The sequence below is a fragment of the Antechinus flavipes genome, chromosome 4 (genome assembly GCF_016432865.1).
Source record: "Antechinus flavipes isolate AdamAnt ecotype Samford, QLD, Australia chromosome 4, AdamAnt_v2, whole genome shotgun sequence".
Classification (NCBI taxonomy): domain Eukaryota; kingdom Metazoa; phylum Chordata; class Mammalia; order Dasyuromorphia; family Dasyuridae; genus Antechinus; species Antechinus flavipes.
In genome coordinates, this window is record NC_067401.1 from 444,559,703 (window position 1) to 444,615,158 (window position 55,456).

Here is a 55,456-nt window from a genome sequence, read left to right on the forward strand (position 1 = left end):
TAGTGCAAAGGTGCTATTTAAATGCTAGTTATTATTATTATTTATCTGTCATTCATACCAGAACATTTCAGTTTGAATCCAATTCTAAAAGCATATTTAATGATCACTTCCACAATTCCTGGACAGAATCTCAGTCTAAAAGAGGCCATCACCTCTCTTGGCAATGGGCATTGCTATTGAAATTTATTAGTCTCTCCTGATCATGAACTTCTATCATCTTAAGGAAGCTTAGCATGTGGAGAAAGGGGTGAATAGAATAGAGAAAAAATAAACCCAGCAAGGTAACATGCTCCCCCACCAGCAGCTCAAGCCCAGAAGGGTAATGCAAACTCCAAGTTTATAATCCAATTAAATTATATTCAACCAACATTTATTAAATGCCATCTATGTGCCAGATGAGAGTTGATCTGGATAAAGAATAACTTCAAGCCAAGTTCAAGTTGGTTCAAATCTGACCTCTGATAATTAATTGATCCTGGGCAAGTCACATAACTCTCAATATTATAGAACAGTTCTCTAAGACTTTCGATTTTAAAGAAGGTACTAATCTACATTAGGGAGGAGGAGTTTCTTCTTCTTGGAGTTGTCTACAATAATAAAATCACAGGACCATTCACTGTTCCTGTTCCCTATGTGCCAAGGAACTTTTCTAGGCCTTGGGGATCCAAAACCAAAAAACTAGTCCTAGCCTTCTAAAGTCAGTGTTTTCTATTTGAATCTATTCCATCTAAATACTATCGACATTTCTGTAGGTATTGCTCCTTCTCCAGAAGATCCAGGGGGATAAAAAGAGAGTAGAGATGAACTAATCAAATGATTTTTATCTTCCCATTGATATGGTTTCCCAATATGGAAATTTCCTCCAAAAGCACAGGTTGTAATTTGTGATCTTGCTATACATATTTTTATACAATTTATACAATGTTTTCACTTTTTCTTGCCTTCTCAATGGATGGGGGAGTTAAAGGGAGAGGAAAAGATTTGAAACTGAAAATAAAAACTGAATTCTAAAAAAAATTGTAGTCTTGGTTAAGGAGTTTCCTGGGACACTGAGAAATTAAGTGAAATGCCTATGATCATACAATGACAATATTTCAGAGGTAGGCCTTCTTGGACATCATCCCCTACGTTAGCAATCTGAACCACACAATTTCAACATATCTGCTCCATCTCTGTGCAATTTAATAATGATTATAATACAAACACCTTAATTTATAGGCCTAGAAAGATGTAACCTGAAGAAGGTAACATTTATTTTCTACTTTTCTGGGTTTGTTTAAACACATACACATATGTAAAATATTCTATATTCATTTTTCCTTAAAACCTTCCATTTCAAACACATTCAGTCATTATTGCTGTTCAATACTTGATAATAGCAGGGAGATTTCACAGCTTCAAGGATTTCATCATTAAGACCTTCAAAGATAAAACATACAGAGAATTTGTCAATTTCCTCTTGAAAAATAACAGTCACTTTGATACAAATATCAGAACTTTTAGACGTAGGAAGATGTAACCTGAAGAAGATAACATATTTATTTTCTACTTTTCTGGGTTTGTTTAAAAAAAATGCATACACATATGTAAAATATCCTATGTTCACTTTTCTTTAAAACCTTTCATTTCAAACACACTCAGTCATTATTGCTGTTCAATACTTGATAATAACAGGGAGATTTCACAGCTTCAAGGATTTCATCATTAAGCCCTTCAAAGATAAATTATACATGGAGCTTGTCAATTTTCTCTTGAAAAAATAATAATCACTTTGCTGCTTAATAAACTCCTTATTTCACTATTTGAAAGCCATTCAAATTAGTTTCTATTTTAATAAATGGCATCCTGTCACTTAAGAAATGTTCCATCTCAAGTCAACAGGAGATTATAAATAAGGAAGAACCAAAAATCAAATTATTTTCATGTCTTTATATTTTTCCTGAGACATGTATTTTCAGGAATCTCAGAAATGGGAAGACATTTTTTTTTAGTTTCAAAAGGTAAAGTCCCTGTAAGGTAACGCTGACAATTTATCTTTTAAAACATATCTGGTATACTCAGATACCAATAACCATACAATCTCTACCCTATTCCCAGTATATCCTAACCACAAGAACAATTCTTACTTGTAAAAATTTTATCTTAGTAAATTTGCAGTTTAATGTGCAATCATCTTTAAAAAAAAATTATACTGTGGGGGCAGCTATATGGTGCAGTGCATAGATCATTGACCCTAAAGTCAGGAAGACCTGAGAGTTCAAATCTGACCTTAGCACTTACTAATGTGTTATTCTAGGCAAATTTCTTATCCCCAACTACCTCACCAAGGAATTTATATACTGGTTAGAAGTTTATACTAGAAATGGTAGTTTTATAACATAAATTAAAAAGAAAAAAATTAAAAAAATTTTTTTTAAATCTTATGTTACTATTTTCCATGAAACTGAAGTTCTAAGAAATCCTTTTATATGATAAGTCATTAATTATGCAATTTTCACAAACCATGTGGCCCAGATAGAAAAGATTTTAAGTCACTTTCCATTTCTTGGCCTCTGTTTCTCCATCTTTCAAAAGGAGATTTCATTTATTGTTTCTAATATTTATGATGCTATGAATTTCTCTATTTTCTGGCTTTCACAGAACTGAGAGTAGAGATGAATAATAGCTAGCTTTCAGGTTCAGAACAAATACTAATAGTGGTTTCTGTCTTTTTCCCCCCCAGATCACATTTCTGATCTCAAAGCCTATTTATAGGAGAAATTTAACATAAACTTTCATTGGGGACTTGTGCTTTTCCTGTTAGTCACCTTTTCATTTACATTTTGTATTTGCATTGGATTTGGGGGGGGGGAGATGCTTCATCAAGAAGAAGTGACATTTATAGGAAGCAAGACAGAAGTAACAAGTAGACAAAAATGAGCCTAAATATGGCAGAAAGAGCAAACTTTAAAATAAGACTCTTTAATTGTTAAAAAGAAACCGTTCCTGTCTTTCAAAGAGCACCCCACCAAAACACTCATACAAACCCAAAGCATTTTAAGTACTGTTTTTAGCCAACATACATGTTCTTCTAAATGAACATGTGCTGATTGTACATGGTTAATTGATATTAAATTGCTTACTATCTGGGAGAGAGGGAAAGGGATAGGGAAAGGGAAGAAGGAGAAAAGGAAGAGGGAGAGGGAAAGAAAAGAGGAAGAAAAATTTGGAATTCAGAACCTTACAAAAATGAATGTTGAAAACTGTCCATGTAATTGGAAAAATAAAATAAAACATTATCAAATGGGGGGAAAAGGAGCATGTATAATCTCACAAGTGAGTATCTTCTCAGAGAATAGGGATCTCACTTCCACCACAAGTCTGTGATTTCTAAATTACCTGTCCCTTTGTCCTTGTGGTAATTAGGAGTTTGAGACTTATGATTTACAGCAACAAAAGAGAGACTTCCTGGTTTCTTCTTCCAACCTGTATCTACCAGAGTTGGGCAGATCTTTACATTCAGACATAAATGTGTGCAGTTCAGTCTCTGGAAAGCCATCTTGTTGGTAATGCTAGAGAGAAAAGGGAAAGGAATCATACTTTTAACACCCCCTCATCTACTCTAAATCTACTCTAAGAAACATTGCTGGAGAGATTTCCTCCAAGTAAGGTATCCATGATTCAGTGGAAAGAGTAAGATTATATCAAGGGACCTGGTTCTGCTACTATCTACTTGTGGGACCATAGGTAACAAGTCCCTTTACCTTAATTTCCTCTTCTGTTAAATGAAAGGATTGAATTACATGCTAATACTACTGCTACTAGAAGTAGCAACAGCCAGCATTTATGTAGCACCTACTATGTGCCTGCCACTTTATAAATATTATTTTATCCTTACAACTCTGAATGACAGATGCTATTATGATACACCCCTCCACACACATTTTTTAAAATAGATGAAAAAATGGAGGCAGAGAGCTTAAATGACCTTAGCCTTAAGACCTGAGTCTCAATTACCTTGATCTGAAAAATGAAGGGAAAGGGCTAGATAAATGATTTTTAATAAATTTCTTGCAGACATTTTAGCACTGTGGGCTACTCTTCCTGGATATTAATTATGAAGAGTTTTAGTCAGATTAGAGTGAAACTGGGAGAAAAGTTCATTTTGCAATAGGGCATTTCTTCTGGATCCAGGGAATCCTTCAATGAGTGGTGCTATTTTAACTTTCCATGTAGGGGAGAGAGGATGAATGGGTTGGAATGATAACAACAATAGTAACAATAAGTGATTCATACTAACTTTCAAGTTTTCAAAGCACTTCACATACATTATTTCACTTAAATGAGAAAGATAGTAGATAGTATCCCTTTACAAATCCAAAGGGGTGGGGAAGCTGGAATGAGTAAGGGGAGAGGAGGAGAACTACATCTTTTAACAAAAGCTGTTAAGTTTCTAGTGTGAACATCTACACTTCAGAAATTAGCAAATGCCATAAATCGGAGTTTGATTTGTCTTAAGAAAGTGACAGGCAACATGTAAATAATGTAGATTAAACAGAAAACTGTATTGTGTACATATTCCCCCAGAAAGCCAGCTGTGGAAAATATTGACCAGCACACTACTATCCTAGCAATCTATCCTTGGAAGTTCTTCCTGATTTCCACATCAGCTTGAAGGAAACTGCCCATAGGCCATTTGGTTATCAGGATTCTAGCTAGTCTAGTGCAGAGGTATCAAACTCAAAACCTGTAAAACTCCCTAAGTGCTACTGGAAACAGATTAAAATATAATGGGAAATGTTTAACAAAATAAGCAAAAAATAAAAAATAAAATGCATCATGGGTAATGTAAATTTGTGGTTTTCTAAATCAACAGGCAGTGGGGATTTCTAGGTATGTTTCTATTTGAATTTGCTATCATTGATGACCTTCTGCCAAACAGCATAGTTCACTGACTATAAGATTGTAAGATTGAGAATCAAGAAAACCTGAGTTCAGATTCAAATACCCCCATCCCCACTTGATAGGGGGTTGATGATGAACAAGATGCTCCGTTTCTTCATCTGCAGAATGACTAGTGATCTTCAGCCATTAGATTCCAATGTAGAGGGATTGAGAATCAAGAAGAGGCCATTTTCATCCTACAAGAACCCCAAAATTTGTAGTTAAGGATTTCTAGAGCCCACTAGGGGGCCAGTAAAGCCAATTATTCATTTAGTTATTCCTCAGTCTTGAAGTTAGCTTCAATTGTCAAGTGTGTAAATGCAAGGGCAGAATCTAAGGCTCACAGGCAGATTGTAGGACACATTGGAATAAACATGATGTCAAGAACAAGAGAAATGACGATTCCACCATATCCTGCTTTGGTCAGGACCCCATCTGAAGACCTTGTTCCAATCCTATCCATTGTTACCAGGATCTCAGTTTTCTTGTTTGTAACCTGAAAAGGGTTGAATTATGGAGCCTCCTCCCAAGAGGAATATCATATGACCAAGAATTACTTCCAGTAAATCAAAGGATACGGACGATATTCAAAAATTGCAAACTATGAGCAACTGTATGAAAATGTATTCTAAATCAACCTTAACAAAACAAAATGCAAATTAGAATTATAGATATAGACAACACTAAATAAGCAAACTGAGAAGCTAGAGAGAGTTCAGGATGGTCAACGGTCTTGCTCATAAGATCATGCTATTTATGGATGGGGAAACTATAGATGTTTACACTGGGGAAGGAAAGGTATTTTTTTTGGCGTGGGGAGGAAAGTGGAATTAGGAATTCAGAGGCAATGGTTTGGGATGTCAAATTCTAAAGTATTACTAAGTAGAAAAGGGATTAGGTATAGTCTACCTGGCTTCACAGGGGCAGAAGTAGGGGCAAGAGATAGAACTTTTAACATGACAAATTTAGACCTACGGAGAAAATTTCCTAAAAATCAGAGCTGTCCCACACTGGAAAGGACTTTATTGAAAGGGCATTGAGTTCTTCCCATAATGGAGGTCTTTAATCAAAGCTAAGAGGGAAATATCAGAATGTCCATGTAGAGACTGGACTAAATAGCCTCTAGGGTCCCTTCCTATGAATAATGAAAGGTTTTTAAAGTCTCTTTTCTATAGGATAGCCTCACAAATACTTCTAAATAGCTCAATATTATAATTATGAAGAATATTTATTGAATCAAATCATATCTAGTTGTATTTTATTTTAACACATGCATCAAGACAAGTCTTCAATATTACTGTCAAGTAATAGATTTAGGCTTGGAAAGGACCCATAAGGTGACTTCACTTCACAAAATCGAAAATTAGATAGTTTAATGAGTTATTCAAGATCACTTGGATAGTAAGAGAGCTGGGATTCAGACTCAAATTCTCTGCCTCCTAAATTGGAACTTTCTAATTTGGCACTTTTCTAATTGAGCAGCTAGGAGACACTATTGTACATAGAGTTCTACACCTGGAGCCATGAAACTTCATCTCCTGAGTTCAAATCTGGCTTCCTAGCTGTGTGATTCTGGGCACGTCCTGTTACCCAATTGCCTCAATTATCTCACATATAACATGAGCTGAAGAAGAAAATGGCAAATCATTCTAGTATCTCTGCCAAACAGGGTCACAAAAATCAGAAACAATTGGAAAACAACTAAAACAATTTGCCACCATTATACCTTCCCACAGTCAATTAGTTACTTACCAACTCTTATATTTATTAGCTCTGAGCCCAAACACATTTTATACAACATGATTTAAGAAATCTAAAGTCTGAGTCGCCATGTCATCTTCAAATCTCTTCTATGCATCTTTAGGCATGGAAGGTGATTTATGGACACATAACCATACAGCTGGTCTGGTTTTCAAGTGATTGAATGTAACTGAAAGATTTATAGCATATCCCATTACAAAGGATGAGAGCACAGTTGATCACATGAAAGACTGGATTAGACTTTCCTGATCTCCCAGATTTTGTATCTGACGGTAGCCATTCTCTACAATATCTTTTAGAAAGTTAGAAAGTATGTCAGAGAGGAAATGGTTGGCAAAGCTCTTTGCTCAAAATAGCCTTGTGAGATAGGTGTTATAATTATCCCCATTTTACAGATGAAGAAACTGAGTATTTTGCTCAGCGTCACCCACCTACCAAGTATCAAGTGACTAAAAGGGGGTTTTGAATCCAGGTCTTCTTGATCCCCAATTTTTCATTCTGTGAGCTGTACCATGTGGCAGAGGCTTTGAGGTAAAACCCGGAACATGTCAGAAGTTCAGGGTTTTCTCCTCCTTCACTACTCTATTTCATTATTTTTGAGATGGCAGATTTTGTTCTTTCCAGTGAGGACTGATCGTTTCATGCTTTCCCCCTGCTCTCCAGTCCCACCTCTAAAATTCTAAGTCCCATAGCCAAGTGGCAATCTTCTTCTGAGACTTCCCCTTCATTGAATACCCTTCTCAATCTGGAATTGTGGACTAGTCAGACTTACCTTAATTGTTTCATAGGTGTCAGTGATCAAGGCAATGAAGAGACTTAAAACCATGTAGATAAAGAGGCTGATGAAAGAGTAGAGGTAGATCCGACTAAACAACCAAACCAAGTAACTTTTTTGCTGCATTTTTGCAAATGTGGCAAACATGTCATCTCCATTTATGAGAGAAAAAAGGCACTCGGAAACCATATTCAGCGACCGGAACTGAAAAGACCAAACAGACAACATACTCTTTAAAATTCACAGTCTTGGGGGGAAGGATGAAGGGAAGGGAGGGAGAGAAATTTGAAACACAAAATGAGTACCCTTTGATCCAGTAATAGGTCCCAAAGAAATCGTAAAAAAGGGGGAAAATGTTTGTAGCGGCCCTTTTTGTACTGGCAAGGAACTGGAAATCGAGTGGATGCCCATCAGTTGGAGAATGGCTGAATAAGTTACGGTTTATTATTATGCAATATTATTGTTCTAGAAAAAATGATGAGTAGGCTTATTTCAGAAAAACCTAGAAAGACTTACATGAGCCAATGCTGAATGAAGTGAGTGGATCCAAGAGAACATTGAACACAATAACACAAGATTACGTGATGATCTGCTGTGATAGACAGCTCTTTTCAACAATGGGGTGATTCTAGGCAATTCCAATAGATTTGTGATGGAAAGTGTAATCCAGATCCAGAGAGAGAATTATGGTGACTGAATGTGGATCAAAGCATAGGATTTTCACTGTTTTGTTGTTTGTTTGCTTGTTTTTTCTTTCTCATTTTTTCCCTTTTGATCTGGCTTTTCTTGCACAGTACAATGAATATGAAAATATATTTAGAAGAATTGTACATATTTAACCTATATTGAATTACTTCCTTCTTGGGATGGGGGAAGGAGGGAGAGAGAGGCAAAAATTTGGAATACAAGGTTTTGCAAAGGTGAATGTTGATTTGGAAAAATAAAATATTATTAAAATAAAATTAAAAAAAAAAAGAAGGAAATGACAACTCATTCCAGTATCTTTGCCAAGAAAACACCAAATGAGGACAGGAAGAGTTGTTAATATTATTGAAATGATTGCACAACAACACAGTTTATCTAGACCAATGGTGCCAAGTTCTGAGGTCAGCAAAACTCCTAAATGCTTCCTGAACAGTGTAAAATATTTAACAAAACAAAATTACAATAAATATAGATATTACATTTTAAAACTAAGTTAACATGGGACCTGTGGGGATCTTTAGGTATGAATTAGTGTCCTCCATTTATATTTGGATTTGATACCACCAATCTAGGCCAACACCTTCAATTTACAGAAATCAACAACCAGGAATTGAAATACCTTTCCCAAGATCACACATGTTTTTTATCAAAGCAAGAGTGCAAATTCACTGACTCCAAATCCAGTGCAACATGTTTGTCCTAATACTAATAGCTCACCTATTAGATTAGATTATATAATGCTTTTAAAAGTTTTCAAAATACCTTAAAAATATTATCTCATTTTATCCTCACAACTATTCTGGTATGGAAAATACTATTATATTCCCATGTTACAGATGAGAAACTGAAGTAGAGAGAGGTTAAGTAATTTTGGTCTCCTATTAAAGTGTTTGAGATGGGATTTGAATCTAAGTTTTCCTGACTTAGGCAGCGAGGTGGTGCCATACTGCATAGAGTATAGGGCCTGAAGTCAGAAAAACTCATATTTCTGAGTTCAAATCTGGCTTCAGACATTTATTAGCTGTGTGACCCTGGACAATTCACTTAACCTTGTTTGCCTCAGTTTCCTCATCTGTAAAATGAACTTGAGAAGGAAATGACGAACCCATTTCTGTCAAGAAAACCCCAAATGGGGACATGAAGATCAGATATGACTGAACAACAACTTCCTGACTTAGGGCCAAATGCTCTATCTACGATATTAGATATCATTCTATCTAATAGTCATGGAAGTGAATTGGTTTAAAGAAATTTAAATTAAATTTTAAAATTAGTCTGGAATCTGTTGATTTATATACATATGTGTGTATTTTAAAATAATTAGTTTCTTTTATAAGCCTATGTATTTTATGCATTCAAAAACCATTATTTTCAGAAGGAATTCATCGGTTTCATCAGACTGTGAAAGGGGTCCAATACCAAAAAATAGCAAAGAATCCCTACTTTAAATCATGATAAGAGGGACAGGGCCAATGCTTACTGCATCAATCACATCATATGTACAAGTTTATTTTATCATTTCCCCAAGACAAGCTGTTTCTTTTTCATGCCCCATTTAACAGAAGCCTGAACTAGGCCAGGCCGTAACCAATCTCATCATGCTGCCAGTCCGAGCCTTGTTCCTACTTTTTCAAAGAGTGAGATTTGGATCTATTTCAGAAATGATTCATGAACTGGAAGAGTTATAAATCCAACTAAATCAATCAATCAAGAAGCATTTACATAGCAGCTACATGTGCCAGGTATTGTGCTAGGCATTAGGGACACAAAAATGGGTTTTAATAGTCACTACCCTCACAGAGTTCACATGGAAAAGACAAGTTGTTAAAAAAAAAAAAAAAAAAAAAAAAAAAAAAAAAAAACTAGGTCTATACAACTCACATAGAGAGGAGATAGAAGGTAATATGAGAGGAAAAAGGCACCGCAAATTGGAGAAATGTGGTAAGATTTACTAAAAAAAAAAAAAAAAAAAAAAAAAAAAAAGTAAGATTTGAACTGAAATTTAAAGGAAACCAGATGAAGAGAATAGACTCAAAACAGTGATTTAAATGAATGAATTTTCAAAATCTGCAACTTGAATTTTGAGCTAATATCTACATGATTGTTTTTGTACATTTTAAAATGAGAATGTAATAATGATTTAAATAGCATCTACTATGTACCATGTCTATGTTCAGTTTTTTTTTTAAACAAATATTATCTCATTTGGTTTTCAAAACAACCTAGGTAGATTGATGATCCTTTTATAGTAGGGGAAACTGAGGCAAATTGAGGTGAAGTGGCCTGCCTGGTAGCTAAGAAATATCTGAGGCTGGAATTGAATTCAAGAAGATGGGTCTTCCACATTGAAAGCCCACTGCTTGCTGTACCATGGCACCATCTAGCTGCCCTGGCACATAGTAAGAGCATAATGAATATGTACTCTTGGCAAGTGACCTAGGAACACATTGAAAGCAGAAAAATAACATTAGTGGTTCCACTAGTCCAACTCCCTCTCTTTCCAGAGAAGTAAACTGAGATCCAGAGGTCAAGTGCTTTGCTAGGATGACATGGGTAGGAAATGTTATAGAGCCAAGATTCAGACCTAACTTCTTTTTTTTAAACTTTCCTCCATTCTATCAGGCTGTGATCTCAAGACCTGTGAAATGGTGATGATAAGTGAAGTATAAAATGAAATAATGAATTGTAAAGTGCTGGCCAAACTTTGAGGCTGAGAGCTCTTATCCTCAGTTTTTTCAGCTATGAAATGGAATAAGTACATCATCAAATAAGATAATGGGTTGTAAAGAACTTTGTAAACCTTACATAGAGGTCAGCAGGAACTAGTTGTATATGAACTTTTATATTCTTTCTTGATTCTGAGAACAACCATTCAATGTTTCTCAACCTGGTCATAAATTAAATTTTGAATTGCAAATGTTACTTCTTAAAAAGTTCTTATTGCTATCTATCTCTTGCTTATACATTATTTAATTTCTCCATCTGACCACCAGCAGATATTTAATGACTTAATTTGGGGGGGGGAATTGTACATATGGTATAATTTTAAGCTTAATTTAATAAAATTAAGTTTAATTTAAAGAAAATTAAAGTTTAATTTGGATTGAGCTCTGGGTTTGGAGTTAGGAAGACCTGAGCTGGTTTTAAGTTATAGCTGTGTAACCCCAAGTCTTTTAATCCTTATTTCTCTCCATTTCTTCACCTGGAAACTCAACACAGCATCTATCTGGTAGAGATGTTGTGAAAATCAAATAAGATAGTATTTTATAAAGCGTAGTTTCTGACACATAGTAAGAGCTGGCTGGGGTAAATATTTCTTTCTTTCTCCTACCCTTCTCTAAATTGCATTATTAACAGTTTTCCATTACTTTCTTAAGTAAAAACAAAGCAATAAATCAAGCCTTGACTTGTATTGCTCACAAATTTTCAAGATTCACACTGACAAATGAACAACTGACTGGGAAAGCAGATTGGAGCTGGCTCCAGCATGCCTCCATCTGTTCTTCCTCCCAAGAGTCATCCCTTTTAACAAGGATTTTCTTTTTTAAAGAAGAAAAGACAAAAATTTAAAAAGTTAGCAAATGAGATCACTAAAAATAAAAATTCATGCAATATTGTCCACCCTTGGAGCCCCCAAATCCACAGAGGAGGGACTAACAAGATTTTCTAAACTGTTTTGTTTGCTTGCTTTTTTTTTTTTGCCTCAGGAGTCTTAAGCGACTGGCATTCAGGTACGATTTAAGAAATGTGACTATTTATCCACACCTTCACATGATAAGGTCCCAAGACGATCCAGCCGCAGAAGCAGTAGCCAAGATAGATCATGGCAGCACAGCAGCAGAATCTAATGACATTGGGTAATGCTGCCTGAAGAGTCAGAATGAGGAGCTATGGAGAGAAACAATCATTGGTGAGTTCTTTACCACCTGTTCTTAGGCTCCTATAGTTCAATGAATAAGACCAAAAAAAAAAAAAAGCCAACCTCTTCAGAGATCCTGAGAAAAAAATCTTACATTGTACTTCTGGAAGAAACCAAGGTAGCGAATGACTCCGAGCCACGCAAGCATCGTTGAGGTCCCCAGAAGGATGCTACAAACATCGTAACTGCTGAGGCTCTAGACAGAGAGACCCAGAGAGACACTGTAAGCATGGAGTCCTACCTTTTACATGCTGTACCTTAGGTTCATTCATAAAACGATGATAGCCATATAAAAATTACTATGGAAAATGTTACATTTTCTTTACCTACTTACAGGGCTGGCTTCACTCAATCATAATAATAATTAGAAACAATGAGGATGGTAATAATAATATCTAGCACTTACATAGTACCTTATGTTCTAGGCACGGTGCTAATTAGTTTAGAAATATTATATCATTTGATTCTCTTAATATTAGGAGGTAGGTATTATTATTATCCCCATTTTATAATTAAGGAAAGTGAGGTAGGCATATAGAAGTTAAGTGATATGCCCAGGGTCACACAGATAATAAATAAGCTTTAATACTGTGTCTGTTACATACTAGGTGCTAATAAGTGCATATTAGATAAGTTGGAGAGAGTTCTGAGGAGAAAACTCAAGATTGTTGAGGACCATGAGACCAGGCCATATTAGGATATATATCATATGTAATAATCATTTCTATATTATATATGTCATATATGTGTACATATATGGTATATATATACCATATATACATGTGCATATATACATGTGCTATATGTATAGATTATGTATAATAATGATATAATAAATGCATTATATATTGTTATATATAATAATTATGTATAATAAAATACCATGCAATATAAAATATACCATATAATTCTACACACTATATAAAATATTACACATGCCACATGTTTTATTATATAGATGTGACACAATACTATATTAAAATATGCTTTTATACCATATATTTCTATAAATTATAAAACACATATAATATTTTGCAGAATTTATATAATATACATATGCATGATTTGTAGTATTCAAAGTCTTTTCACAATTTATGCTCACCATAACCTTGGGAATTTAATAGGACCAAATGGCATTATTCTCATCCAACCAATAAGGAAACTGAGTCAGTTGCCCAAGGTCACATGGCTAACATATGGAAGAAGTGAAACATAAACCCAGGTCTTTCAACCTACAATTCTGAATGTATACATTTTCCTGGATTAGAAAATCAAGCAAATTGTTACTGTTTTTGTCATTTGGTAACTTTCAGTTACATCTGACTTTTTATGACTCCATTGGGGTTTTCTTGTCAAAGCTACTGGAATGGTTTGCCATTTCCTTCTCCAGCTCATTTTACAGATGAGGAAACTGAGGCAACTAGGATTAAGTGACTTGCCCAGGATCACACAGCTAATCCAAGTCTGAAGTCATATTTGAACTAAAGTCTCCTTGACTCCAATCTGGGGATGCTCTATTCACCAAGTCCCCTATCTGCCTCTTGTACAAAGAGAATGATCATTTTACAAAGGGGAAAGAAGAAGCACAGGGCAGTCAAATAAAAATTCAGAGATCAAACACTTCTCATGCTTACTACTGCTTGATATTTGTATTGTATAGGAGATGAGCTTCTAGACATAGAAAGTGCATTCAAAGTTAAGAACCCCTCTCCTGAGTTCTGCCATTATTTTTTTCAGGCTCAGCCTCAACAGTGGGACACTTAGATGACACAATAACTAGGGCATCAGACATGGAGAAAGGAAAACCTGGCTTCAAATCCCGTCTTAGACAATTACTAGCTGTTTGATCCTGAAAAAGGCAGAATTTGCCTCTGTTTACCTCAGTTTCCTTATTTGTAAAATGAGGGAAATAACAGCAGTAATCTTATAGCATGATTATGCAGATTAAACGAGATAATATTTGTAAGGTACTTTGTAGCTCTAGAAATACTTGCTATCATTACTGACACAACAGGTAACTCTAAAGGATATTAATAGAAACAATAAGCCACTAGGAACTGATCTTAAGAGGGAAAGGTGCAAATTACACGTTAAAGAATTGCATCATTTAGCATCTTAATGTTGAATTGAGCTTTTTTGGAAGACAAATGAAGCAGAGAGAAAAAAAAAAAAGTTTGATATACATTCTCCTTTGAGATCCCTGAGCAGGGAGAGGAACAGATATTTATTGGGTACCTACGATGTTTTGAATTTTGGGCTGAGTTCTTTCACAAACATCTCTGAGCTATAGCTCTGCTACTACCATTCTTGACTCAATTTGGGGTTTCCTTGGCAATTTACTGGAGTGGTTTGTAATTTCCTTCTCCAGCTCATTTTATAGATAAAGAAACTGAGGCAAACAGTGTTAAGTGATTTGCCCAGCTGGTAAGTGTCTGAGACCAGATATGTATTCACAAAGATAAATCTTCTTGACTCCAGGTCTGGGGCCCTATTCACTATGCCATTTAGCCACTCCACAATGGAACTATCACTTCATTCTCGCAAGCTATGCCTTTCAATGGAAGCCCAGATCACATTTCAATGGTTACGCATATTGCTGGACAACGGTGAATACAAGTCCTATACTGAAGCTCTTTGTGAGCAGCAAAAGTGTCTTACCTTAGCTTGAATTTCCATTTTCAGGACCGAGCCAACAATAGTCAACATGTCACTGACAATAATCAAAATGTACCATCCGTTAACAAATGCCATTTGATCTGTAATGGAAACTTCCTTCTTAAAATGGAGGAGGAAGAAGTTGACATATTCCTTTAGAGGAGAATTGAAGATGTCAAAAAGGGAGAAAGGAGGAAATAACAGTCAATACATATATATTTTAAAATATTTGTACCTAGAGTGTCATTTTTAGAAAGGAACAAACATCTAATACCCAGTACACACCCGCTGGAGTTGAATTCCTTTAACCACCGACCGGGTGCAGAGAATTAACGAAGTTAAGCAAGTCAGGATGACAAAGGCGTCGAAAATCATCATGTAATGAGTATTCTTCTGTACTGCAAGAGATTAGCATCGCACACTTACAGAATTGGTCCATGAAGTTACAGAGGCAACATTCAGTTTGATGGGGATGTCAACATGGGCTCCCTTTGTTGGATGCCAAATAGAAGATACAAATTTGATTGGGCACTTTTCCCAGGCATGGGGAGTTATATGCTCACAGTAGAGAGGTGGTAAAGAGGTCCCCATGGCTAGAACTTCCTCAATATCATTACGCAAACTATTAATCTAAAACACAGTAGCTGAAGGGGGAATGGGTACAAGGGTCTTTTGTTTTTAATATAATTATCCCTCCTGAGTCATCTAACAAGATTCTTATTTATTCAATTGTATGTAGCAGACTCTGGGAAGCTTTCATAAGTGTTTAAAAGCACTTGTGATTTCTAGAATCAAATACTTGAAATGAATTTCAAAATGCTAAACAAAATTACATTTTTCCATTCACCCCCCAACGCCCCCAGTGTTTCATACAGTGCCTGGCACATAATAGACCCTTTGTAAATGCCTATTCAATTGAATTACCCACCCAAATGTCAAGTAGATTCTAATAAAGATGATAAAGATGGCTTAGTGGATGCAGAGAGGGAATAAGAAGACCCAGATTCAAATCTTGCCTCTAACATGTAAAAGTTGCATTACTCTAGGCAAGGGCCTCAAGTAATTCCCATGTCCCAGGCAATTCTCAAAGACTAAATTGCCAATCTGTATGCTCCATATTGGGAAAAAAGAATAAAAAAGGCATTTATTAAGTGCTATGTGTGAAAGGGATGGAGAACAGGCCTCAAAATTAGGAAGATTTGGGTTCAAATCACCTCTGCTGCATAAAATCATTTAACGTTTTAGATTATAAATTACTGGAAAGATTCTGATCTACCTTGGTGAGAGGTATTTCCTCACTTGGGAGTTCCCTATATCTATGAAATCACAGGTCCAGGACTGATCTCCAGCCAATCCCTTATTATGTGCCTGGCATATTTTAGGCTTTCAATGTCCTCATGTCCTTAGGCCCTGAAAGTTCCCTAGCGATTAAATCACATCCACTTACACCATCTTTCAGCCAAACTATAATATCCCTGACCACATTTCTTCTCAAATCCAAATTACTGCCATCCTACCTTGGGGAGGTGGGGATAGGAATGGTGAAAAGATAGGCCATCCAAATGATCAGCGATGGCCTGCCTCCCTAACCTTCCAGACTTCTATCTGCATTTGGTATCCAGAGACATTTCTTACATGGCACCCTAGGGATCTTGAGAGTGGTAATAGAAGGAAGATTTTCTACTCAGAAATTTATCCTAAAAGCTTATCACTCACTTGATCCAGATACGTGCCAATCTTTACATTCCCTGATGGCAATATCATTGTCAAGACTGATTTTAATTCTTCCACTATGAGCCTCATTGTCAAAAATTATCTGTGAAAAACAGGGGGGAAAAAGGGGTCAGAGAGATACCAGCAGGTTTTGAAGAAAACAAAAAGTCACATGAAAAGTTAAATCACATTTTCATTTAAAAAAAAAAAACAGTCTATCATTGCTTTAAAAATTCTCTTGAAACAAAAGAACATAAAACTTATCTAATCCTCATGCAGAGAAGTGGGGTATTACAGAGGCAGAATCTCATGAACAAGGTGGAATACCGTACACATTACCTGGTAAAATTTAACAATAATAACCAGCATCTACAGAGAGCTTTAAAGTTTGCTAAACACTTTTTATGGATTATGTAATCTTCCCAACAACCCTGGGAAGTTACTACTCTTGATCCTTCTTTACAGCTGAGGAAACTGAGTTTGGGAGAGATTAAGTGGTTTGTTCAGGGTCATATAGCTAACAAGTGCTCAAAGCAACTTTAGAAGTCAGCATAACTCATTTCCTTTGTTATACTACACATTTTCTTTTATACAGTTAAAAACATTATTTTGAAAAAAAGGATCTTTGACACAAAAAGGATTAAGAATCCCAGCAGCATTAGTTCAATGTTTTAACTTTAAGGAAGGGGAAAACTGTGGTCCAGATAATTTAAATGATCAAGTCTAGAAATTGTGAACACATCCAGCCATTCTGGAGAGCAATTTGGAACTATGCTCAAAAAGTTATCAAACTATGCATACCCTTTGATCCAGCAGTGTTTCTACTGGGCTTATACTCCAAAGAGATACTAAAGAAGGGAAAGGGACCTGTATGTGCCAAAATGTTTGTGGCAGCCCTGTTTGTAGTGGCTAGAAGCTGGAAAATGAATGGATGCCCATCAATTGGAGAATGGTTGAGTAAATTGTTGTATATGAATGTTATGGAATATTATTGTTTTGTAAGAAATGACCAGCAGGATGAATACAGAGAGGACTGGTGAGACTTACATGAACTGATGCTAAGTGAAATGAGCAGAACCAGGAGATCATTATACACTTCGACAATGATACTTTATGAGGATGTATTCTGATGGAAGTGGATTTCTTTGACAAAGAGACCTAACTAAGTTTCAATGGATAAATGATGGACAGAAACAGCTACACCCAAAGAACGAACATTGGGAAACTAATGTGAACTATTTGCATTTTTGTTTTTCTTTCCGGGTTATTTTTACCTTCTGAATCCAATTCTCCCGGTGCAATAGGAGAACTGTTCGATTCTGCAAACATATATTATATCTAGGATATACTGCAACATATCTAACATATATAGGACTGCTTGCCATCTAAGGGAGGGGGTGGAGGGAGGAAGGGGAAAAATCGGAACAGAAGCGAATGCAAGGATAATGTTGTAAAAAAATTACCCTGGCATGGATTCTGTCAATATAAAGTTATTATTAAATAAAATAAAATAAAATATTAAAAAAAAAGAAAGAAATGACCAGCAGGATGAATACAGAGAGGATTGGCAAGACTTACATGAACTGATGCTAAGTGAAATGAGCAGAACCAGGAGATCATTATATACCTCAACAATACTGTTTGAGGATGTATTCTGATGGATGTGAATCTCTTCGATAAAGAGAGCTAATTCAGTTTCAATTGATCAAGGATGGACAAAAGCAGCTTCACCCAAAGAAAGAACAATGGGAAATGAATATAAACTGCTTGCATTTTTGTTTTTCTTCCTGAGTTATTTCTACCTTCTGAATCCAATTTTCCCTGTGCAACAAGAAAACTGTTCGGTTCTGCACATATATATTGTATCTAGGATATACTGTAACCTATTCAACATGTAAAGGACTGCTTGCCATCTGGGGGAGGGGTGGAGGGAGGGAGGGGAAAAATCGGAACAGAAGTGAGTGCAAGGGATAATGCTGTAAAAAATTACCCTGGCATGGGTTCTGTCAATAAAAAGTTATTTTAAAAAATGATCAAGTCTAGTCCTGTACCTACCATGCCACCTAGTCCCCTCAAAAGAGGATTCAAGCAGGAATGAAGGTAGTAAATGACTATTATGATAATGACAAAAGGCATCAATAAAAACATAAATTTTGAAAGCTTTTAACAATGTCTACTCAAACCCTGATGTAATGCTATTTCCTCACCTGGGAGTTCCCTATATCTATGAAATCACAGGTCCTGGTTTTTGCTCCTGGTTCCTAGGGGTGCTATTGAATTCTCAAGAGAGTATGAAATCCAGATGGAAAAGTTTTGAGCACAGGCCCCTACAATGAACTGTGTGTCTTACTATAGAGAAATATAGTACAGTTAAATTTAGAGAGATTGACATTCCGTCATTCATGGGTTGATCAACCTTTTGGTCACAACAAGTCTCAGAGAGCACCTTCCAAGTCCAAGAGTAGATTCAATATATAACAGTGGAATGGGTCATAGTAGTAGAGAGGGACATATCAGCCATAGTAGTGAACCCTATGACAAAAGCAAATTTATAGGAATATCAAATCTGGACTGAACCAACAATGAGCTGTTTTGTTCTTCAGAAGTAAAAAGTCTTCCTTAATTACTTGATTGAAGACTATGAAAGACGAACAACTCTCATACTCCTTTCTTTTCCTTTGAAAGGTTGGGGACCACCATAGAAAATGTCACGTGCTTTATTGCCTGATTTTGTTTGACTTTTCCTTTGTTACGAGGGAGGGTTCTATTGGACAGAAGAATTTATTGGGAAATCATTGGTATAAAAATGGCTCAGTGAGAACTTAATTTAGGCTATTGTAATATTGTAGTATTTAGATCACATGAGATATTTGTAAAAAGTTTCGTACAGTGGCTGGCACATAGAAAGTACCATATGGATGCTTATTCCCTTCTTCTCATTAGAAATAAGGCTTAAATCCAAATATTGCTGTAAAAAAGTAATTCCAGACTTCAGTTCTTCTCAATACATACAAAACTGATGTCAGATTCTTTCCTAAAAGTAGGTTTTGCCATCCGGTGGGAAAAACTACCACCATAACAAGAAATGATGTTTGGAAAAAAATCCCAGAGATCATTTAGACCCAGGATTCTTAACTTGGGGTCAGTAATTTTTGGATTTTAAAAAATTCTCAATATTGTATTTTAGCATAACTCATTTCCTTTGTAATACTATACATTTTCTTTTATGCAGTTAAAAACATTATTCTGAAAAAAAGGATCTTTGACACAAAAAAGGATTAAGAATCCCAGCATCATTAGTTCAATGTTTTAATTTTAAGGAAGGGGAAAACTGTGGTCCAGATAATTTAAATGATTTGTTCAAAGTCACCTAATTCAACAAAACTAACACATGATAGAGCTGAGATTAAAAAGCACATTCCTTCAATGTTCAACTCTCAAGGCCAAGGTTATTAAATGGAAATAGGTTGAAAAGATCTTGATTCCAGACTATAAAAGACAAATAACTCATACACTCCCTTCTTAGAAAGGTTGAGAACCATCACAAGGAATGTCAAATGCTTTATTGCTTGATTTTGCTTGACTGTTTTCCTTTATTACAAAGGAAGATTCAACTGAGCAGAGAAATTGATTAGGGGATCACTAGAGTAAAAACATAAGGCATTGATGATTCAATGTAGAGAGAACTGACCTCAGAATCAGGAAGCCCTACATTCAAGTCTTTCTAAGGTATGATGGATGGATAACTTCAGGGACATCATTTAATGCCTACAGGAATTTTTTAAAATGCTAATGTTAGACTGAACCAATAATGGTCTTCAGAAGTAGAAGGTCTTCCCTAATTATTAAGACTCTCAAAGACTAAAAATGATAGAGAAGGCTCCTGCATAGGACCTGCAGGGACAGAGGATATTCCCCAAATTAAAGAAATCACAATCTGGTTCAAACTAAAAAAATTAATAAGAAATTACTTTGAATGTTCTACTATACACAGATGAAAAACTGTATTCCCTGTATATCCTACTGAGATCTCTCTATTTATCTCATAATTATAAGTTATTCAATAAACAATTTGGTTCTGTGATTTCTTAACTGTTATTCATTTTATTTTCTATAAATAAGAATTGTGAAATACCCTGCTTATTATTAAAGCTATTAAAGCTTTAAACTGCATTAAGACTTTGGAGACCCTCTGTGGTTTTGTCTTTCTTCTGCTGTCACTCAATATTTCCTGTATGAATTCAGCTATTGAATTGTGTGGTGTGTATAAATTGAGAATTATATATTTGTTATTCAGTTGCTTTCTTTCTGAATTTTATTTTGAATTTTATCTTATTAAATGTCACCATTCTTCCTTTTTTAAAACTCCCAGCTGGCATAATATGTTTTAGATCAGTCTCTTCCTTGTAATCCAACTATATCTTTTTGCATTGTATGTGCTTCTTACAAATGAAAAAAAAAAAAGATAAGGAAAAGAAGGAAAGAAGCAAGCAAGGGAGGAAGGAAGGGAGGAATGGAGGGAAGAGAGAGAGGGAGGAAGAGAAGAAGGAAGGGAGAGAAGAATGGAGGGAAGAAGAAAGGGAGGAAGGAAGGAAGGAAGGAAGGAAGAAGGAAGGAAGGAAGGGAGAGAGGGAAGGAAGAAGAGAAAGAGGGAAGAAGGGAGAGAGATGGAGATAGAGACAGAGATACACAAAGAGAGACAGAGATAGGAAGAAAGGGAGGATGAAAAGGATAGAGATAGAAGTTTAAGAACTCATGTTCCAAAGAGAGGAAACAGTAGAAGTCTCTTAGAGAAGAGAAGAATGTACATAAGGCTCTGGAGATGGAGAAACAGGGACTAAGTTATGATATGAAGTTACAAAAGCCTAGACTTGGTACTTTGTTACTATTTTGAGTTATTCAGATGATTCATAAATGATTGGAAGGGAGTTTCTCTCTACTGACCTCACATTTATTTCCTTCCTGAGGGAGGGAGGGGAGAGTCCAAGTCCTAAAAACTAGAGGTCTAGACAGGCTCTTGACTGGGACTCAATGAGCTATTGAAGAAGATTTAATTTCATTTACCTTCTGAGGTGAATCCAAGAGACCATGTAAGATTCTGATGGGAAGGCAGGACTTAGCAGAGAGGGAGGACATTTGTATCAATTGTTACCAGGCTATTAATATGTCTGTTTTTTCTGCATTCTGTACTGTATATAAAGGCATCCTGAACCCAATATACATTATTGCCTTGAATGCTTTCATGGAACTTAAGCCCTTTTACCCAAATTCATAGAGACCTAGACAGAAGCTATATTCTGATAGAAAATGCATCAAAGATATATATCATTTTTTGAAAACTCCAATATCAAATTCAATTAGTATAAATCTAGAGCTTGGGATGCTGATGGAATGTATCTGTTACAGATTATAAAGACTCTATTGTTCCAAACATATACCATATTTTTTTCCTCAACCTAGTGTGCATAAAACTTGACTCCAATCTCCATTTAGTGTCATGCTTTGTTTTATATTTATATATTTTTCTATAAAACTAGATTCCATTTTAAATCATACCTTTTATTTAGACCATTAAAGTTATATTAAGGAGCTGAAGCAAGAGAACTCGGGATGGCATAGAAGTTGTGAGACTTTGAACAAGTAGCTTTTATCTTCAAGGATGTCATTTTCATCTGAAAGGCGGAGTTCGACCAAATGGCCAGTGAGGTTCCTTTCATCTCTAAGTTTAAAACCTATGCTAAATAGATGGATGCTAGATGGAAAATGGAAGGAAAATGCCATCCGCATCCAGAGAGAGAACTATGGAGACTGAATATAGATTAAATAAAAATATTTTCACCTTTTTTGTTTGTTTTTTCTTTCTTGTGTTTTTTTTTTTTATCTGACTTGTTTACACATGACAAATAGAGAAATATGCATAAAAGAATTGCACATATTTAACCTCTATCAGATAACTTGCTGTTTTGGGGATGGGGGAGGTAAGGAAGTAAGAGAGAAAAATTTGGAACACAAAATCTTACAAAACTGAATGTTGAAAACTATTTTATGTGTGTTTAGAAAAACAAAATATTATGAAAAATAAAATAAAATCTGTCCTAAGAAGTAATAATAAAAAGGCACTCTGAAAGAAAATAGAGCCATATAATGATAAGGATAGGGAAGGTGCAGTTTGAAAATTAATTAAAAACCAAACTTGGTTCTGGCTATTTTACAAGATAGAAAACAACAAGCCTTTAAGAACAAGCTAACAATACCAGACGTCCTAAAATGGCAGCCTATCAGTCTTTGAGAGCCAATGATCATTTACTCTGCCCTTTTGAAGGACAATGTCCCCCATAAGCTACATAATTACCCCATCTGGTTCTGATCCACAAAAAACAAGTTGAGCCCAGCTCATACTCACAGTCAGGGTGAAATCATAACAGTCAGGGAGCTCATGGTGACGGACAGTCTGAAGATTGATGGCCTTCAGCTTAAACCGCAGCTCTATAGACAGGAGCCTGGAAGGCATGATGAATTACTTTAAATGAGTGCAAACTTAGTCTACCAAAGGGAGAGGGAATTGGATTGGTCCCCCTCACCTGTGGAAGTCCAGAGTGAAGTTGAGTTTCATTTCTTCTAATGTTCTTATATTAAAGGGCTGCATAGGATCTACATAAAAACAATCTGATGTGAAAGAACAAAGAGAGAAAGTATTACTAGAAGCCAATGAACTGCTCATCAAATGACCTAACATGTATATAGTGCTTGGTAAAACTGCTTTATAAATATTGTTATTTTCAAACATTGTTGAGTTATTTCAGTCATGTATGACTTTTTGTGACATCATTTTGAGTTTCCTTGGAAGAAATTTGCCAATTTTTGGTTTTCTAGACACAGATTTGCCAGTTTCCTTCTCCAACCAACCCATTTTACAAGATGAGGAAGTAAGGCAAAGAAGGTTAAGTAAATGCCCAGGGTCACACAGCTACTAAGTATCTGAGGCTAGATTTGAACTCATGAAGAAAAGTCTTCCTTTTTCCAAGCCCACTGAACCACCTAATTATTTATTAAATATTTTAAAATATATTGTTATTCATAATGACCAAAATCATCTTGGATTTATTTTATATGTTTAATAGGTATATATTTCTTCCACCTCCATTCCATTAAATGTAAGCTTTTTTTTTTTTTTTTTTTTTTTTTTTTTGCCTTGTATCTCCAACACCTAACACAGAGCCTGGCACATAGTGCTTACTAAATGCTGGAAAACTGAATGTTTAAGAAACACAAACCTAAAAATCTCAACCTCTTGAGCATTTATAAAGATACAGTTAAATCTAGACAAATACAAAGTGACTCAATCTTTAAAATCTTAAATTCTTAGTTTTTGTCCTGAAAAAGAAAAAAAGAAATTCAGCGAAAAGCTGCTTCAGTTTTCTACCTGATCACAGGCAAAATTTGGAGCACTACAGAAAGAATGGCTTGCCCATTTTATTACTCTCTCAAATAGAGAGTATGATTTTTTATCTGACAAAATGAACACACCTGTCTAGGAAACAAATTCAAATGCAAAATAATTTGAAAAGGACTCCAAGAGATTTGTTAAGTAGTTCATTAAGAGATCTTCCCTCTTTTGATGTTTTTTGTTGAGGATTTGTTCATGACCAACCATTCAACAGAGTTCGATGTGGAGCAAAATTAAGGATGATGCTAAAGATGGGACTTTTCTCTAATTTCTTGCCACAAATGAAGGAGCTAAGAACTAATGCTGAAGACAAAGCTTAGTTAACTGATGACAGAATCCTCATTCTTGAACTCTGAATCTTCCTTTGCCATTAAACTTTTAATGAGGCTTCGAATGAACCAAAATTGAATATTCATCTGAATATATTAGGAGAAACACTCCAGGGTAGATGCCTTTGGAATCACCCATAGAGATTCCAGATATTGTGTATCTATTTAAACATATAGACTTGTTTTGCATGACTCTACATGTATAATCTCTATCGAGTTGCTTGTCTCCCCAAGGAGAGGGAGGGAAAGAATATGGAACTCAAAATTTTTTTTTAAATGAGTGTTTAAAATTTTTGTTTACATGTAATTGGGAAAAATGAAAATAAAATTAAATATAAAAAATACAGACTTGTCTTACCAAAATAAAGTGATAATCTTATTAGTTTTTTAAAAAATATTATTTTTTGCTCTGTAGTTCCATTGGTACAGACAATTCCTGGTGAGGAAATAACTACCACTATGGAGAAGCAAATATTTACAACTGAAGGTTATAAAGAGGTACCTAGGACAATAAGAAACTAATGATTTGCTCAAAGTTACATAACCAGTATGTGGTAGGACTAGAATACAGATTGCCTTATTCCTGTGGCTAACTCTCTACTATATTATGCTTCCTTTCCCGCTCTTATTTTTCAGGCCAACTTCTCTCTAGCTGCACCTTCTCCAGATTATAATTTGTGAAAGTTCCCTTCTTAATCTTAAGTGTAGAATTCAACATTTATCCCTAGTGAATGATATCTTAGATTTGCCCATTATTCTGACCTATTGGTAGAATTTTGGATCCATCATATTACATGTTAGCTATTTTTCATGACTTGAGTTTCCTACAAACCTTATTACCACGGAAGCTAAGTCTGCAACCAAGCCACTGGCAAAACAAACAAACAAATAGATAAGTAAATAAATAAAGATGGATAGATAAATAAACCATCTCTACATAGAAAATCTAACAGAACTATCATATTGTCTCCGTCCTTCAGGCAATAAACATTATAAAGCACCTGCTAAATAATGAGGATACAAATTTGCATACTAGGGATTCAAGGATGGGGACATATGTGTAAATTACTCTATTTTCTGTCTAAAATACATTTAGTAAGTGTAAGATTATACTGGTTTATGAACTACTTTCAGTAATGCTTCAAAAATTACAAATAACAACAACAACAAAAAAATTAGGACTGGAGAAGGACAAAAGTTGTCCCAATATGCAAAAAAAGGGAAATTAAGTAAGTTTGATTTCTACTCTGGAAAATTCCAAGATGTAGCATTAAAGCTGGTTAGTGAGCGCCTCAAAAGTAAGCTGTGATTGTTAAGAAACGAGGACTTCAGCAAGTACAGATCATGTCAGACTTTGTTTCCTCTCATTGACAAGATTAGCAGTTTGGCCAGGGCCACCAGGTGGCACCCTAGTGTGTAGAGCACCAAGTCTGGAGTCCAGAAGATTTCTGAGTTGAAAAGTGGCTTCAGATATTTATTGCTAACTCTGTGAACCTTGGAAAACTGACCTCATCTTCTTCATTTTTAAAATCATCCGGAGAAAGAAATGGCAGAGTACTTTGGTACATTTACTAAAACCCTAACTGGAGTCACAGAATCAAAAGTGACTAAAAATAATTGATATTCAGTAAGATTTGAATTGAGGTTTTAATAATCTCTTGTGCTATTCTTGGGGAAAAGATGGGTTGATATTGACAAGGCAACAATATACATTTAGTCATCTAATGTCCAGACTCTACAATTCAATATCAACTTGGTAGATATCAAATAATAGTTGGAATACTTCAATATCAACTTAGGAGATTTCCAGTGAAGTTCCCCCAAAATCTCTGCTTGATTCTCTATTTGGTTAACATTTTTATCAGTAACTTGAATAAAAGCATGAAAGAATTTTATCAAATTTTTAGGTGATTTAAAACTAGGAAGGACCACTAAAAGAATAGATATACTTCAATATCAAGTTAGAAAGAGATTTCCAGGGAAGTTTCGCAAAGATCTATGCTTTATTCTCTATTTGGTTAATTTTTATTAATAACTTGAATAAAGGCATGAAAGCAATTCTTATCAATTTTTCAGATGATCTAAAGCTAGGAAGAAGCATTTACAGAATAGATAATAGAATGAGAAGCCAAAAGAAATCTTTGCAGGTTATGAGACAAGTAAGAAACAATGTCAAATTTAATGAGGATAAATATAAATCCATCCATTTGGACATACAAAATTTAACTTTAGGAGGACAAAATGAGAGAGATGTGACTTAGCTGACATTTTTCTGAAAAAGTTCTGGGAATCTTAGAGGACTGCAAGCTTAAAGTGAGTCAACAATGAGATACAGCAGTCAAGTAATAGTCTTGTAGTATATTAAAAAAAAAAAAAAAAAAGAAAGAGAACATAGGACATGATGGGTAGGCTGCACCCTAGCTAGAACATATATGGAATATCATGTTCAGTTCTAAACACGTCTTTTTTTTTTTTTTTTTGCTGAGGCAATTGGAGTTAATTGACTTGCCCAGAGTCACACAGCTAAGAAGTATTAAGTGTCTGAGGCCAGATTTGAACTCAGGTCCTCTTGACTTCAGGGTTGGTGCTCTATCCACTACACCATCTAGCTGCTCCTAAGCATATCATTTTAAAGAAAACACAAATAAGCTGGAAAATATCTAAAGGACAGCAACCTGCTGCCTTCAAAATTGCTCCTATTTCTCCTAACAATAAAAATAATTCCTCATTTGATCCTACCTTACTCTCTAGTTATTGTCCCATATCAATCTTCCCCTTCTTGGTCAAACTCCTTGAAAAAGCCATCAATTTCTTCTCATCTTACTGGTTTCTGAATCCTGTACAATCTGGCTTCCATCATTCAACTAACCAGCTTTCTCCAAATTTACCTTTAAGAAAAGTTGCCAAATCTAACAGATTTTTCTCAATTCTTATCCTTCTTAAATTTTCTGTAACACCTGATACTGCTCATTATCCTCCCTTCCTGGATACTCTCTTATCTAGGTTTTCAAGACACTGTTTTCTCCTAATTTGTCCCCCCATGACTGCTTTTTCTCAGTCTCCTTTATTGACTGTTTATCCACATGATATCCATGAGTCATGAGTCTTCCTCAAGGCTTTATCCAGGGTTCCCTTCTCTTTTTCTTTGATAGTAGCATACTTGGTGATCTCATTATGCTCTATGCAGATAATCCTGGATCTGTATATCCAGCCCTAGTCCTTTTACTCAGTCCCACATTACCAACAGCCTTCTGGATATCTCAAACTAGATGTTCTATGAGTATCTTGAATTCAATGTATATAAAAACAGAGTTCATTATCTCTCTCTCTAAACTTTTCCTCTTTCCATGTTCCCTCTTATTGTCAAGGGAACCATCATCCTTCCAATCATGTGGACTCTCTACATTAATGTCATTCTTGAAACTTCACTCAAACTCATCTCACGTGCTCAATCTATCTATTACCCCATCTTGTCATTGCTGTCTTCAAACATCCTTACACTCACACAGTCACCACTATCAAGGTCCTCATTGCCTCCTACCCAGACTACTAAAACATCTTTATAATTAGTGTCCATGCTTCATGTTGCTCCTGATGCCAATTCATTTTCTGCTCAACTGCCAAAGTAATTTTCCTAAAATATAACTCTGATTATATTACCATTCCTCCCTCAACTCATTAAACTCCAATGGCTGCTTATTACCTCCAGGATCCAATTCTGTTTGGTATTTAAAGTTCTTTACTATCTGGTCTCTTTCCAATCTTCTCATATTTTAATCCCTGGCACATGAGACTTCATTTCCAGCCTCCATATCTTTGAACTGGCTGTTCTCCTCCATGCCTGAAACACTCCCCATCCTCACTTCCACCTATTAATTTTTCCACATTCTTTCAAGTGTCAGCTCAATTTCCACATCCTAAAGGGAGCTTTCCCTTCAAAGATGAGATCATATTTACTTTCCCCACTTCTCTTGTGTTACCTAATTATTTACACGCTGTCTTCCTCATAGGAATGGCAGTGTTGTCTTTCTTAGCATCTCTAGTGCTTAATACAGTACCGGATGCAGAATCCACATTTACTAAAAATGTACTTTGATTGGATGACTTCTAGTTCATTATATATTGACTGATGCATTTGGGGCGTTTTACCCTGAATATGAGAAGGCTAGTGGGTAACATGATATGTATCTTCAAGTTCACTTGAAGGAAAGTCATTAGAAAGAGAATGCACTTGCTCTGCTCATCTTAGCGATGGAACATGAAGGAGAAAATGGATAGAAGTTGTCAAAAGGCAAATTCAGGTGTAATGTTAGGAAACATTGAGCTAAAAGTTTCCCTTTTACCAAATCATCTTCAAGAAAAGGCTTGAAAGCCATTTGTCAGATATATTTTAGAGGGTATTCTCGATCAGGCACAGAGTGGATGAGACTACGATTCTGTCATTTTTAAAGTCCAATACAAAACTTGAAAAAAATTAAAGTGTCGGCTTATGGGAAATGGTCACCAGTTTCAATTTCTGGGTCAATATCAAAGGTGTCGTTTCCAGGATAGATGCTGCCTCGCCTGTAGAACTGTTGACAGATTGCCATGGTGGATTGTTTAGCTCCCCTGTTTTCATAGGCGTGATTTCCAACCGAAATGTTTTGGAGCTGTACATACTAGAACCAAAAAGAAAAAGGAAAGATGAAAGATGTGAGGTGCGTTACAACAACAACAAAAAGACTATGAGTCTCCTTAACTAATCCAGGCTTTTATCCCTCTACCATAACCCTTGGACATTCTCCCACTGATAAATCACTGGACTAGACCAAACTAGGAGTCAAGCTGGTGAAGTCTGAATTGAGCACATGATCTAGAGCTGGAAGAGTAGTAAAAGGAACTAAGCAATAATAAGGAGGAATAGACTTGGACTTGTGCTATTGCAGCAATGAGTTATTCAGACAGGGGAGGTCTGATGGGAAAGTGGTTACCCTTCCAGAAACCTGAATTTTGTTTTCTTTCCAAAGGGAGTCCAGAATGGTGCTTTGAGTCTATTCATCTCTACAGCAATCTGTCAGAAGGGAAAGCACAATGTGGATTTCCTAGATTAGAATCATGATTGTTTAGGGAGTGTGAATCCTTGATGTATCTTCTGCATATTCTGTGAAGTGAAATAAAAGCTGTGCTGTACTAAATATATCTTTTTTAACTGGAGTGTATAGGATCTGGGTATCTTTTACCATCTATGGATATTTACATATTAAGTATATACCTGCTATATTCTAAGATTTCTTAGAGGTAACCGTTGGTAGGAACAAAAATCAAATAAAGAGATGGTTGTTCTCCTTCATGCTTAATGAAGATCAAAATGACATTAGAGTGCTGGGATCAAGGTACAATGTGTCTGACTGTGACCAATATGAGCTCAGAAGGCTACGCCACAGTGTGGGTACAAATAGCCTGTGTGAACATTAGGAGTGGCGATGTTTCTCAATTTGCACATCTCACATTTCTTTTGAGCTACTGCAATTCTGCTTCACTTGTAAAGCACAGCACCTTGTTTGATGCAGGCAAACCTGCTGAATGATCCTGTGTTCGTGTCTCCCATTTCTCACAACTACTCCAAAGTTCTTCAAAGAAACCCTAAAATTATACTTGTATTGCTTCTTCTGACTTTCGTGTAAGCTCTTGCCTTATGTGAGTTCTCTATAAAACAGTCTTATAGGTAAATGTATGTTTCGCATTCTAGCAATGTGGCCAGTCCAGTAGAGCTGGGCTCTTTACAGTAAAGTTTGTATGTTTAGCAGTTCAGTCCAAAGAAGAATCTCAGTGTCCAGTACCTTATCTTGCCAAAAGATCTTCAGAATCCTCCTAAGACAATTCAAATAAATGGGATTCATTTTCCTAGCATCGAGCTGGTATACTGTCCAGATTTTATACGCATACAATATTGAGATCAGCAAAAGGCTCTATAGACCTTCAATTTGTTAGACAGTCTAAAACTTCTTCTCTCTCACACTTTCCTTCACAGCCTCTCCAAACTGAGCTAGCTCTGGCAATGTGCACATCAACCTCATCATTTATGTGTACATTCCTCTAAAGTGTACTTCCAAAGTAAGTGAACTTATCATAGCATTCAAAATTTCTCCATTTGCTGTAAATGATGGTTTCAAAGATGGATGGTATGGTGCCAGTCAGTAGAGAATCTCTATTTTCTTGGCTCAAATTGAGCACAAATGGCAGAGAATCAATCCACACTTTGTCTTGCTTCAGCCACAGAGACTATATTGAGTATATAATTATCTGCAAACAAAAAGTCACATACCAACCAACTCTCCCTCCACTTTAGTCTTGATTTGTAGCTTTGTCAAGTTAAACAATTATTGTTAGTGCAATAGCTGACTTTGATACCATTTTCATACTCGTTAAAAGCATCTGACAACATTGCTGAAAATATCATCTTAAAAAGCACAGGAACAAACACACAGTCTTGCTTCACTGCAGTGGTGACTGAAAAACATGAGGGCATCATCCATTATCCAGAATCATGCAAGCATGACATCATGGAAGTGGTGTATAATACAGAGCAACTGAATCTTGCCATGATCTTCCACTAATCCTAATAATTAACAGTATCAAAGGCTTTGATCAGTGAACTTTGTGTACAGATTTCTGTTCTGTTTCTAGAATTTCTCCTGGATTTGTTACAATGTCGATTCTTCTTGAGCCCTTTCTGAAGCCATAGTGATGTTCTCAGGTAGATGACCATCTTCCAGGTAAAGGATCAGCCTATTAAAGAGGACTCTGTCAAGAATCTTTCCAACAATGATTAATAGAGAGACCTCTCTGATTATCACAGGACAGTCTATTTTCCTTTCCTTTACAGAGATGTATGATGGAAGCATACTTAAATTTCAGAAGAATAATCTCTTGTACACAACCTCGAAGACTTCAGTCAATTTTTGTATGAGCAATGGAAACCATCCTCCCCAACGCACACATACCTTGTAAATCTTAACTGGAATAGAATAAGCACTAGGTGCTTTGCTATATGAGAGGAGTCTTATGGCATTCAAAACCTCTTCTTCAGTTGGAAATTTGGCTAGAGAAGTATCAACTTCAGTTTGAGGTATATGGTCAGTGGCTTTAGAATTGAATGATGATGGTCTGTTGAGAACACTATGGAAGTGTTCAATCCATCTCTCTAGAATCATGTCCTTATCACTAATCAATGTGATTCCATCAGTGCTGAGTAATTGAGATGCACCATAGGTCTTTGGCCCTTAGAATGCTAGATATAATTCAAGGTATCATATAAGTACTCTGGATTATTACTATCAGCATAAAACTGAATTTCATCTACCTTCTTACTGAACCAACAATGCTATATCTCTCATCTACATCTTTTGCTTGCACTTTACTTTTGATGGAGTTAAACACAATACTGGACATACTATCCTCCTGGTAAACCCTGTGGAATTTTTGTTTTTAATTTAGCAGCTTCTGAATCTCTCCATCATTTTTGTTAAACCAGTTTTGATGTTTATGAGTATTCTGACCTAAATGAGTAAATGTTCATCAAATCTCTGAAAGCTGCTCATTCCTTTTCTGCTCCACTGTTACCAAAAGTGTACTGGCTTAGCTCTCTCTAAGTTAGCAACTAACTGTTACACATGGAGAAGCAATCTAATCCACTGACATTAAGAATTCTGGTAGCTGTGTTGTCTTGAGGGCACTCCTTTTGCTGAATACGACTGTTTAGCTTAGAGAGGCTAAGTCTATGGTTGGTCCAGCATTCTGTGCCGTTTATCACCTACATCACTCTCACATCCTATCTGCCTCTTCTTCTTACAATGACATAGCTGATTAAATGTCAATGTTTGCTTCAAAGATGAATCCACAAACTTTTATTGCTTTTAGGCAAATAGACGAATTGTTGGTGGTGAGAAGGTCAAGGGATGCTCAAATCTTCAGTAGTAAGTAATTGTTGCTATTGCTATTTCTGACTCCATTCCTCCCAAAGACTCCCTGACATGTTTCAGTCTATGTCCCTTCTGGCATTAAAGTAACTTAGAATTACAAGCTTGTCATCTTTTAGCACATTGATGACAAGGATTTCCAAGTCTTCATAAAATTTTTCTTTGACCTCATCAGGGTTTGTCATGGTGGGAGCATAAGCACTGATAATGATGGCACTTTTCTACAAGTGGCAATTGTATTATCATTAGCCTATTGTTCACTCCTTTGGGGAGACATACAAGTTTCTTGACTAATTAATTTTGATTACAGAACCTACACCAGCTTCTTATACTCCCCTTCATTGTAGCCACTCCAGAAAATCCAGAACTCATTTGCCAGCTTTAATTCACTTAAGACTGTTATTTGAATGTGATACCTACTGAGTTCTCTCTCAACAAGAGCTGTTTATCTTCCAGCTCTACTGGATTTTATCTCCATAAACAAGTGTACATCTCATGTACCAATGGTGAGTGGAATCATCTTTGAAAAAATTTTTGTACATTTCTTTGTGTTTGGACCACAGGCGGGATCCCTGAATGCCAAGATAAGCAGGACAGAGTTAGGCTGGGTAAAGCAGATAATTTCTAGGGTACTTTTTCTAGTCCCTTCCTCACACAAGAGGTGAGCAGTTGTGTCCTTTAAAAAGATACCCACAGAGCTGCTGAAACCCACTGCTGCTTCAGTCAAGTGAGAAGATTGACCCTATAGCCTGAGCTGCTTGTGTGCAGGGTTGTGAGCCTGGGGGATTGGGAAAAGGATGTTGGTGCCTTTTTCAGAAACACACTTTTTATCCATTTTCCCTCCTGGTTTTAGTTCATTTCTCTCAGTCACTGCATATATTTCTTATCATTATTTTTCAGGATAAATTAGGAAAGAAGAGGTATATGCAGTGACAATGTACAGAATTTCAAATAATTTATAAAGTACTAGAAGAGACTTCATTTACTATTGTAGTAAAAATCTAATCTAAAGATTGTATGTTTCAGATAAAAACAAATGAAAGAACAATTCCCTAAATTATTGATCCGAGAAGTCAGTTTCAATTGGGACCAACATAATAAGACCCATGCTCAAGGAGTATCATTTTGGTGGTTCGGAATGGTTATCTGTTCCATTCTGCGAAATTTGTTAATGTATTCAAAAACATTCAATATTTGCTAGGCTAAGCAGGGTTAAGTACCTAGTACAGAACACAATTTAAGCATATCTAGAATAGAACATAATATCAAAATGTGAAATTTGGTAGAGCATCAAGTAAGCCTCTAATTTCAGATAAAAACTGTCAAGAATAGTTGCTTGATTTTTTCATTGAGTATGGATAGAAATGATTATTAATAAACAATGATTTGAGGAGAACCAGAGCGCCCCCTTTTTTCAAAAGTTCCCCTCTTTTCAAAAGTGCAGTATCTGAAGCACATTGTTGATAATGAGATTGGGTTAATGTTTTTTGTTTTTTTGTTTTTTTTTTTTTTACAATCTTTCTGTCTTAAAGTAGTAGAAGATTAGTATTTTATGCCTTTAAGAAGGATAATTCTGAGAAGAATCCCATAGGTTTATCAAGGCTGAAAAAAAGCACCACAATACCAAAATAAAATAAAGAACCATGCACTGAGATAAAAAAAATATACTCAACTCCTTGAAGGTAGAAGCTCAAAACTCTGGAAAAATTTCTTGACACATATTGCTATGGGCCTTTTTCTGTAGAGTCTAAAGTTCCTTTGACTATCCACAAGTATTCAAACTTGTTTTCTTTTTTACTTTGCAAAAAAGTGGTGCTGGGGGAAAAGCATCCAAGATGGTACCAAAGAGGCCCTTGCCTTCATTGGCAGCTTGACATCTTAAGTCCAAGTAGATTAACTCTAATCAACTATGTACTGTTACTGCAGTGACTTATTGATGACCATCTGTGAAAGTTTCTAAATCTGTACTGCAGCACTAACTCCAGGTGGGGCCAATCTGGTTTCAAGAACACTTTCAGGGTGACTGAGAGAGTAAATCATTAATTTGGAAGCTTTGGGAGAAGTGGATACCATGGAATAGCATGGATCCCAAGATGTGTCCATGGTGCCTAATTCAGCTTTCAATTACAGACCATATGAGAAGCCAACTACTGAGCTGTGCTTGGCAATTAGATTTAACATCTTGGGGTAAAATTATTCATAAGATCATAGCTTTAAAGCTGGAAGGAATCTTAGAGGTCATTTCGTCTAGTTCTTACAGTTTACATCACTTAGCACAGTCCTGGAAGGTAGGAGCTAATTAATACTGATTGGTTGGTTGATTGATTGGTTGGTTAGCACAGATATGGGAATTGAGTCCCGGAGATCAAGGTCATAGTTAGGAGTACATTGTGAGAAAGAAGCAGAGCTGAGATGTGAACCTAAGTTCCCTAATTTCAAATGCAGCAAGTTTCAGTGATACCATCACAAAGCTTTTCAGACCTTCCTGTATGAGCATCCTAAATAATAATGACAACAGAAAGGAAATATGGCATTATGGTTAAAGAGCTGGTCTTGGGAGCCGGTTATCCTGGGCCATTTTACAACCTATTGGTTGTGTGACCCCAGGCAAAATCACTTTGCCAGAACTCTGATAAACATAATGACAAATCATGATTCTAGAAGATCAATAATGAAAAATGTTACCCAGCTCCTAAGACAAGTGATGAACTCAGTTTACACTATTTTTTTTTTTTTTACCATGACCAATGTGGGAATTTGTTTTGATTGACTATGGACATTTATTAAAGAGGTTTTTTTGAATTTCCCCCCAGTGGGTAGGATGTGAGAAGGAAAGAAACTAGATTTTTGTTCACTGAAAAAAAATTTAAAATTTATTTTTAAAAATAGTGGAAAATTTAAAAAAAGATAAGACATAGATTTGCACTTCCCAATATTTTTCTATGCCAATAAAATTGTAGGTTCAGGTAAAACCTAAGCAATTAAAAATCAATAATTATTTCTAAATTGGCATTTTTATGAGACTTTAAGGTTTACAAGCTGCCTTATTTCATTTGACCTTAACAATTAGCCTGTGCAGGAAGTACTAGAATTATCATTCTATCTCACAGATAAAATGAGAAGGTCAGAGAATGTCTGACTCTGCCTCTTTCAGTCTTTAGTCCTATCAATTAATCAATAAACTTTATTCAATACCCATTATGTGCCAAGCACTTAATCCCATGATCATAGAATTATATAGCCCTTGAACCAGAAGGAATATTGAAGGGTGTCTAATCCAACCCCCTAATTTTTCTTTTGAGGAAACTGAGACCCAAATAGGAAAAGTCTTGCCAAGGTCACATATACAGTATGTACCAGAAGCAGGATTCATACTCAGGTCCCCTAACTTCAAATACAATACTTTTCTACCAATATTTCACTGGTGCTATTATACTGTAGGACTCTCTCTCTGTTATCAGAGGAAGTAGCCATCGCAAAGAAATCCCAGATGTCTTGAAACAACGAAGTAGACCAAGTAGGCAATATTAACAGCTCTAAGCTGAGATGGCAGTTCTTCTACAATTGAAAGAAAACTTCATATGCCATTATCACTTTTCCAGACCACTTCCCCCAAGATCATGCTCATCCACTGACCTGTTGAATAGCAAAGAAAATCTGGTCGTAGACATCCATTTGTGTGTACACAGCATAAGTATCGTCCATTCGGTCTGTGTACCCTTTCAAGAAGAGGTGTTTGAAGGCTACTGTGTTCTCTTCCTTGAAGGCAACGACCATCTGATTGCTCAGCCCAAAAACAACCAGCTTTTAAAGAAGGAAAACAAACAGATGCTGTTAAAAGAAGCTTACTGCTTCCAAGGCAACCTACCTATCTCAAGACAGGTACATGCAATAAACTTTTAACTTTGCTTTCCATGTGTTCATTGAGGACCTAAGGTGACACAGTACATAAAGCACCCCACTCAGGAAAACCTGAGTTCAAATCTTAACCTCTTAAGTTAACTTATGTTCTGTCTGCCTTAGTTTCTACATCTGAAAAATGAGAGTAACTATAGCACCTATTTCCCAGAGTTATGAGGACAGAATGAAATAAAAATTGTAGAGTGCTTTGCAAATCTAAAGCATTACATAAATGCTAAATATTTAGTTTTGATGAATATGAATGTCTTATTTCCAGGAACAAGGCTTTGCCTAGGTTGAATTCAATATAGCAGGCATTTTAACATTTGACAAGGAGCATGGTCCTGGTTCAAGCACTGTTTCTGACACTTATCAGTTGGGTAATCAGGGGCAAGCCACTTGACCTTTTAGGGCCTCAGACAATCTCTCGGAAATATCTACAAGCTTGTAATCTGAATTTGTATTTTACCAATGAAATTACAGATCCTAAAAATTTTAAGGGACTTTCTGAGGGAGTTGAATATTTGTCAATGGTGGCTGAGAAGTGGAGTCGGGGAACAGCACCAATATACAAAAGTAGCATAAATATGAGGTTTTGGCTATTAAGGGTCTGGTGATTTTATTGCTCAACTATGGACTGATTATACATTAATACAAAGTAGAATATCGATCAACAAGCATTTATTGAGCACCTACTATGTGTGGAGACATTCCTAGAATTTATCAAGCACTTACTGTGTGTTGGGGAATATCCTCAAGGGACTGGGGATGTAGACAAAAATGAAATATTTCTGCCCTTAAAATGTTTACATTCTGTGATGGGGGAGGGAAGGAGGAATAACATGGATATCCATAAAAATAAGAAACAAAAGTTACTTGGTATAAAGACATTAGAAACTTGAAGGAATCCCAAAAGGCTTCAGGTAAAAGAAGTATTTGATCTGATTCTTGAATGAAAAAATGGATTTTAAGAGACGGGCTGAGGAGGGATGGAGAATAGTCAAGCACAAAGACATATTGATGGAAGATGGAACATCATACAGGAATTGCAGACTTTAAAAAGTGTGAAGGGCAGGTGTGTAGAACATAAGCTAAATTCATGCCAGATTGTAAAAGCCTTTAAATGAACAAAAGAGCTTATGTTTGATCCTAGAAGTCATAAGATTATAGTCTTGGAAGTAGAGAGAAGCATTGAGATCATCTAGTTCTACCTCTCAGTCTTTAGCTGAAGCAATCAGAGTGCAGAGAATGTTAAGGATGTCCAGAGACACAGAGCAAGTAGGTGTCTAAAGCAGGTTTTTCTGACTAATTCCAATGCCTTACACATCATAGTACTCTGCTCTCTCCAATAGGGAGCCAATGAAGTTTGTTGAGCATGTAAATGATAGGGTCATACTTTAAGATATACTTTAAGATCACTTTAGGACCTGTATTTAAGATGGATTGGCGAAAGGGGAGCTTTGAAATCAGGAGAAGCTACAGTGATAGATAAGGCAAAAAGTGATGAGCATCTGCATGAAGAGAAGGGAATGGATGCTTCTCAAACTGGTGGTAGAGTCAATAAAACTTGGAAACCTACTGAATGGGAGGAATGAAGGTGAATAAGAAATCATGGATGACCCCAAAGTTGCAAAGTAGAGTGGACTGGAAGAATGATGGTACTCTCAACAGAAAGAGAAAAATTTGGGAGAAATGATGCATTTTGGGGAAAAGATAATGAATTCTGTTTTAGACAAGCTGGGTTTGAGATACCTAATGGGTATCTAGTTCAAAATGTCCAATAAGAATTGATCATTTTGTATTAGAATTCAGCAGAGAAAGTAGGGATGAATAATGAACTGGAGTCATCTGCATAGGAATATTGAACCAATGGGGATTGATGAGGACAATAAAGGAGAGTTAATAGACAGAAATAAAAGGAGCCCAGGCTTAGCATATGCCCACAGTTAAGGGGAGTGATCTGACAAAGGAAACTAAGGTGCTCTGATAGGGAATCTAGAGAGTATTGTCACAAAAACCTAGAGAGGACAATGTCCAGAAGAAAAAGGTGGTCAGTGACGTCAAAGGTTGCAAAAAGGTTAAGATGGCTGAGAACATATCATCAAATTTGGTAATTAAGAGATACTGATAACTTGGAGGGGGAGCAGCTTCAGTTGAGAGGTGAAGAAGTGGAAGCAATGAGTGCAACCAGGTTTTTCTTGAGTTTGCTTGAGAAAGAGAGAGCTAGATAGATGAAAACTTGCTTAGATAATTGGATCCAGTGAGAGCTTTTTAAGGATGGAAAAGACTGAAATATGAGTAAAATTTAGTGCTGAAGTAAATGGCAGACACATAAGCAACATCATTAACAACACCTGAAAGTGCTTTAAGGTTTACAAAATGCTTAGGAAACATATAGACAATGAATATGAGAGGATCATTTTGGTTTTGGAACTTGCCCACGTTGGACCAGGACTTCTGTTTTCAGTTTCATTTGGGACTCACCGAAACAAGAACACCACCAGTTGGTTTCTTTCCAAAAAGGGGGCCAGCTACTTGATCCCCAAAGAGAGGGTTGGGGTGTTTTGCATTAAGAGAATGTTTTCACTCCATTGCCAGATTGCATTGCCTTCCAGTAAGCTAAGACGCTTGCCCCAGCGTTAAAGACATCTGATACAAAGACGTAAATTATGTCTAAACATCTGATCATGTCTATGTTCTTTGATAGCAATAACCCTACCATGGAGTCTTTCTGGCTCTTTTAAACTACATTCAGGTCACTTGCCTGATGCTGCTAAAATGCACATAATGCAAGTTTGAAGATGTATTTGCTAAATAACTAACTGCTCTTAGTTTTCCTTGTAAACACCCTGGGAAGAACAGGGGAATTAAATTAATTTCCTGAAATTGGGTCACTTCTTTGAACTTTTAGCTCTAGACATCTCAGGCTGTTCTTTAATCTACTAAGTAAGACTGCCTAAGAAAAAGGCATGGGGAGAATGGTATTAATTATTAGGAACCATTTTATTTCCCCTAAGACTTCAAGGCATTTATAGGATCAAAGGCCTTACAGTCAATCAATAAACAAGCATTTATGAAGTGTACTGTACTCAGGACTTGAAATAGAGATACAAACAGAAAGTCCCTGCCTTCAAGAAGCTTACATATTTATATAAAGAATTTCATTTAAAGCTGAAAGAGATTTCAGAGATCATGTAGTCCAAAGATTCTTAACCTGGTGTCCATAATTTTGTCTTTTTGATATCTTGATAATATATTTCAGTATCATTGATTTCTTTTTTTTTCCCTCAAAAATTTATGTTTTATTAGAGGAGACTAATATGTAAGTATAAGATGTGCAGAGGGCATACAAGATAAATATTTTAAGCCAAGATATTTTTGGAGGGGAAGGCACTAGTATCTAGGGTGGATTAGAAAGTTTTGAAGGTGGCTCTTGAGTTTTGAAGGGAGATAGAAGTTCTTAGGATGAATATTAGAAAGGAGTGAATTCCAGGAGTTAGAGATGGTCTTCCAAAGGCAGAAGCCAGCAGTATCATTGATTTCTTTTGAAATCCTACATATTTCATTGTATGCATTTAAAAATATTATTCTCAGAAGGGCTACACCAGATTTCCAAAGTGCATTTAAAAGGTTAAAAATTGATTTTGAATCACTTTCCCATTTTATCAGTGAGGAACCTCAGGCCAAGAGCACTGAAGTGACTTACTTGCCTCAAATCATAAAAAAATAATAAATGTGAGGAGGAAGGTACAACCCAGACTATCTGACTCCAGAGTCAGTGCTCTCACTTCTATACATCTTATTCGATGTCAAGTTGAGTCATCAGAATTTACGGTGAGCTAAACAGGAAGGATCCCTCTACTAAATTGAATATTAGTTATCTTAAAATGAAAATACAACAAAAGTGGATCCATTTGAGTATGCTTGAAATCAATGGGGCAGATATTTCAGGTCTATTTTAAAAATTGTTTGAACAACTGAAAATTGTTCAGTTTCAGAAAATTACAATATTTAGGAGTTGTACTTCCATGGCCATTTACTCCAACCTAGACATGAATGAAACACTCATTAGAACATTGCCAACAAGACATCTGATGTACTGAAGACTTCCAATGGTGGGACCCACTACTTATTGATATTATAACACTTTTGGACAAGTTCTTCCAAAGTTTTTACTGATACTAGTTCTTATCTGGCTTTTACACTGCTCTCATTTCTATCCGTTAGAGCCAAGCAGACCAAATACAATCCCTCCATCACATAATAGCCTTTCCAATACTTGAAAGCCATTATCATGTCTATTTTCTTCCCCCCTTCTCTTCCCTTTTCTTCTATAATGTTAACCATGTCCACTTCATTCAACAGATCCTCAAATGACATGGACTCAAAATTCTTCAACGTCCTGGTTGCCCCTGGACACTCTCTAGTTTGTTGATGTCCTTTTTAAATTGTGACACCCAAATATGAACTCAATCTTTTTATCAAGAGAAAAAAGATCAAAAGTAAAAGGAAGCCTGATATTATGAGAAAGAATACTAGATTTGGACTCTGTTCAAATCCTATTTCTATCATTTAGAAACATTAACATGTTTAGTCTCAGCTTCCTAGCTTGTAAAATGAGAGCTTAATACTAGATGACCTCCAAGGCTCCTTCCAGCTCGTAAACCTATATTTTAAAATTTTAAATTAATATAACTTTTACTTTTTTCCATTGAGAAGCATCCTTTTTGTTTTTCTCTGTTTGCACTTATTTAACTCTGATCTCTACCTTATTAAAGGAAAAAAAATACAACTACATCTCCCAATCAATTTTATAAAGAAATTCTCCAATAATACTTAGAAGTTCAAAGTAATAAATTCTATTGGAACTGCATGAATGGGTGTCCATCTGAAAATGGATCTAGACAGAATATTTTTAGATAGCTATCTTTGTTTATAACATATTCAAAATTATTGGTAATTTGAATGAAGACATAGATGGCACGCCAATATGGAGATAATATGGAGTAGGAGGGATTGCTAATAGTTTAGATAGAAGAATCAGAATTCCAAAAGATCTCGATAGGCTAGAATGATGGGCCATATCTATGGAAAGAGTTGGCAAGGAATCAGGAAAAACTTCCTACAAAAGATGAGACTTAAGGGAATTCTTAAAGAAAACTAGGAAATACAGGAGAGCATCTCAGGCATGAGACACAACTAGTGAAAAAGTACAAAAATGGCAGATGGAATATCATGCTTGAGAAATAGCAAGCAGATCCATATGCTGGATTGTAGAATGTATGTAAGAGAGTAAAGTCTAAAATGAGAGCAAAAAGTTACACAGCCAAAGATAGGATGATGACTCAAAACCATGCTGGATGAAGATGTTGCAGGGATGTGATATAAAGACAAAAAAAGCATCCATAAATTGCATTTTTTAGGTCAGTAGGCTAAATGAATCCAAGCAGTCTGCCTGTGCCAGGTATTCTCTACAAACACAGGTTGCTAAGAAATTCAACCACACAGGAACAGAAAGGAGAATCCATGATGACTAAACCTCCCCCTAGGTTTGGAGTAGATTGGTCAGTGACAGTTTCTTCCGCTGATTTGAAACTTTCAGATAAACTTGATTAAAAATGAAAAGAGAAGTATGTTACACTGTTAACTGAATTTGTAGTCAGAGTTCTTGGTTTGGAATACTTTCTTTGCCAATTAATACCCTTTTTGAGCCTCAGTTTCTTCATGGGTCAAATGTAGAAATGGTTAAGATTTCTTCTAAAGACATCAGAGTTCTAAATCTGACACTCCCCTTCCAAAGTCAATATCTTGCATGAAAACTATGTAAATAACAAAAACAAAAATCATGACAAAAATGGAAGATATGAAAAAAATCATTTTTCAAAAGTATTTAGGACAATGCTAATAATTGATATTTATAAGTTTTTTAAGGTTTACAAAGCACTTTCTATACATACTATATATATATAATATATATAATATATATATATTATAAACTATATATAAAATATATATTTCTATATACTGTATTTCATTTGAACCTCAGAACAAGCCGAAAACAAGATGGGTACTACAAATATCCTCATCCTCATTGTAGAACTTGCTCCTGAACTTACCTCTAACTAAGTATCAGAATCAGTATTTGAACCCAGGTCTTCCTGGCTTATCATCCAGATCCCTTCATCCACCATCCCAGCTGCTTCTCAGGAGAATAGAAATATTCTATTTCAGGAGAGGAGATCTCTATTACCCAGATATTCTTTATCTTCATACTATAACATCTTCCCAGTTTATATATGTAAAACTCTGAGTGGTGGCTCATTTTTACAACCCCATCCTTCTGTTAATAGCTCCTATCATCTCTAATCCTCGAAGAGCCTACCTGGATTGTCACCATCGCAATTTTTAAAATCTGTATGACAAGTTTCCATGGTTTTCGACCCCGAGCCCAGAATTTCTCACAAGGGTTCATGAAGAAAAATTTGAGTTTTCTTCTCATCTCATCTTCTAAAAGCAGCTCCTGAGAGATTGATGTGCGTTGCTTAGTATTGTAGCGACTGTCATCCTCTTGAGAGATACAGCTACTTATAACTATTCCCGAATTTTCCATTTCTAGAATGAAAAGTGTTCGTTGTAGAAGTCAGGTAGTTAAAAAAAAGCAAAAGAAAACCCATCTTCTAGCTTCAACAAGAGGTTTGATTTCTGCAATCAATTACTGTCTTTTCAAAACCTATTTCATACATCTGCACACATCCAATAAGTGATGTCCTCTAATATAAAAGCCGTGCTTTTCTAATCTCACTCAGATATTGAACTGAGCACTGGGTTAAATGAATTTTCTCCCTACAAAAAAGTCACTAAATGCAAGGGATATTTCTACTTTAAAAAGCAGTCTTTAGTTAAAATAAGAGAATAGTTATGCTTCCCAAAAGAGTCCCCTCCAGAGATGTGACCAGGAATTCTGCCACTTGGGACCAATTACTTTGGAGGGAAGAGGGCAAAGGGGAAAGAGAAGGAAAGGAAAAAGAAGAGTATTATATAAATACCTACAATGTGTCAGGATGTTGGGTATAGTTTTTCAGGGCAATTCCCAAGAAGAGGCAATGGTGGGTGCACAGTGATGGACCAGGACACTTGTGGAAGTTGAGCTCAGTAAGGGAACTATCGGGCATAGGAAAGGGATGAAGTGTGTGTCCCAAATGATGGATGAGGCCTTAAGACAGAGTTCCAGGTATCCTACCCTAATTATATCTCTAGGTACTTTATAACCTGTCCCTAAAGTACTGTAGGAAAGAAAAAGCACCCATTCCTCAGTTATCAATTCATTTTACTCATTGTACTTGTTAAGGGCCTTTATTCAAAAAAGGCTTGCTAGCTTATCTGTGCCAAATGTAAGGCACTATTTAGAGTTCTAAAACTGGGCTCTCTATTGTTCTGTGGTGGAAATAAATCTCAACTTTAACCTCAGATCTAGAAGATGAATTGGCGTCCCCTCTGGTCAATATATCAAGGAGACAGACACTGGTCTGGGACAGATTGAAACCCATCTATAGCTATAACTTAATGGACAGCTGTTTAGGAGGTGCCCATGGCTCACAGACTGATTTGCTTGGGGTCTCATAGTTAGCCTCAGAGGAAAGATATGAATCTGGGTTGAATAACTCCATATCTGTCACGCTTCCAGCTCCGACAAGTTTTCTCTCTCCCACATGTGGTGCCTGGGGCTTTAAAACCAGAGATTTAATTCTGGAAGATCCCTTATAGGGCAGATAGTCCAGTCCCCTTATTTTACAGAAGAGAACCTGGGACCCAGGGAGATTAAAAACCCCTTGCCTGGGTCACAGTAGTAAAGAGAAGTAGCATTTCTTCTGAGTCCCAATCCACTGCCCCATATTTTGAAGACTTGCTAGTGGTACCATAGTACATAGAGCTTGAAGTGAGAAAGACCTGTCTTCCTGAGTTTAAATTGGGCCTCAGATACTTATTAGGAAAGATCCTGGGCAAGTCACTTAACCCCAGTTGCCTCAATTCCCTCATCTGTAAAATGAGCCAGAGAAGGAAATGGCAAATCATTTCAGTGTCTTAGCCAAGAAAACCCTGAAACAACAAGAAGTCTAAAATATTGGATAAAGATTTGGACTCTAAGATTTTATTAATCACCTACTATACCAGGTTCTGGTCAAAGAATGAGACAATCTTTTCTTCCAAGGAACTTAAATAAAAATAGGCATTCTCACCCAGGAAGGTCTAGATTCAAGAGCTGGCTTTATCAAGTCCTGACCGCATTACCCAAGACAATAGATCACTTAGCCTTTTAGCATCCTAGATAATCCTGTGAGACTCTAAGTGCCAAATCTTTGTTGGCAGAGGAAATTCTTCATTTGCAGCTCCCTAGAAGGATGAGTTGTTATAATGTCCTTCTTTCCTTCCTCCCTCCTTCCTTTCTTTTCTTTCTTCCTTTCCTTCCTTCCTTCCTTTCTTCCTTCTGGCAAGGCAATTGGGTTAAGTGACTTGCCCATGACTGCACAGCTAAGAAGTGTTACATGTCTGAGGCAGATTTGAAGTCATATCTTCCTGACTTCAGAGACAATGCTCCATCCACTGTGCAATCTAGTTGCCCCTGTCCTTTGTTCTTGAAGAACATCAGGGAAGTGATGCTGTAGCATGCAAATGTGTTGGATTCAAGTGTGGGAGAGCTGTACAAAGTCACTAGTCTCACTTTTTCCTCTAGAGCTATTAAGGTCCAATGGCAAGAAAAAGACTTAATTTAACAAGCACATATTAAGGGTCTACTATGTGCAAGGTATTGTCCTAAGTCCTGGAAAAGGAAACAGTTGAGGAGCTTACAATTTACTGGGAGGTACACTTTCTAGAAAAGTTAAGTATAACACAAAGTATAATCTAAGAAGAAATTGATACAATTAGGTAACACATTGGATAAAGTCTTGCCTCAGACTTTAACTAGCTGTGTGACCCTAAACAAATCACTTAACCTCAGTTTCCTCAGGTGTAAAATGGGAATAATAATATCTATCTCCCAAGGTTGTTGTGAAGATCAAATGAGATCATATTTGTAAGGAACTTGGCCAAGTACTTGGCACACAGTAGGTGTTTAATAAGCTTTTGTTTCCACAATACTCCTTCTAAGGTACTGAGAAAGTGGTGAGGGGGAGAGAAATCAAGAAAGATTTCCTAAAGTTGATGGCCTCTGACCATTTTATTATCGTTTTAGAATTTCTCTTCCTTTCTCCGTCCTTTTCTAAAAGCTTACTTACAAATCTTAAAGGTGATTCTGTGATGAGCGATTCTGGCCTAGACACAAAATTACATAATGACGTTCTTGTCCATTATGCTAAGGGTCACAGATTTCAATTCATGCCCTCTATACCTCCTACACACTTTTTTAAAAGAAGAAAAAGAAAATTAAGCTGTAAAAAAACCCTACCACACAGCATGTAACTTTAATCCACAGGAGCGAGGAGAAAATGAGCTAGCCACAATTAATTAATTACATTCAGTTCATCTCATCAGGTTATCCCAGAGGAAAGACACAAAGCACTCTTTACAAGGGCTGAGGACTGAAGACCTGGCCGCAAACATTAGATCTAGCAAGCTGTGAGCCCTTGAAAACCACAAACTCTCTAGATACCTATTAGCTGTGCAAGAGTGCACATGAAGCCTGTCAAACACCCACTCCGAGCAGAACCAGACTTAAGAGATGCTGAGTTGGACCACAAGCGGGAGTGGGAGGATGCATTTCAGAGATCAGGTACACTTGAAAACTGCCAAACCAACACACATTACTGGACAGTGGAATTTCACCTCCAATGTCAGTATTTTAGTTGAGATGAATAAGGACGAAAGTGGACACGATCACAATCACTTGTTTCCCATATAGGGCTTTTATAAAGAGTAGAAATCACATACCAGAGTACCTGGGTCCAAGGTCACTCTTTATATAGCTCTTTTACAAAAGCATTGGTCTCACTTAACCAGCAATATAACTCTAGCTTCCTTTTTTTTCTTTGCAAATATCCAGACTAACTTAACCAAAGGTATTCCAAACAAGCCGGCTAAGACCAAACAAGCAGAAATGCTATAAAATTACAGCCAAAAATTAAAAAACAAAACTTTCTTCATTTTACAAGCCAACCCACTGAAGTCAAAGGTAGGTTTTCCTTGAAGTTTTTCAGAGACCTCAGAGGATTTTAGGCGTAAACGGGACCCTGAGAGGACCTTAGATTTAAAGTTGGAAAGATTCTTGGAAGGCAGCCAGTAGTCCAACTCCACATGTTAATGACAAGAAAGCTGAAATCCAGAAGGTTGTGACAGACTGGCAGGATCACAAAGAAGTAAGTAAAGGAAGCAAGATTTGAATGGGGTCCTCTGACTCAGGGGTCGATGATCTTTCCATGGAATTTAAGTTGCCTTGAAGACAGGTAAGGTCGGACAGTTTAGGGGATTTGTCCAATGACACCCAGTTATGGTGGTCAGTATCACAGAGTCCATACATATTGGGAAGTAGAGGCAGGAGTGGAATGAAAAATAAGTATCTTGATTTGGAATCAAAGGCTATGAACCCCCAGCTCTGGTGCTCACTATCTTCAGTGTCTTGACTTTTCTGGTTATGGACTCTCTCATCAATCCTTTCTTACCTGTCCTAGCTTTGGGCAAGGTGCCTTCCAAAGTCCTTTCCAGCTTTAAATCTCCAACACTATAGAATTCTGACACTTTCAGTTTGGGGATTTTACTATAATTCCTTTTGTGGTGGGTAATGACCTCAATCTCCCCAGGTCTCAGTTTCCTCAGTGGCGAAATGAGGGGCACAGATGGACTAAGAAGAAATTATCTGAGGTCTTTTCCAGCTCAGTTACCATGACCTCCCTGAGCCTTAGTTTTCTCATCTATAAAATGAATCTAGTTGATTTCAGAGATTTCAACCAGCTATGATCCCATTATCCATAAATGGGGAGGGGGGAGGTAACTGACTCTTCTGGCTCTCAAACTTACGATCCTACTTCCTGGGGCTCCCCTCCTGGGAATATTATGGCAAGTAATTTCTTCCTCCAATTTCCCGACAGTTTATCACAAGTTGACCAACACTTCCCTGTGTAGAGAGAGAGAGAGACTATCTCTTTCGTTGGAGATGCTGGGGCAATGAGCAGGGTACAAGGGAAGCTCCCGGAGAGAGGCAATGGTGTGTGTGTGGAAGGGGAGAGGGGGTGAAAAGTAGGGGGACGCATCCAGGGAAGATCCTTCCTCTTCTAGCCCCACTTCCCCACTCCCTCCCTGCCCCTGGTCCCCTTAGGATCCTCTCCTCTGGATCTGGCCCAAGCGAGCACACAGCTGCCGCCCTGACCTTAGTCCCTCGCTCACCTTTCCGAGGCAGGCACTCAGGACCACCAGAGAAAAGTTGCATTTCCCATTCTGGGCCAGTCCCTGTCCCAGTCCTTTCCATTGCGCTCCCAGCCTGGTGACCCTGACCGGGATATTACTTATTAAACAGCCAGGCTCGGCTCTCTGCCCGCGCACCTGCCCCGGCCCCAAGGCGGGCGGGCAGAGTTCCCGCAACACCTGACGCGGGCGGCGGGCGGGGACGGCGGGCCCCGCAGCGGCTTACCTGCAGCCGGGGCTGGGAAAGAGGGCGGCGATCTACCGCGGCCACTGCGCGCGGGGAGGGGGCCCAGCGCAGCGGCGTCTAGCTGGGGCCTGCCATGCCCCAGGGTCACAGCCCCTCTGGCTGGAGCGGGGCGCCGAGAGCCTGGGAATACCCTCCGCGGGCAGGGACTGTGGGAAAGGAGGCTGCCCAGCTGGGGACTGACCAGCGGGCCTTCTAAGCCTTCCCAGGACCGACGGGAGCCCCGACGTAGCCTGCCTTCTCGGGTTTCTGTTCTGGTGCCCCGGGACAGCGAGCTGCTGCGGGTGAGGCTCAGGGTCACGCAGGGGTAGCTGTGACTGCATCCTCCCCACCCCATCCCTATGCACTCAACTCGTGATTCAGGCTCTTCACCCCACCCCGCCCTCCTCCCCCCCTACTTCCCCTCCCACTCCTCTACCTCCCTCTGCTTTCCAGTCTGTTTCAGTCCCGGGAATTGAGAAGGGCAAGGATCCTGAATTAACCAGTTGTCAACCCTCCATACTCCCTGGAATTACGAAGTTTGCTTGGGGAGGGGGAAAAGGTGTGGAAAGTCAGGTCACTTGTTACACTTGATTGGCAGTGAATCCTGGTGGATGGGGTGTTGGATTCGGAGTCAAGAAGAGATCTGACTAATTGATCGGCCTCTAAACAGGTCATTTAACTGAACTCTGAGACTCAGGTTCCTCATCTGTAAAATGGGACAATGATAATCACAATATCTACTTCACAGGGTTTTCAAGAGACTCAAAAGAGAAAATGTAGGTGATTTTCAAATGTGACAATCAATGTCATATATTATCTCTCCTTTCTCCTATTCCATGGAAGAACCATGGCCATTTTCCAGGTTCCGATTTTATATATGTATACATTAATACATATATATACACACATACATTTTTACAAAATACATTTTATATATATATATATATATATATATATATATATATATGTACATGCAAATATGTGTGTGTGCATATGTATATATACGTGTGTGGATTTCAAAGTCCCAAGCCTATCAGAACTCTCCTACAAGAACCAAATATTAGAATTCCCCACCATCTTTCTTCAAAGTTCAATACAAGCATGAATTCCAACAGGTGTCTTCCCCCCACCCCTACCCCCTAGACCAGTGGTTCTCAAACTTTTGTTTTCAGTATCTTTATCCTATTAAAAATTATTGAGGATCTCTCCAAAGAGTTTTTGTTTATCTGGATTATATTTATCGACATTTACCATATTGGAAATAAAAACTATTTTTGAATTTGTAGACCCTCTAAAAGGGTTTCAGAGATCCCCAGGATTCTCTAGACCATACTTTGAGAAACACTGCCCTAGATGCTAGTGCCTTATAATCACTTTGTATGCATCTTGTATATAAGTATACGTGTACATATTGTTCCTTATTCCACCCCCGCCCCCCATCCCATATAATGGAAGTTCCTTACTCAAGGGCACCAACTGCTTCATTTTTGGCCCTATTCCCACAGCAAGTGTCTAGTTCAAAATATGCACTTCATAAATACAGGGTGTCCTTGAGTGACTGATAAAGTAGAAATCATTGGATATGGAATCAGAGGGTCAAGTACTTACCTCTGCTATTCAATCCTGTGACTATAGGCTGTCATTTTCCCCTCTCTGGCTCTTCTTCCTTAACAGAAAAATCAGTATATTAGATTAGAGATGATCTCTAAGGATCCTGGAATGCCTTAACTGATTTCACAGGCAATGATAAGCAGCTTCTCATTGCTTTAGTATCATATTTGGGTTGTGTCAACTTGGCTTATGGTCCCATAGAAAGACTATGGTTCAGAGATGGAAGGGACCTAGAAAACCCAGAACGAATCCTATCTACAAGATTTTATGGATGAAGAAATTGAATCCTAGGCAGTTGAAGTGACTTGGCAGAGGTCACTTAGTTGGTAAATTGCCAAGCCAGGTTTCCACCTGAGTGTTCTGACTCCCAAACCAGCATTCTTTCCCTTAGACCTTGGGCCACCTACTAGGATAGGCTTTTGAGTTCAAGTTTCTAATCCCAATAATCAGTCTGTTAATAGCAGAAATGAAAAGAGATAGAATCATACTACTTAGAGTTCTCCATAAATGGCTGTTTCCAATACTGCTTCAAGGCTTTGGCAAAAGTCTACAAAACCTGGATCCCACACTTGCAACTAGATGTTTTCATTCTAAGCCCATCAAAATACAATAAAAGCTACTTTAAAATACAGGGCAAATGAGAGGGGCCATACCCTTACTTTGTCTTCCAGCTAAGTCTCTCCAAGGTTATGTGGGTAGCAAACCTTTTATTTTTCCCCTCTCAGTTTTGAATGAACAATTATTTATAGTACCTTTAATGACCTATCACACCCTGAAGAGAGTAAAAGAGATGATGGATAGAGGCTTTATTATAATTCTACTTTAAGTGAAAAACTGCAATTAAATAAATTCTTTTAAAAAATAACTGGTGATTTGAAAAGAAATTGAAGAAAGAACAAACCTAGAGAAAACTGTGGCAATTTTATCTAGCGTTTTAAAAGTTTTTTCTGCCTCAAGTATTTTACAAATAAGTGTTTGTTTTGTTTTGTTTTTTAATTGAGTTGCAACTCAATACTACTCAATTATTATTTTGGAAATGGAACAAGTAACTTAAAAAGACCCAGAATTCTATAGGATGTACATAATTCTAACCAATATTGAACTTATTGTTTTGTTGGCCTAAACTGCCAACTACTAATGAAAGCCCCCTCCCCCTACCACCTTTTTTAATTGACAAGCATTTAATTTCTCTGCTTTACTTCCCCCTCAATTTCCTCTCAGGAAAACAAAAACAAAATGTTTGTAGCAAAGCCAAAAAATTAAGCCAAAATCCCACATTAGATTGTAGAGGGCCACAGATAGTGGGGGAACTTTGAGTAAGGTATACAACCTTTTAGCCCTGAGGAAACCTGCTGACAATATCTGATTTGGCTCCCCAGTTCTTTTGTTTTCACCTTTTGATTCCCTGGTTTACTTTAAACCTTTTGGTTTACTTTTGATAACTTTTCAGTTAGCAATTTTTTCATGAAAACTGTCTCAATACCCTCATTTATTTGGGATTTCCACCAATTTCCCTCGAATGATTCTGTAAATAATTTTTTTTGTCTATTTTGTGTGGAGAAAGCTCCTATATAGAGAGGCCCATGAAGAAACCAGCTAACAAGCTTCCCATTTCCCTTTGGTGCCCACCTTCCTTCCTGAGAAGTCAGGGAGGCCCCTTTGGTGTTCTCACCTCCTTTACTGAGAAGTCAAAAGGAAGTAGGGAAGGAGAGAAGGAAGAAAGGAAGGAGGGAAGGAAGGAAGGAGGGAAGGAGGGAAGAAAAGAAGGAAGAAAGGAGGGAAGGAAGGAAGGAAGGAAAGAGGGAAGCGAGGAAGGAGGGAAGAAAAAAAGGAAGGAAGGAAGGGAAGAAGAAAGGAAGGAAGGGAGGAAAGTTGTCCTTTTAGAGAACTTTCTGGAGGAACTGAGAACTACTCATCCAGGGTCAGACTGATGGACTGTGGCGGACCAAGGACTTAGATCAAGGCCAGCTTTCTCATTGACATCTTCCTTTCATTTTTCAAGTGAAAAAACCAAGGCTCAGAGAGATTAGTCATGTGACATGCCCAGGTCATACAGAACAAGCAGCAGGGCTGGGATTTGAAGTCAGGTTATTTGATTCCAAATCCATCATTATGTCCGCTGCACCATGCTGCCTCATATAATTTTCCTAAGCAAATGTTAATTGCATGATTCCTATAATGTCTCTCATAAATAATAAGTTCCCAGAAGGCAAGGCTCACGCTTTACTTAGAACAGCATTTAAGACAGGTATTTAATTGATTTTTAATGATAATGAATATCACATAAGCTTATATCTAAAGCTTAGGTTCCACTTAAGAGTTCATAGTTTTTGGTTACTGTGTTGACAATATTTACTTTTTAAAAATTATCATAATAGAGATAGTCAAATAAAGTTTTTGTCTTTATTGATTCTATCAACCAAATGCCACTGGACAAGCTTGATCTGAAATTCATTAAAATGTTGCTCCACAACTCAGTCTTTTAGTTTGTAATGCCCAGATTTTCTTTTTACATTTTTAACTCAGTGGATAAGAGAAGAAGCAAAGAACAGTGATCAGAGACTTAGCCTCAAAGTTGGGTTGCAGTTTTGCCTCTGATTGGCAAATCACTTCAGCTCTCTGAAACTACAGGCTATCATACAGGTATCACTATTATATCAGTGAAATTACAAATTCAGGCCTTTTACTTACCCAAATATAACCCTCAAATAACTAAGATTTTAAGTAAAATAAAGAATTTCTGATTGATAAAATGAGAATCAGCATGGCATAATGAAAATTTTGGTTTTGGGTTGAACTGGGAATGTGTCCTGCCTCCGACATATCCATCAAATAATCAGTCAACAAGTATTTATTAAAGTATCTATTATGTGTCAGGCATTGTGCTAGTTGCTGAGAATATAAAGTCAAAAATGAAGCAATCCTTGTCTACAAGGAAACATATACACATGCAAGCATATACAAGATCAATACCACTAGCATCTGGGGAGATCAGGAAGGATCTCCTGGGGGAAGTAACATTAAGTTGAGTTTTGAAGGAAACTAGAAATGATAAGACTTGGAGGAAAGGAGACAATTTTAGACATGAGGAAGAGCCAGGAGAGATATTTGAGGCAGGGGTGCAAAACCAAAATTGAGGGTTTCAGCTGCTTCTCCCATAAAGGTCATGTGATCCTTAGCAAGTCATTAAAACTTTAGAGGTAGCTTTCTATGACTCAATTGTATGTAACCACTCATCTTCACCAGTGGAAGTCATCACACCACTAGTTAAAAGAAAAAATCCAAACAGGCAAAAGAAGAATCTGATTCTTCCTATTTGGAGCTCTTTCTTTGAAAAACTGGAAAAATCCTGAATTGGAAATATGCAGAAATGACTAAACTTTCCCATTTCTAGTTTCCTTGAGATTGTGATTCATCTCCCTAAATGGGCATCCACTTGGATTGTTTTGAGTTTCATTCAGATTACAAACTTTCTGAAATCTGACTTTATATGTTTCTGAGATTGTTTTTGGAGAAAAATGAGTTCAGAAGAATATAGAAAATAGATCTTTAGAATATAGGTTTTTTTTTTAGAGGATTAGAAGTTTAAGGAGAAGATAAACTATGTTTAATATTTCTGTAACTTCGTAAAAAGTTAGGAAGCAAAGCAATGTTGATAAAGTGCTAGACATGGAATTAGACATGGTTGAGGCAGGGGTACTAATGGGGAGCCTCTTAATATAGTCTAGGCAATAAGGTTGGACTAGGATGGTGTCCTGATAGGTAGAAAGAAGGAATCAGAGGAGAGACAGATTATAAAAGGAAAATCAATGCTATCTGGCAATAGATTGGATATGTGAGGTGAGGGAGAGCAAAGTGATGGCTTTGAGCTTTCAAACTAGCCCTCAACAAGCATAAATTTGGAAACTTTTTTTTCATGGTTCAAATCTGGCCTCAGACACTAGCTATGTGACTCTGGGAAAGTCACTTAATACTCTTTGTCTCAATTTCCTCATCTATAAAATGAATTGAAGAAAGAAATGGAAAACTGCTCCAGAATCTTTGCTAAGAAAAAACCCAAATGGGGTCCCAAAGAGTTGAACATGATCGAACAACAACAATTTTTTTTTTTATAAAGGAAAAGAGGAATGGTTGTGTTCAATTACATTGCCACCAGAGAAGCAGTGTATAGTAGTGGGCAGGGTATTAGACCTGGAATCAAAAGGAAATTCAATTCCTGATTCTGATACCTATTATCTCTGTGTGACTCTGGGCAAGTTATTTTAACTTTCCTCTATCAGATGGGAATGTTAATAATTCCATCTAGCTGGCAGGTTTTTTTTATAAGAATCAAATGAAAGGCAGATTTTTTATAAGAATCAAATGAAATAACATGTGCAATACTCCGCAAACCTTAAAGTGAGCTACAAATGAATGTCAGCTATTATTAACGGTTTCCCAACTTTAATATAAAGAATTCTCAAGTAACATTTTCCATTGGTCCAAAGCAAATGTTCCTCTTTTTTTTTTTTTTTACCATCAAAAAGCAATGTAAAGAAACCTAATATATACCTTAGAGTTAATTATCATTCCCAACTGTTAAAGAAATGTTTCTGTACAAAATAATAGCTGACTGCTGAATACAACTTTGAGGTTTGCAAAACAATTTATATATATATTATCTTATCAACGTGAGGAGTAGCTTGATTCTAAGGAAATTCTTGATTTTGGGGAAGCACAGCTGGATTTAAAGTGAAATGAACTCAGACTGAAAACTTATCACCCACTCAATTGATTTGAGGCAATTCTAATAATATGATACCTCTATGTGATACCTCAACTCCTGAGGATGTTGTTCTAGATGGCCTCTAAAGTCCTGAACAGGTCAAAATCTATGACCTATGAACAAGCTGTCTCAGTAGAGTGAAAAGTTTAGACTGAGAAAGGACTTCTTAGGAAGACTCTGACGATCACTGGCAGAATAAGGAGGTCTTTTCTCAATGCTATATGTTCCAACTCTACTGCAAAGAGCACAACTCCATTGGTCTTGCCACATTGTTCAAATGTCAAATGTACACTTACCAAAAGCACTGTTTTATGGAGAACTCACATAGGGCAAGCACTCACAAGGTAGTCAAAAAAAAAAAATACAAAGACATTGTTAAGTTATTTCTTAAGAATGTTAGAATTGACTGCACAACACGGGAAACACTGGCACAGGACTGCCCAGAAATGTGCCTTCATCAGAGAAGGTTCCTTGCTCTATGAGCAAAACAGAATTGAATTAGCTCAGAAGAAACACAAGATGCACAAAATTAGAATCTACCCCAAAATAGGGAATATTTGTGTCAGACCTATGGCAGGGCATTTCGAGGTCATATTGGTCTGATCAGCCACAGTCAGACACACTAAATTTACTATAATTTATTGATGTCATTTTGATCCTCTTTGAGAATAAAAAACAATCTAACAGGGAAAAGACCACCCATCTGGACTCAGTTGACTGGATTCAGATTTCAGCTTTGTTGATTGCCCTCTGTGTATCTTTAGGCACATCACCTTATTTCCCTGGATCTCAGTTTCCTCATCTGTAAAATATGAAAGTGAAAATATCAGAAACTAATATTACCTCTAATTTGGGATTGGATAAAATGGTCTCTGAAATCCCATCTAATTTTAGAGCTATAATTGTACATAGTTACTTTATTATCTCTACCTTAAAGATAAGGGAACAAGCTCAGAGATCTCCCATAATTGGCAAAGAACAAAGATTCTCTGGATCTTCCTGAGAAACTTCTCTGTGCTGTTCTGGAAGTTTCCCTGGAAGATTCAGAATGCTACAGGTCCATAGGTATTAGCAGCTGTGAAATATTCCACGCCTTCCAGGAGCAATATCACTTTCTAGCTATTTCTCCCGTAGCTATGTGCTAAATTGAATCTCAAATTTTCCATTTCCTTTCTGGTCCTCCTGACCTTGACAGTCACAAGCTATGAAGCTTAAATAATTTCAAAAATGAGAGGCAGAAAGTAATATTGTAACAACACTGAAGTATATATGATTATTTATTACATTAGAAACAAGATGTCAGTAAGAATCCCTGGAAACAACAGTTTTTCTAATCATTTGCAGTCATAAGAGAGAGATGACCATGTTTTCAATG

At 36.9% G+C, this 55,456-nt stretch overlaps 1 protein-coding gene across 1 annotated transcript; it reads right to left on the reverse strand.

Moving 5' to 3' along the window:
• Positions 1–1,160: 1,160 nt before the first annotated feature.
• MCOLN3 (mucolipin TRP cation channel 3) lies at positions 1,161–42,697 on the reverse strand. Its single transcript, XM_051999213.1, has 13 exons — positions 42,468–42,697; positions 35,822–35,989; positions 28,732–28,885; positions 23,033–23,117; positions 22,855–22,951; positions 16,455–16,554; positions 15,024–15,136; positions 14,742–14,891; positions 12,178–12,279; positions 11,930–12,052; positions 7,457–7,663; positions 3,379–3,551; positions 1,161–1,419 (listed from the first exon to the last, which is right to left on the reverse strand). The coding sequence occupies exons 1-12, from the start codon at positions 42,693–42,695 to the stop codon at positions 3,417–3,419; spliced, it is 1,662 nt and encodes a 553-aa protein (XP_051855173.1). The 5' UTR covers positions 42,696–42,697; the 3' UTR covers positions 1,161–1,419; positions 3,379–3,416.
• Between the last annotated feature and the right edge of the window lie 12,759 nt (positions 42,698–55,456).

Bases quoted from the DNA above. Each gene is read 5' to 3' on its own strand.
- MCOLN3 (XM_051999213.1), bottom strand. From the start codon at position 42,695: ATGGAAAATTCGGGAATAGTTATAAGTAGCTGTATCTCTCAAGAGGAT. The intron at 23,118-28,731 runs GTGACCATTTCC...CTTTCACATCAG, and splicing joins TGACCCAGAAATTGAAACTG to ATTGTTTTTATGTAGATCCT. The intron at 3,552-7,456 runs GTAAGTCTGACT...TTTTCTCTCTAG, and splicing joins ACACCTATGAAACAATTAAG to CATTACCAACAAGATGGCTT.